The sequence below is a fragment of the Zingiber officinale genome, chromosome 4B, assembly GCF_018446385.1.
Source record: "Zingiber officinale cultivar Zhangliang chromosome 4B, Zo_v1.1, whole genome shotgun sequence".
In the NCBI taxonomy this organism is placed as follows: Eukaryota; Viridiplantae; Streptophyta; class Magnoliopsida; order Zingiberales; family Zingiberaceae; genus Zingiber; species Zingiber officinale.
In genome coordinates, this window is record NC_055993.1 from 96,333,933 (window position 1) to 96,406,021 (window position 72,089).

The 72,089-nt window shown below is 37.2% G+C and overlaps 4 protein-coding genes across 5 annotated transcripts; 3 read left to right on the forward strand and 1 right to left on the reverse strand.

The window, feature by feature from the left end:
* The first annotated feature begins 11,712 nt into the window (after window positions 1–11,712).
* On the forward strand, window positions 11,713–15,156 carry LOC121975615. The gene is made up of 2 exons (XM_042527362.1): window positions 11,713–12,784; window positions 12,869–15,156. The coding sequence occupies exons 1-2, from the start codon at window positions 12,343–12,345 to the stop codon at window positions 13,168–13,170; spliced, it is 744 nt and encodes a 247-aa protein (XP_042383296.1). The 5' UTR covers window positions 11,713–12,342; the 3' UTR covers window positions 13,171–15,156.
* A 31,374-nt stretch (window positions 15,157–46,530) lies between these two features.
* On the reverse strand, window positions 46,531–51,079 carry LOC121975616 (probable protein phosphatase 2C 5). The gene is made up of 11 exons (XM_042527363.1): window positions 50,745–51,079; window positions 50,327–50,455; window positions 50,081–50,183; window positions 49,825–49,935; window positions 49,485–49,564; window positions 49,318–49,371; window positions 48,071–48,187; window positions 47,793–47,847; window positions 47,673–47,705; window positions 47,541–47,587; window positions 46,531–46,756 (listed from the first exon to the last, which is right to left on the reverse strand). The coding sequence occupies exons 1-11, from the start codon at window positions 51,023–51,025 to the stop codon at window positions 46,633–46,635; spliced, it is 1,134 nt and encodes a 377-aa protein (XP_042383297.1). The 5' UTR covers window positions 51,026–51,079; the 3' UTR covers window positions 46,531–46,632.
* A 340-nt stretch (window positions 51,080–51,419) lies between these two features.
* On the forward strand, window positions 51,420–52,189 carry LOC121975617 (eukaryotic translation initiation factor 1A). The gene has a single exon (XM_042527364.1). It carries the CDS (start codon window positions 51,527–51,529, stop codon window positions 51,959–51,961), a length of 435 nt encoding a protein of 144 aa, XP_042383298.1. The 5' UTR covers window positions 51,420–51,526; the 3' UTR covers window positions 51,962–52,189.
* A 2,908-nt stretch (window positions 52,190–55,097) lies between these two features.
* LOC121975618 (uncharacterized protein At1g51745-like) lies at window positions 55,098–60,638 on the forward strand. Of its 2 annotated transcripts, none has more exons than XM_042527366.1 (5): window positions 55,098–55,281; window positions 55,403–55,441; window positions 55,599–55,929; window positions 56,643–57,715; window positions 59,243–60,638. In XM_042527366.1, the coding sequence occupies exons 3-5, from the start codon at window positions 55,826–55,828 to the stop codon at window positions 60,349–60,351; spliced, it is 2,286 nt and encodes a 761-aa protein (XP_042383300.1). In that variant the 5' UTR covers window positions 55,098–55,281; window positions 55,403–55,441; window positions 55,599–55,825; the 3' UTR covers window positions 60,352–60,638. The 2 variants fall into 2 exon arrangements, with proteins under 2 accessions (XP_042383300.1, XP_042383299.1); XM_042527365.1 differs by having other exon boundaries at window positions 55,099–55,281; window positions 55,599–55,933.
* The last annotated feature ends 11,451 nt before the right edge of the window (window positions 60,639–72,089 follow it).

Genomic DNA, 72,089 nt, shown 5'->3' on the forward strand with positions numbered 1-72,089 from the left:
CAGCCCAGTCTTCAATGAACGGTCTAGATTAATCTGGCTGGATCAATGGCTGGATGAACTCAGATCTGGATCAAAACTTCTGGATCTTCATAAATGGCTCAGATCTGCTCCCCTTTAAGTTGGATCGGCCAGATCTTCAACGGATGGCTCAGATCTACTCAATCTTGGATGAACGGCCTATAATGCTCCGAGGCTTGATCTTCTTGTTTAGCCCTTGATTTGAGCCCAAATGCAGCCTGATCTGATCGGGTCCATGACCCTTTTGATGCCTACAAAATAATAAGCAAATATTAGCATCAAATACCATGAAAATAGACTAATTTGCAATTAGGTCCAAAATTGATACAAAGTATAAAAATGTAGTGTAAATGTGGATTCTATATATGAAAACTACATCAAACCATGATTGTGTGAATGAGAATAGTATAGTAAAATCATGGTTATCAAATTCCCCCACACTTACTCTTGAACGTCCCGTGAAAGTAAAGAAAACTAAAAATCATCTCCATAGAAAATTCCCTAGCAATACCTAAAAGATAGTAAAAAGAATTTAACTAAGACCATCTTAAAAGATCACAAACAATCATGAATACAATTCAAACAATAATCAGTAGATATGGTAGTTTCAATCCAAATGAAAAATTAAGCAAGTTGCAAGCTCACAAGATATTCACCTATTCTAGGCCTCACACTCAAAACATGTATTAGTGGAGCTCACTCAATGTCACTCACAACATTTCACTACCATAAGCTTGCTTATTTCCTAATTCTCCACCACCATAAAACATAGCATACATGAATCAAAAGGATTTATCAACAAGATTTGAAATGAAAGCAAAAAGAACAATGAAAGTGAGTGAAATAGGCAAAAGAAAAGGCATTAATGAAGAAAATTGAGAAGATAAGAGTATTGGAGGAATATACTTGATGAGTTGACCATTTTGATGTGAAAAGAGATGAATACCATTTGTTTTTAACAATTCAACATATCAAGCTAACCTCCCCTTCAATTTGATGGCAAACAAAGAATCTTGATACTCTATCTTCCATTTGATACTCTCTTGAATGTGCCAATTTTCTAAATTTTTCTGTTTTCACTGTTTTTCCACTTAATTTCCAGCATTTGGAAGCTCAAAAATAATCTTAAATCAATTAATGAAGAACTTCCTCCCCCACACTTAAACTTGGCCGTCTCGGGCAATGAAACATAATCATCATTTCCAATAACTTAGTACTCTTCCTTTCCACTTCCTTTGTCTTTCTTCAATCTGCAAGTGTCTGCATTTCCAATTCCAGCAACCCCTGATATCATTGTCTATCAAAGACTAGCTTTCCAGAAGGATACATAACAAAAACAATTAATCGGTAGGAGCTTCAATTCAAACATCATCAGATTTATTACACCAACATGTAATTGTTGTTCCATTAGTGTCATCTCTGCAGAATCAAAAATTGCAGAATTTATCAGATTGAAATCTGGAATCTGAAAATCAGCATCAGAATTCAGCTTCAGAAATCTAGAATACAGCTCAAAATTTCTGAATGTTGGCACAATTGATCCTTTTCCTTTCCTCTGTTCTGTAGTGTCCCTGCACATTCCTGCCTTCTTGAAACTCCATTCATACAATTCAAGTTAATGTAACCTAGCAGTAACAATTCTAGGAATTTGGAACTAAACTTGGCACAAAACACCAACAAACATGTTACACATATTTGATAAGTTCTGGAAATTACAGCACTTTGAAGTTGGAAGTAATTCTTTATCCAAGTGTGTAATTTCCACCAAAAACTCCACATTCCAGCATCAAGGTAAATCAGAATTTCCAGCTAACAAATTCCAGCAGAATGTAGCAATTCAGAAACATTTATCTGAAACTCAGATTAAGGAGTAAAATTCTTGTCTTGCTTCTGCTTACTTAATTTCTGATTTCAACCTTCAAATTACAGAACTTGTAGAGGCTTTTAAAACTACTTCTCCACTGCACAAATTTGATTCTGCACGAATGCTTACAAGGACAGATTCCTTTTCTTTCTACTGATTCCTTGTACTGCAGTGCAGTTGAACAAACCAGGTTCTGCAACATGGTACAGGTTATCCAAGATAGCAAGAAAAAATCCAGTTTTTACTTCAAAACTGTTGTTCTTTAACCAGCCAAGCCTCACAGACCCATAAATTCAGCCCTATAAATTTTGCAATTTCAGCACTTCTTCTGGAATTCAGCACCATGCTGGTATCTATGAATTATTGCTTCAATCTGCAACTTCAAAATAAATTTTATTGATTCCTATCAGCAGCCTTCCAAACATTCAGTTTTCCAGATTTCCATTTCAGCATTCTACAGCTTGAACATAATGTTTCTATTTCAGCAATTCAAATCCTGGACTTCTGAAACTGCATTCTAGTTCCTGATCTTAAGTTTCAAAAGGCACAATTAAAGGACATGCAGGCTCCAGCAGTAACATCATTCAGATTCTTAGCTTAAACAATTCCAAAAGTCAAGTTCAAAGAAAAACTGCCAGTTTTGATCAGAAATGTACAACACACTTGGCACACTAGAGACTCCAATTGTTAAATTCATTCATAGCTTGATTGATTTTGTTTTGGCCTTTGATTCCATGCGCCTGAATTCCAGCAACAATTTCCAGCTTTCTTCAAGTTCAAACTCATTTTAAATCTGCATTTCATTTCAAGTTTCCACATTCCTGCACAGCAGCAGTCTACTTTAAACAATTCCAGACATCAGGTTCATAGAAAAATTTCTGGTTCTGACTTGATAAAGTCTTGGTAATGAAGGACCACTTGACAATAAGAGAAGAAAAAGTTTCACTTCTTTCCTTGATCATTTCTGCATATTTCTTTTCTGCAGGTTTTTGTTTATTCTTTTTCATGTTTCTGATTCTGGTCCTGCTCTAAAGTCTGCATCTTCGACCAACTTTGAAACCCTAAAGTAGTCTTTGGCAATTAAAGGTTGAAATCCTTTCCCTATGTATCACTGCTCTGTATCATTGCACAAATCAAACCTTCTCAGAATTGCATATGTTAGATTGGTGATATTTAGTTTCAGAAATCATACGCTTGGTTCTAACAGATTTTTTCAACCAGAGTATCTATTGTTGCAAATCATTTAGTTTCAGTTTCAATTCCTTGTTCTTGTTCTGATTCCAATTTAGAACCTCACTAGCAAACAAAGTCAATCTGATTGACTATCACTTCATAATATTCAGATGTTTTGGTCTCTTCTTCATGGATTTAAAAAGTTAATGACCAAAACAACACTTTAACTATGATACAATACTGACCTTCACATAAACTCACAGTAGAGTTTCAAAATCCGTCACTTAGCAAAATGTAGCAAGCAAATCTTGTCATTTCCATATCAAACTACACAAGATTTGCATTCCCTGCACTCAAAATTTTAGAAATCTGTCCATTCAAAATGCTACTTCTAATTTTTGATACTTCTTGATACAAAAGTGAGCTTGATATTTTGATTTCTGATTTTTTCTTGAACAGCAAATGTCATTTGTGTCTTGGACATCTTCAAGATTTGCTTCACTTTGTATCACTGATTAACCAAAGCAAAATCTTAAGCACACAGCTCCTTGAAACTAATTTCTCAGCACACCACAGAATCAACAAACAGAACTGCCATAGCAGGATACAATTTCAATCTTTCTAAATCTATTTCAGCAGCTCTATCCATTTCTGTATTCAAATCTGTGGAGCTTCAATGGTGAAATTCTGTTAACAAAATTAAGCTTCAAGATTTCAAAGAATGCAGCTTCATAATCTGTTTGTAAGCAACTTGATTTAGTTTCAATTCCAGATTTCACAGCTTCTGAATTCCTAAACAGATTCAGCAAATGTGTTCCTTAACACTTTTATTCTTGATACTGCTATGAACTTTTGATACACCACTATCTCCACACTAACTGTATTTGTTCCCTATCTACTTTCTGCAACTTCTTTAGCTTCCATTTCTGAACATCATGAGTGTTCTGAATTGAGCTTGTTTCTGCAGTGGCACATCTGAATCAATCACCTTGTGTCAACTTCACATTGTTTAGTTACCAAAAATCTCAATTCCTTTCATCTTTGCCACTAAAATAATGTATAAGCATTTTAGTGTCAATCCCTTCTGAAATAGCTTACAAATTTAATCCTTGTTGTAGAGTTCAATAGAGAACATAATTGCATCACAATTTTTGAGATAATAGGAGCCTGATTTCAGTACAATTCTGATCAGCAAACAGTTTACAGCCTTCCTCATTTCTGCATATCAGAATTCAGAATCAAGTTTTTGCAATTGTTGCCTTCTTCCTTTTCAAAGCCTTTGACACAATCTGGATTGGCTTCATGAACCGGATAGAAACACTTCTCATGTTTCTGAAATTTCTGCCTAACAGCAGCCTCTTCTACTTCAGATTCAGAACCTTTAAACTGTCCAGAATCAGCAAGGTTCAGCAACAGGATTCACTCAATACTCATTGCTGATACGAAATGGCACATAGATTTCTCACCAATTCAACATCTGCAAATAAAACTTGGCACAAAACAGTGTTAATTCCAGCAGCATTGGTTATGCTTCTTTCTTAACTTCCCATTATTATTTAATTCACCTTGGTGTTATCCCAATTTGAGAGATCTTTTCAATCTTTTTACTTCTGTTGAATTACTGCATTTAAACTTCTTCAGATTTGCCACATTGATCCTCTTCCTTTTCTTGATGCAGCTTCTGCATTCTCATGACGTTCCTCCAGGTTGCTGATTAACTCAGATGTGTAGTATCAAATGCAACTCAGCAGAGGATTGAACTCTGATTTCAGATTACAGATTTTTCACATTGTAGCAGAAAAGTTCTTCAACAGCATTAGCAGTTGGCATCTGAAACTCATCCACAACAGCAACTTGATTTAGTTACAATTTCAGATTTAAGAATTCTGAAATTTCTAGTTTCCGTTTCTGCATTCCAGCTGTTCTAACAATTCTCAATTCTGTCCTGTAGCTTGATCACAGAATTTATCCTTCAATCACCACATCTCCAAAATCAGTAATTCAAATTGATTCAATCTTCTATTGTTTCAAACTTTTCTTGCATTTCTCCTTGAAAGCAAATGGATTTGCTAGAACAAGAACTTCACTTAAACTTCTTCTAATTAAAGATTTGCAAGAAAACTTGGCACAAAATCCTGCCTTTAGCACTGCAACTAAATTTCAACATTCCAAAAACTTCTTAAGATGTTGAGTGTATCAACTTCCAAAATTCCAAACTATTGAAACTTTCTCTTTCCAAGAATAGACTCAAAGAACAATTAGATTTAGCATTCAATGCAAAGAACCATCCAAAACCTTCAACATCTTCAAATGTATACAAATATCTCCCCCACACTTAAACTTTTACCCATCTTGCAAAAATCAAACTCATCAAGAATTCAACCAAAACTCTAAATAAAATAGAGCAAGCAAAGGTAATAAAAGGATAAAATGCAAGAGGAAATTATTTTAAGAGAATTATGAAGAAAGGAATTAGAATTAATAAGGGATCAAGAATGAAAACAATCCTTCATTTCCATGCACACTCATGCTATTGTGACTTTGAAAAGAAGCTAAGCAAGTTCTAGAGTTTAATTTGCTATGAGTGCATGTCACATAAAAGAAATTAATGAAGCATAGGCTTAAAGTGGACCTCACTAGGTATTTTTGTATGCAAGCAAACTCAATTAATCAAAATAGAATCCACCACCAAATTAACCAATATCATGTAAGAAAAGCATCCAATCATGTCACATGACCTAAAATTGATGATCAAATTTAAGAAGCTTTTACCATCTTAAAAATATTACTAGAAACTTCCATGGAGAATTTATTAAAAATTAAATGCTATGTACTAAACAAAAATGCATAGTATAGAAGCAAAGTGTGAAGTAAAATGCAAAATGCAAAGTATGTAACTAAAGAAATGCATAACAAGAATTTTATTAGCAAAGCAAGAATTAAAATGCAAAAGAGAGCTAAAATTAGAACCAACTCCCCTTAAATTCCGGCGGTCGAAGAAGATTGAGAAGAATAATCCATGCCGGTAGTGGAGTACTTTTGGTTCCACTCAATTCCTTTTTATTCTTCATTTTTCCTTTCAAAGCTTTTTCTGGAGGACGGAGGCGGTTCAGTTCAAGCATCCACTCTGGAAGCTTATGTTCTCCTACAACATCAATCAAAGAAAACGTCTCCCACACGCATGTGAGGTAAAAAGAAGATAGGAGAATATTAGTGTGGTTATAAAATTTATCAAGAATTGAATCACAACTAATGAAATCAACAATTGGTACCTCAATTAAATTTTCTGATAAATCACAAGAAATACTCACCTTGTTGTGTTGAAAGGTACCTGGAGTGGTGATTTTTACCTCCTCTTCATCAGAATATGGCTCAAGCTCTGGTTCTGGTGAATGTACATCCTCATGTAGTGATTCTTGGGTGCTTGGCTCCATAGCACAAGTCCCTACACTTACATCTTCAACTCTTGGTGATTCTTGAGGTAATGCTTCCAGTAAGCATTCCCCTACACTTAAATCATCTTCAAAAACATGTTCAGAACCTGAATCACTAACAACATCTTCAACAACAAAATCATTAGGATCAGAAATTTGCATAATTACATAATCATCACAAAAGATACTAGAAAAATCATGTGAATTAATGGAAATAGGGTTAGGCCTGACAAAATCGCTACTTTCCATCTCTCCACTGGAGTTTTGTGCTTGCGGCTGATTAATAGATGATGTAATTTGATCTAATTGAATCTGTATGTTCTGTATCCTTGAAAATTGTTGCTCTTGATGTTCGATCATTTGTTGCATCATCTCCCTGAGTTTCCATGTTGATTCATCCATCTGAGGATCGCTTTGTTGAAAAGGTTGTGGCATAAAATTTGTTGAAACCTCTTGAAACCCATATGAACTCTGGTAGGTTGGATATGGCTCAACACATTGTCCTTGTGCACTTTCATACCTGAAACATGAATTATCCACCCAATTAGAATTAAAACCATTTGAAAATAACTCATACCTATTTTGTTGATCCATGTTTGGGTAAAACTGATACTCAGGCTGAAAACACTGATAACTCTCCATTCCACCTCCAAAATTATGAAAATATGGATCCATGCTAAAGAAATCTCCTGTTCTTTCAAAACAACACTACAAATCAATGTTAGAAGATTCTAGAGCATAAAGTTTCAATCTCATGAAAACATGAACAGTAAAAACAATTAACAATCCAAGAACAACCCAACATGAAAATACAAAAGAGAAATAAACAATCAAATCAATCAACATGCTCACAAATAAAATCAATCAATACACAATCTAAAATAAACACACTACTAGTTAGTTGCTCCCCGGCAACGGCGCCAAAATTTGGTGTCGGCCTTTTTGCATGTCACAAGGCGCTCCAAATTAATAAAGATTGGAACCCATATAAGCTAAAGAAAATGCGTGTAGTAAGGAGTCCCAAGTCGTATTTTTCCAAGGATAACTAATATGTGTATGCATTCTAGATTTGGTTCCAATCAAAAATCTAATTTAACTTGAATACAACTAAACCCCAAAAGTACACTAGAACAATTTAAAATGACTCAAAGAAATGTGTTTCTTATCCAAACATTTTCCACTTCATCTCAACACATTAGGATCACTTTAGTATCAATGAATCGAATTCTTCCACTAACGAATTATCCAATCTCACACATGATCAGCAACATATAACTGAGGTAAATAATCCGAATATCAAGTTAATCATTCAACAATAAGCTCCATCTCAGTTTCACAAATTGAATGCAGAAAATAAAGATTAGCTAACTAAATTACCGAAACTAGAAAACTTATATTAATTCAAACCTCTAATTCCAAACTAAACTAAATTACAAACTAATTGGTTAGCTTAATAACATTCAGATTGCAAAAGTTCAACGAATTCGGAATTGCAAGTAAGAACATCAGGATTGGGTTTTGCAGCAAGAAATTCAGAAAGGAATTGTAATAAATTGAAACAAGAAGCAATGATAAGGAAGATAAATCAGATCTGATGATCTGAGCAAGTTCAAAACAAATCTAAAAGACAAGGATAAAGAAAACAAAACCCTAAACATTCCTTAATTCAAATCCCGTAGCAAACTTCTCTAATCTGCTGTAAAACCAACAGAAATGCTCTCGGAACCCCTATAAGCATTCAACAACAATCTCTGAGCTTCCAGCTATTACCAGGTGATGTTCACAGCTCCAGGAAACCTCCAATCGAGCTCACATTCATCTGGAAATCCCATCAACCAAAGAAAACAGAGTTCAGGTTCTGAGAAATGCAAACCAGATCAATCGGCCAAATCGATCCAAGTTTGTTGCGGGATGTGAATCAGAAAACGTCCAGAAGCATCTGAGAAACCTCTCTTCAAGCTCCGGTGGAAGTGAATAACGCCGATCGGGAAACCTCCTCAACCGGGTATGCGGCGATGAAGCAGAACCCAAAGCGCAATCGGGAGACCTCCTTTCAAGCTCTCTGCCCTCGGAAGATGAACGTCGGCAGCTGGAGATCGTCGTCGGTGAAGAAGAAAAAGCCACCGGATCTGGATTATGGAATGGGAACTCGGCGCCGCGAGGAAGAAGAAGCAGTACTGTAGAAGAAATCGCGAGGAAACGCCGAGCCCAGCTACTGTAGCTTCTCACGCAGGTTTTTAAACCTCCTCAGTTCAGATCCAACGGCTGAGATTCATTTGGGCTAGATCAACGGTGGAAAGTCATCCAAAATCCGATCTGAATGTACTGATGTTGATCTAGGGTCTGGATCTACTCTCCTGTAGGTCGGATCGATCAGATCATCTCTGGATGGTCCAGATCAGCCCAGTCTTCAATGAACGGTCTAGATTAATCTGGCTGGATCAATGGCTGGATGAACTCAGATCTGGATCAAAACTTCTGGATCTTCATAAATGGCTCAGATCTGCTCCCCTTTAAGTTGGATCGGCCAGATCTTCAACGGATGGCTCAGATCTACTCAATCTTGGATGAACGGCCTATAATGCTCCGAGGCTTGATCTTCTTGTTTAGCCCTTGATTTGAGCCCAAATGCAGCCTGATCTGATCGGGTCCATGACCCTTTTGATGCCTACAAAATAATAAGCAAATATTAGCATCAAATACCATGAAAATAGACTAATTTGTAATTAGGTCCAAAATTGATACAAAGTATAAAAATGTAGTGTAAATGTGGATTCTATATATGAAAACTACATCAAACCATGATTGTGTGAATGAGAATAGTATAGTAAAATCATGGTTATCACGGTGCTCCCCCTTGAATGCCGGTTGGATCATTATCTCGAGGGAGGCGTCCGCTCGGGGATAATTGCCTCTGCTCGGCCACCTGATGCTGACGTTGTTTGTTGCTTCAGCTGCTCGGCTTGCACATTCTCTCTCTGTTGCTTCACGAGCTTAGCTGCTCTTGCCTTGATTAGAGCGTCGAGTTCCTTCGTGGAGAGCATCACCGTGGGCGGTCGTCCAACCTCGTCCATTGCTTCCGCTCGGATGCAGGTGCGTTCCCACAGACGACGCCAAATTGATCCTGTCCGAATGCTGAACCAACGGACGCTGGACATGTGACGCTCTCCTGGCAGCTGACATAGATCCTTGGCCGGTCGGACGGCGCTCCGACGAACCTGCACAGAAGTCGGGCCGGAAAGGGGTTCCCGACGACGACCCTCCGACGCTCAAGTCAGGCAAGCAAATAGTGAAAAAGTGGCTCTCCAAATATTAGAACGCGTACCTCCGGCGAAGGGTGAGAACCCTTTATATAGAGCTGTGAAGAGGCTCGGGCACACATACCGAGGTGCATACGTGTCCTCTGTCCATACCTCGGTATGGGCTTATCAGAAGAGCTTACCTGACACCATACTGCTACAGTCCGAGCACATCTATGATGGGACAGCGGGATCCTCTGTTGTAAGATCTTACGTATGGCCTGGTCGTTGAACATACCCGCTGTTAGGAGATGTTCCCCCGATGTTTCCTTTGTCCTTGTCTCTTCTGTTCACGCGCCGAGCGGCCAGCCGCTCGGCAGGCATAGGTCCGACCGGGCGTAGGTATCGGTCCGACCGGGTGCTCGGCTGAGAGTGTTCCACAGCAACGATGCTTTATGCTTCGGCCGAGCGGGCTATCCGCTCGGCCAGGTGACCCTTTTCACTATGAGCGTCGGAAACCCGCCCATGGTCGGGTTGTCTTCTGGCCGACCCGGGAAGCTCCTGGCCGAATGTCAGGTCGGCTCGGCATCCTTCCGTTCGGCAGGTCATCCTTCCGTTCGGCCCGGTATCCTTCCGTTCGGCAGGGCATCCTTCGTTCGACAGGGCATCCTCCGTTCGGCAGGGCATCCTTCCGTTCGGCCCGGCATCCTTCCGTTCGGCCCGACATCCTTCGTTCGGCAGGGCATCCTTCCGTTCGGTCCGACATCCTTCGTTCGGCGCGAACTTGGGGTTGACCTCCACGTGTCTTTGACCCTCCGCCCATGAGGGTCCCCCGTCTTTACCACCGGATCATTATTGTACGATTGATGTAATGTGCATTCATTATAATCAACAAGTTAACTTTTGTTGGTATCTAGATTGTATTAATTTTTGGTTCCACTTGTAGCTTTATCAATCATCTGAAGCTGGGTTATTAAAGGCGCGCCTCAGGCGCGCCCGAGGCGCTAGGCACACAAGGCGCTGGGGAAAATGCCTTGCGTGACGCGAGGCGGGCGCTGTTCGCCAGGCGCGCGCCTAGGCGCGCCTCGTGCGCCTTGGCACCTCAACGAAACGCGAACGAGGCGCGATTGAGGCGTCGTGATTGGAAAAAAATCTGGATTTTAAACCCAAAAAAACATTCCAAATCTTGTTTGGAATTAGGGCACGGGAAAGAGGAACAGAAAAGAACGCAGGAAGGGAAGAGAGGAAGAGAACGCAGGAAGAACCTGAATCCATTTCCGTCCACCGCCGCGCTGAGTTGCATCGTCGCCCAAGTATGTTTTTTTTTTCTTTTTTCTGTTTTTTCTGTTCTTCCCTTCTTCTTCTTCTTCTTCTTCTTATCTTCTTTTGCGTCTGTTATCATCTTGTTCTTCTCTTATTCTCTTCGCTTCTTCGCTTCTTCCTTTCTTCTTCTTTTCAATTTTCTGTTTCTTCTTCTTTCTCTGTATCTTCTTTTCTTCTTCTTCGTTTTCAGTTTTCTTTTTATTCTTCTATTCGGTATCTTCTTTTCTTCTGCAGTTCTGCTTTTTTGTTTTTTTTGCTTTTAGTTGCTGGTTCGTGTTCGCTGAGCTGCTGTGCTGCTGTGTGGTTTTGTTTTGATTTGGTTTCCTGTTTTTTAATTTTGTTTTTGCTTCCCAGTACCTACTGCTGTCCGGTGGTTTTTTAATTTTGTTGCTGTGCTGCTATTCGTATTGGTGCTGCTGTCTGCTGTCCGATATTTTGTTTTTTTACTGTTGTTTCTTGCTGGTTCGTGTTCGCTGAGGTGCTGTCCAATTTTGTTTTGTTTTGATTTCCTGTTTTCTAATTTTTGTAGGTTGTGTTTTTGCTTCCCAGTTCCTTACTGCTGTCCGATTTTTTACTTTTGTTGCTGTGCTATGTCTGCTGTCCAATATTTCGTTTTTTAACTGTTTTTTCATTTTTGTTTGACTTGTTTTGCTTTTTGTTTTTTTACTATTTTGTTATTGCTGGTACTGTACAGTACTTTTCTATTGCTGGTACCATATTAATTTTATTTTATTTTTAATTTTTCAGACTAGTTTCTTGTTCAATTATCATGGAAGGTAGTAGTGATACTCCAACATATATATCAAAAGATCCGGGATGGAATTATTTTCAAAGAGTTAATCCAGATAATAAAAATGATTTAATTTGTAACTTTTGTCAAAAAGTTACAAAAGGGGGCATTTATCGTGCAAAACAACATCTTGTTGGGGGGTTTCGAAATACTACGACTTGTAAAAAATGTCCATCTCATGTACGTGAAGAAATTAAAAATTTCATGGAGAAAAAGGCAGAGAAAAGTAATCTTTCTCAACTTGCAACAATGGACTTTGAGGATGTAGACCCTCTTGGTGATGATATTGATATGGATAATATTGGAGCTAAAGGTGTGCCACCTATAAGTACAAGTACAAGTTCTAGATCAGTGAATATGCAAAAAAGGCCCAGACAAATAGGTCCAATGGATACGTATTTTGCTCCTAATGTACAAAAAATTGTTGAAAGTTGAAAGGGTAAAGAAAGACAATCTACGATAAATGAGGCATACAAGAAAGAATTGAGGGAAAAAGCTTGTATGGCCATAACTGAGTGGATGTATGATGCGGCAATTCCATTTAATGCCGTTAACTATTCAAGCTTCAAAAGAATGTTGGACTTGGTTGGCCAATATGGTATAGGTCTAAAAGGACCTAGTTATCATGAGGTGCGGGTTCCTTTTCTAAAAAAGGCTGTTGATAGTGTGACAAATGATTACATTAAGTCGTGTGAAACAGAATGGGCCAAGTATGGTTGTAGTTTGATGGCAGATGAGTGGACAGACAAAAGGCAGAGAACATTGATTAATTTTTTAGTGAATTCTCCTAAAGGTTCAGTTTTCATCGAATCGGTTGATGCTTCTGATTATGCAAAGACTGGAGAGAAAATATTTCAATTGCTTGATCGATTTGTGGAGCGTGTAGGAGAAGTAAATGTTGTTCAAGTTGTTACAGATAGTACAAGTAACAATGTGCTTGCTGGTAAGAATCTATTTAATTATTTCTTATCAATATGTTTTTTCTTATATATGTTAAATTTATCTACTTTTCTAACTTCTTTTGTAGGAAAATTATTAGAAGCAAAAAGGCCACACTTGTATTGGACTCCTTGTGCTGCTCACTGCGTTGACTTGATCTTAGAAGATATAGGGAAATTGCCTGATTTTAAAGCAACATTGAAGAAGACAATGAGTGTGAATGCTTACATTTATGTTCGCCCTGGCATGGTAAATATGTTGAGGCAATTCACAAGACAAAAAGAGCTTTGTCGGGCAGGTGTCACAAGATTTGCTACTGCTTTTCTTACTCTTGAAAGGATGCACCTACAGAAGCAAAATTTAAGAAAAATGTTCATTTCAAAGGATTAGATAGAGAGTAAATGGGCAAAAGAAGCGGCGGGGAAGAAGGTAGCTAAAATCATCATGACACTTAGATTTTGGAGCAGTATTGTGCATATTTTAAAGATATATGGCCCTTTAGTCCGTGTTCTGAGACTGGTTGATGGCGAAAGAAAACCTGCAATGGGTTATATTTATGAGGCTATGGATAGGGCAAAAGAAACAATTATGAAGGCCTTCAAGGAGAAAGAAGAAAAATACAAAGAAGTGTTTGAGATCATTGATGCGAGATGGGAATGTCAACTTCATCGGCCTCTGCATGCTGCAGGACATTATTTGAATCCAGAATATTTTTATTCATACACAGATTCAAATATCTGTGAAGAAGTGGTGAATGGTTTGTTTGAAACTATGGAGAGATTGGTTTCAAGCACTGCCGAGCAAGATAAAATCACTACCCAACTCTCTATATATCGAAAGACAGAAGGGCTATTTGGGAGAAATGTAACAATTAGACATAGAAGAGCATTATCTCCAGCAGAATGGTGGGAATGCTATGGAGCAAATACCCCAGAATTGCAAAAGTTTGCTATTAAAGTGCTTAGCCTCACTTGTAGTGCTTCTGGTTGTGAGCGCAATTGGAGTGTATTTGTGCAGGTATGTAATAAATATAAATGTTTGATACTATTAGTATGCTACTTTTATAAGTAGAAAATATTCTTTGATATTTTATTATACTTATTGTGATTTTTGACATTTTGTAGATTCACAGCAAAAAAAAGAAATAGGCTAGCTCAGCAGCGCTTAAATGATTTGGTATTTGTGAAATACAATCGTGCCTTAAAGCTTCGGTATGATGCACGTGATAAGATTGACCCCATCTCTTTGACAGATATTGATTATAGTAATGAATGGTTGATGGGTAGAATGGATGGAGAAAGTGATAATGAAGAAGATGAGTTAGTTTTTGAAGGTGATGACTTGACATGGGATGTCGTTGCTAGGACTAGTGGAGCTGAAGAGCCTGAATATTGTACTAGAGGAAAAAATATTGCAACCATGACCTCTAGTTCAAATGCTAGGCCTAAACAAGTCGAGAAGGGAAATGCATCTTCCTCTATGAGACACTCATCTCTAAGATTTAGAGATGAAGAAGAAGAAGAAGAAGAAATTGAATTTGAAGAAGATGAAGATGAAGATAACGAAGAAGAAGAATACAATGAGGATGATCTTGAGCTTGATGATTAATTTGACTTATTACGCTTGTTTTGATGGACTTTGTTAGTTTAAATTAGAAAGTTGAAATTTGAAAGTTTGAAACTTTTATTAATTTTATCATGGTGTTGTTTTGCTTGTTATATTTGATATTGATGTGTGTGGAATATTAATAGTTATCATATTTGACATAGTATATGAGTGTGGCAATAGTCTGGTAATCATCAACCTCATGTTCAAGAGGCGCGCGCCTCGGGCGCGCCTCGCGCCTCGGGCTCTAGGAACTTTTTGCGCCTCGGTGCGCCTCGCGCCTCGCGCCTCTAACAACACTGATCTGAAGTAGTGTTATATCATGAATTTCAATCAACAATATTTAAGCACAACAATAACACAATTAAACAATATAGTTCTTAACAAAAAAATAGCACTAAAATATGGATACAATAATACTTCATCTAGTGTCACTTAACATACCAACAATGAAAAAGATGTAACAAAAGTACTTAAGCTAATTCAGTCGCATATAAAAATTCAATCATGAGTGAAAAGAAACAAATTAGCTACAGGCACATTGGTAAAAGATTGCCATCAGCAAGGGAGATCTTGAGATTATCTCAACGCAATCTGCAATGTAATGCGATGCTCAAAGCCCATGCGCAATTTCCCAACATCATTTGGCATATATTCATATCAAAACTATACACACACACACACACAAAGACATCAGCAATCTCAAAAGGCATGACTATTTCCTCAAGCACATCATCCATTGCTGCTTAGATCTGTTTGCATTCTCGAAAGAAAAACCATGAGAAGTAATCAACTACTTACTTGATCGCGTTGCATGGACCGAACACCGCCACAACCAAAATCCTGTATTTCGACTCTGAGAAATCACTCCAATGGCAAAACGAAGAGATGACGACGGCGGAGAAGTGGAAGTGATAACGAAGGAGGCGCAGTCGCCGTGCAGAATTGTGATTTAGGGTTTGGCACTGGGACTTAAATGGTCTACTTCTCCAAGAGAAACTATTGGGCCTATGGGCCCATCGTTGGGTTTATTCGATTCGGGTCGAACATTTATGTTCATATAACCATGAACTATTTTATAATTAAATCTTATTTATAATTCAACCAGAATCAAAATTTAATTATTTGTGCTGGTTTAGAAATGATTTAACTTTGGTTTAATTGTATTCTTGATTTCTAAGTATTTATATATTTAAAGAGTTTAAGAATTAAAATTTGTTTAGCTGATTTATCTATTTCAGGTAGAATTGAGTATTCCATTAAAATTTAATTAATCGATTTTTTTTAACAAATTGAATTATTAATTTTATTTTAATAAAAATCAAATATGGACCGACAAAATATTGATAAATTCAATTAAAAAAAAATCAGATTAATCGATTTTCACTGTCGTTCTGCTCTACACAAAATCCCTCGCCACCACCTCTGTCCGGGTCTAGTCCATCGACTGCTACACCTTTTAGCAAGTATACGGTTTCCCCCAGGTCCCCGACACCCAATTGCTCTACAAAACGATCCGGAATGCAAGGCCATCCAGAAGTAGAAGGTAGAGTGCGGCTAAAAAATAAAATATTTTTTTTATTTCAGTTTATTTAATTTAATTGAGATTTTAAAATTGAAATTGAATCTAATTAATCAATATAATCAACATTGTTTTAGATAAAACTTAGAATTTTAAAATAAGCAAACTGGATTTCAATCAAATCAATTTATCCAATTTAATTGAACTTTTCTTACCCCTACTAGCAAAGGCACTCGGCAGTCACAGAAGTCTCAACAGTCACAATCTTCCATATACATGGTGTTGGTGTTAAGAATGTGGAAAGGTACCTCTTCCCTTTCACCTTCCCATTCTTTATCATTCCTCCATTGATGGAGGTAGAGGTAGAGGTAGAGGGTAGAGGGTAGAGGTAGAGGTAGAGGTAGATGAAGAGTCATCTTTGTATATAAAATAGGCGTCTAAGGTAATTGGTGAGAGGTGAAAAAAAAATGAGATGAGCACAAGAGAGAAAGAAAGAGGGGACTTGCTATGTGCAAGTTTTTGGACAAAGTCAAAGAGAATGAGATCGTCCCATATGAAAGATATGAAAGGTATCTGTGCAAGGTTCGTCCATATGCACAAGATTGAAAGAGGCATGAAGAACATTCAAAATTGGTTTGTCTAATCTCGAAAGAGAGATTTGGTTTGTGAACCATGAAGAGCTTTTCGATTTGTTCGTGATCGTTTTTCCGACAGCAAGTCCGAATATTATATTCTGTCATTGATTATGGATCTACGAGAGATCGCTGTAAGTGTTTACAGTTTTCATATTTCTATATTTTTCATGCTTAGAACTGTCAACAATGGTATCTAATCCCGTCGGGAGGCTAAGAAGACGGACCTGCCGGTGAGACGTGTCTGGAAAGTTGACCGCATCCCCATGACCCGGTGGTGAGCTGTCTTCCATGTTGACCAAGTCATCATAAGTCCTCCGGTCCACAATGTTTGTATCCAGCGACCGGGTTATCCCGGTCCCTGACACCTCGATGCTCGAGGCGAATTCCACGAACATATAAGCAGCTGAATAATGATAGAATAACTAAATAAATACGAGACGAGTATAGTGACGTACCCTGACCCCAGGGGGCGCCCTCGGATGGGTCGGTGAGCTGGTCGTGGTGTTGATCGAGTCGCCACTGCCGTGCAGAGTATATAGATATCCATCAGATGAGTAGCTGGCTCCGGTGGCTCGAAGCCGGATGCGATATGGATCCGCAGGACGGAGCACGGTCCGACTACAGCATCAGCTCGCAGGTCGGAATAAGTACACGGGGACCAGAATACAACAGCGGCGCGAAGGCTGAGCACTCCATCGGCTCGCAGGCCGGGATACAATAACGGCACGAAAGCCGAACACACTCTCGGCTCGCAGCCGGAATATAGGCATAGTACGTGTTAGGATGTATACTAAAAGCCTAGCTTTTGGTATAAACATTTATCTAGAAATAAGAATCACATTGGTCAAATGTCTACATTTATGATAAATGTAGTTGTTCAATTAATTTATATTGTAGATAACATGGTGTGTGGTGTCACACACAGAGGATCATGTTATCAGTACCTTATAAATTATAAACAGTAGCTCACGATCAAAATGGAAAGGAACAAACCATTGGAACGTCGTAGTGTAATTAGGTATTGGTTTATCTTAACTATATAATTACACTAGTATACTTAGAGTTTATTGAGTAGGACTATTAGAGGTCGTTTCTTTTTTACTGATTTTGTAAAGGAACAAAGACTTAAGTTATTATGGAAGTGTGTGCTCTTAATCCTAATATAATAACAAGCACATATATTTGATATTTATTTCTTTAATTTATCAATGGGTGAGATTTAGTTCGATAAATCAATAAGCCCGATAAGTTGGGAAATGATATCACTTATAGTGTGTGTTGTTGATTATAGAAGGAAACTGTGTCCTAGTAATCTAGGTTGAGAATGTCCCCAAGAGGAGCTCATAAGAATTGTCATGTTAAACCCTGCAGGTGGACTTAGTCCGACATGACGATAAGGTTGAGTTGGTACTACTCTTGGACTAAGATATTAATTAAATGAGTTGTCAGTAACTCACTTAATTAGTGGACATTCGACATCTTAAACACAGGGAGACTAACACACTCATAATAAGAAGGAGCCCAAAATGTAATTTGGGATTGGTGCGGTAGTTCAATAATAGTTCTCTAGTGGAATGAATTATTATTGATAAAATTAAGTTGTGTTCGGGGCGAACACGGGATGCTTAATTTTATCGGGAGACCAAAACCAATTCCTCCTCTCGGTCCCTATCGTAGCCTCTTGTATATAGAGATTTATACCCACCACATACCCACCTTCTTACCCATCCAATGGGGTCGGCCAAGCTAGCTTGGAACCCAAGCTAGGGCCAGCCAAGACCAAGTGGATGAGTCAAGTTGGTGGCCGGCCAAAGCTTGGGTCCCAAGCTTAGGTGGCCGGCCACTAAAATATTGAAAAGGATTTTTATTAAGATTATTTCTTATGTGGATATCATGAAGAGAGTTTAAAATTAATTTCCTTTTATAGCTTTCTACAAAAGATTAAGAGAAGAGATTAATCTCTTTCCTTATTTGTAGATTAAAAGGATGGTTTTAATTTTTTGGTAAAAACTTTCCTTATTTGTAAATCATCTACATGTTTAAAAGAGAGTTTAAAATTTGAAATCTTTCCTTATTTGTTGATTAAAAGGTGAATTTTAAATTTTTTAAGAAAACTTTCCTTTTTAACCATGTTCATGATTTAAAAGAGAGTTTAAAATTAAATATTCTCTTTTATAAGTTTCTACAAAAGATTAAGAAAAGATTTGATATCTTTCCTTATTTGTAGATTAAAAGAGATTTTAATAACTTTCTTTTTATCCACATGTTTAAAAGAAAGATTTTAATTTATTAAATTCCATTTTTATAAACCAATCTTGAAGGGATAAAATTATTGGAGAAACTTTTATAAATTTCCGGAAACAAATTATGAAGTTTTAATTCTTGTTTAATTAAAACTCTCCTTGATTTGGGGAAATAAGTGGTCGGCCATGTTATAATGAAAATAAAAATTATTTTTAATTAAATAAATTTTTCCTTTTCATGGCAAAAGAATTAAGGAAATTTTTATTTAAATTTCCTTATTTGCCAAGATCAAGGATTATAAAAGAGGGGGTAGAGGAGGCTTTATGGTGAACGACTATTCTTTTTCTCCCTCTTTTCTTTCTTGGTGTGGCCGGCCTCTTCCCTTTCTCTTCTCTCCATCTTTGTGGCCGAACCTCTCATCCTCCTTGGAGATCAAGTGGTGGCCGGAATTTAGCTTGGAGAAGAAGGAGAGAAAGCTTACATCCCTTAGAGCTTGGTTGGTGGGAAAAGATCTTCATCTTTTGGAAGCTTTGTGCTTGGGCGAAACTTGAAGAAAGGAGAAGAAGGTGCTTTGGTGGTTTCTCATCTCGGAAGATCGTTGCCCACACAACGTCCGAGGTTAGAAGAGGAATATGGTAGAAGACCTAGAGGCTTTTGCTTGTAAAAGAAAAGGTATACTAATATTTAATTTCCGCATCATACTAGTTTTATTTCTTTGTAAAAATACCAAATACAATAGGCATGCGATTCTAGTATTTCAAATTAGTTTTCGATCTTGTGTTCTTTTATTTTTCTTTTCCTTGTGATTTGATTGTTCTTTTTGGTTGACTTAAAGTTATTTAAGGAAATTAAATATTAGCTTTCCTTAAAAGTCTTTGTCTAGGCGGTGGTGGTTATTCCCATATCCAAGAAGGTCATGTGCCTCGCCATGCAGTCCTGGAAGCCGATTTTGGAAATTAATATTTAATGGAATTAATAACCTAGGTGATTTGGATCGAACGTGTTAAGTTCCGCAGGAGATCCAAGTCTAAACCTAAAAGAACAAATAAATTAAACTTTGGATCAAACGTGTTAAATTCCGCAGGCGATCCAAGTTTAATTTAAAAGAACACATGGTAGCTAGGAAAAGGTTCAGACCTTTGTACAAAATTTTTTGTACAGTGGAACCGTTAGACTTTCCGAGTAGCAACCAACAATTGGTATCAGAGCTAGGGTTTTGCCTCTGTGTATTTGGTATTAGTTTAATTATGCACATGTCATACATAATTTAGGCAGGATAATAGTAGGATGTGCTAACTTTGTGGATGCAGGATCCAACTATTATGGCTTATAGTTATTATGTGTGTGATTGGACCCTTGGACATGTCAAGGGCATTTATTGTGTGTGCATGATTGTATTATAAAATACAGCAGGAGCTGTATTTAGTTTTATTAGGATTTTATTTTTGATCTAGATACATGTACATTCCTTCGAGGAATATAGGATCGAAAAATGTAAAATTCTATTTATGTCGCGGATCGAATTTTGTAAGGCGTGGAACCTTTTGAGGACCAGAGGCGCAGCGGAACAAGGAGCAAGATGGATGCGACAACTAGACCCGGTGGCGGTGGCCAAAGATGGCAGCAGCTAGGGTTGGCGATACACGGAGGACAACAATAGATAAAAGCCATAATAGTTGAAAATTAGTTTTTCTATTTATTGCTTCTTATACTGTGTTGTGTGTGCTTGTTAGTATGCATGCTAAGTAGGCTAGCATAGTCAAAATTCCTCACTTTAAATAACTAAGTGGGAGAGGGATTTATTTATTTTTAAATAAATTCCACGGTCTCCATTACTGGTTTATAAGTAATGCAACAAGCTTGCGCGTTGGCTCTGAGTGCCTTCCTCCATATCGGATGAGCTTGTTTGCGGATCACTAGCTTAAACTTCCATTTTGGATGACTATAGGAAGATAATTAAGAGCGTGTGATCTTCCCCATCGGAAGGGGCACAATCTTATTAATGGACTTAGTGTCAAGTAATGGTATATACTTAGGCACGTCTAATAGTATCCTCCCCATCAGAGTCACTGCTATTATTTGTGTGGCAGAAGAAAACCAACTATTAATTTGTCAAATAAATAGGTTGACAAGATAATAAAATTAAAAACTCCTCTTACAAATGTTTGATTTTGTATACGTCCACACTATCGTGGCATACAAAATTCAACGGTGTTTGAGGTAATTTTATTTTGTCATAAAGATTTATTGACAAGATAATTAATGGGTAAACCCCTCCTCTTACAAATGTTTAAATTTTGTATACGTCCACACTATCGTGGCATGCAAATTTACGATGTTTGAGGTGTTGGTGAATTTAAATAATATTGTTTGAGGAATCAATGTTATTTTAAATTCAAAAAGTTTTGACCAAATATTTGATCAAAAACAGATCAACTATTAATTTTATTCATCATAAAGTAAAGTTGACGAGATAATAAAATTAATGGATAAAATCTCCTCTATGATTTTGTATACGTCCACACTATCGTGGCATACAAAATTCATGGGGATTTTAAAGAATTGATCTTGACCAAATATTTTTGTGATTCTTAGGATTTAAAATGTTTGTCAATTCCCTAGTTGTTTTACTATAGAAAAGACTTAGTAGTCCCAATTGTATTGATTGGAAATAGGACTTCGACATTAAAGTTGACTGTCTTCTTAGAACTAAGAACAATATAGGTGTATTTAATTCATTAGTTGAAACATGTTTAGTGGTGTTATCTACCAGAACCTGGAGTGTGGATACAGATGCCATTAATCATGTCCGCAATTAATTGCAGGGTTCCAAGAAACCCGACAACTAAATGAAAATAAAAACACCGTCCACATGGGTACTGCTGTAAAAGTGACAGCTGTTGCAGTGGGAGATGTTTATCTTTTGATAAGAATAAAACATGGATTTTTGAGTAATTATCTTTACGTACCAAGTTTAGAAAGAACTAGTTTTCAGTTTCTAAACTATTCAAAGAACTTGATATTCTACTTCTTTTAATAACAAAGTTGTTATCAAGAAAAAGAGGGAAGCTATCTGTTCTGGTACGTTGGTTGGCAATTTATAAATCCAATAACTCCCACGATGCAACAAATGGAAATTAGTAACACATCTTCTAACTATAAGAGAAAGAACCTTCAAAATGAACTAAACATATCTTTGGCATCTAAGGCTAGGTTATATTAACTTGAGTAGGATTCAAAGGATAATAATCGATGAACTCTTGGGTTCATTGGTAGAGGAAAATTTTCCAACCTGCGAGTCTTATTTGGAAGAAAAAATACCCAAGAAACTTTTAAGTCTAAGGGGATTGGAGCCAAAGATATAGGAATAGGTTCATTCTGATTTGTGAAGACCTTTGACTATCCAGGCAAGAGGTTGTTTCAAATATTTCATCTATTTTATGGACAACTATTTGAGATACGGATACATTTACTTGATGTGCCGCAAGTCTAAGTGCTTTGATTTGTTCAAAGAGTACGAGGCTGATGTGGAGAAACGTCAAAGTAAAAGTATCAAGACACTACTGTAAGATCGTAGTGGCAAGTACCTCTTGGGAGAATTTAGGAGTCACTTATCAGAAGTAGGGATTCAATCCAAACTAACTGCACCTGGTACATCTTAACAGAATGGTGTAGTAGAAAGAAGGTATATGATCTTATGGAATAATTAGATCGATGATGAGTTATTCAGAAAATTACCAAATTTGTTTTAAGGATATACACTGGAAACAGAACTCTCTACTCCCATAGAATTGCAGATTGGGCGTAAGTCTAGTCTGAAGCATATTCGGATTTGGGAGGTCTAACACATGAGAGACACTGATAAAGTTGGACAGGAATTCACTTGTTTGTGGGTTATCCTAGAGAAACAAAAGTAGGTTTATAGTCTTAAAAATCAGAAGGTCATTGTTAGCATCAATGACCGATTTTTAGAAAAGGACTATGTAATAAACCACAAGCCCATAAGTAAATTTGTTTTTAAAGAAATTATAAAGGACATGTCTAATCTAGTACCAACTGTACAAGATGAAATATCACAAGAAACTGCAACACGTATCACAATTGATACAGACAGTGCATCATCGTAGTGGAAGGGTTGTCAAACAACCTAAAAGATTCATGTTTTGGAAAAATCTTTGGACTTGATCCCAAATGAACATGAGCCTGATCCCGGGCATATGATGAAGCACTCCAAGATAAAGATGCAGCATCTTGGCAAAGAGCAATGAATACAGAATTAGAATATATGTATTCTAATAAAATCTGGAAGCTTGTAGAACCACCAGATGGTGTAAAAGCCATTGGGTGAAAATAGGTCTACAATAGGAAAAGATGGATAGACAGGAAGGTAGAAACTTTCAAAGCAAGGCTTGATGAAAAAGAAAACTTTTTCACTGGTAGTCATGCTTAAGTCTATCCGGATTCTTTTATCTATTTGGCAAGTGGATGTCAAGACAGCATTCCTTAATGGAAGTCTTGAAGAAAGCATCCATATAAAGCAACCAGAAGAAATCATTGCAAAGGGCAAAGAGCATCTTGTGTGAGCTCAATCAGTCTATGGACTGAGGCAAAGCTTCAAGGTCTTGGAACATTCGGTTTATCAAAGTAATCCAGACCTATGGATTTATTTAATAACCGGATAAATCTTGTGTATACAAAAAGTGTGATGGAAACGTGATGGTATTTCTTGTACTATACGTAGATAACATTTTTGGTAGTTGGAAACAATATCAAAGTGTTGTCAGAAGTAAGGGTATGGTTGCCCAAACAATTCGATATGAAGGACTTGGGAGAATGTATATATTCTTGGAATCAAAGTAATAAGGGATCGCAAGAAAAGAATATTTTACTTATCTAAAACTTCATATATTGAAAAAAAATCCTTGCTCGTTTTAAGCATACAAAACTCCAAGAAAGGTTTCTTACCTTTTTAGCATGGAGTAACTTTATCTAAAGAGATGTCTCCGTAGATATCAAAGTAGATAGAGGAAATGAAGGCAGTTCTTTATGCTTCGGCTGTCGGAAGCCTAATGTATGCTATGCACGAGATCAGAAATCTGTTTTGCCAAGGGCATAGTTAACAGATATCAAAGTTGTTGGTGCGGGAAGCATCCGACGATCGAACCTGAGTTTTGATAATGGCAAAGGATTCAAAGTTAAGGTTTGTGGTGATCTAACATGTTGAATAAGTGTTTCAGGAAAGTCCTAGCTGCGGTTAGCCAAAGGGAAAATCCTAAGGGGTGGTAACCTTAGGTCCTAGGGGGCGGTAACCCTAGGTGAGGGAAAACCCTAAGGGGCGGCAACCTTAGGTCCTAGGGGGCGGTAACCCTAGGTGAGGGAAAACCTTAAGGGGTCGCAACCTTAGGTCCTAGGGGGCGGTAACCCTAGGTGAGGGAAAACCCTAAGGGGCGGCAACCTTAGGTCCTAGGGGGTGGCAACCCTAGGTGGAGAAAAACCCTATGGGGCGGTAACCCTAGGTCCTAGGGGGCGATAACCCTAGGTCCTAGGGGGTGGTAACCCTAGGCGGAAAGTCCAGTCGGTCTGGAGGACCGAACTAGCATCAGGTAATCTCTCCTGAGGGGAGTAGGTGAGGACGCGTTCCCCGTAGAGGGAACAGTAGGCGTCGGGTCGACCTAGGGTTTCCGGTTGAAATTCCGAAGTCAGACTCGGACAGTCTGAAGACTGTCAGTTCTTCTTTACTATGATTTATCAGATTCTAACACTGTCTTGCAGGGTATTTGCTCGGACTAACCTTGTTTTGCAGGAGAGGAACCTTCTTGAAAAAGGTGGTCCGGGCGCCCGGGATGGATCCGGGCGCCCGGAGGTCCAGGCGCCCGGAACAGGTCCGGGCACCCGGGATCAAGTTTTATCCCTGCCGCGACTTCGTCACGTGGAGCATCCTGGTTGGTTGGCCACGTCACACTCCAGGCGTCAGGAATGTCATATAAAAAGAGGGTCGAGGGAGCAGCTAAAGGGACAAGAAATTCTAAGCTTTCTTCTGTGAAGTGCTGCCATCGAGACGACCCTGAAGTGCTACGACTAGACGCCGACGACCTGAAGCTCAGACTCTTCGATCTTTCGTTGTCGGTATTAGTTTTCGCTTTACATAATTGCAATCTCTACTGTATTCCAGTTGTAATATTTTATGAGCTTATAGTTGTTGCCCACGGAAAGCGATCAAGGATCGCGAGCCTTCGAGTAGGAGTCGTCAAAGGCTCCGAACGAAGTAAACTCCCTGTGTCGTTCTGTGCTTGCTTTACTTTTTCCGCTGCGTTACTTAAGTTTACGATTCCGATATTTCGAAAAACGAAATAGCCATGAGCGCTATTCACCCCCCCTCTAGCGCTTTCGATCCATCAATTGGTATCAGAGCAGGGTCATTTTGAATCGGTGCAACCACCATTCAAAATATTTTCCGTGGTATTTTCAGATTTTTCGGAGTCGATTAGAATTTAGTTTCATAGCTATATTCTAATTCTTTTTCTCGAATCGATTTTTTGCTCGGAGTTGGTGTAGCACCACCCGAGTTCGTGATCCATTCTCTTCCTTCCGCACTACTAAGCCAGGACCAAGTCCTGGGACATTTTGTCAGTTGTTTTCTTTTTAGGTTGATATGAAATGGCCCTTCAAGAACGCTACAGTACAGCCCGCCCTCCGCTATTCACCGGAGACGACTTCGGGTACTGGAAGAGTCGGATGGAGGCATATCTCCAGACTCACTTTGAAGTCTGGATGATTGTTAAAACCGGACTCCAACTATCAACTGATAGCGCCGGCAAACCACTACCATACGAAGATTGGGACGCATCTCTGATTAAGAAGGTGTAAGCTAATGCCAAGGCAACCTGCACCCTCCAGTGCGGCCTATCAAAAGAAGAACTCAACCGCGTCGACCCCTTCAACAGTGCCAAAGAGTTGTGAGAGAAGCTCATTGAACTTCACGAAGGGACATCCGACACCAAAGTAAGTAAAAGAGACTTAATTTTCAATAAATTATTTAACATCAAATTGCAGGAAGGTGAATCAGCTGCCCAACTCCATGCTCGGATTCAAGATCTGCTCAATGGTCTTCATGTAATTGGACAGAAGGTAGACAACCGGGACATCATAAGGTATTCTTTAAATGCTTTTCCAACGAACACCTTGTGGACATCCATGGTAGATATCTACAAGGTCTCCAAGGACTTATCTACCATTAAGTTAGACGAGCTTTTTGCATATTTTGAACTTCACGAACAGACTAATGCACGCCCGATCGAGAAAGGGTTGGCTTTGGTTGCAGGAACTGGGAGAACACGCGAATCAAAAATCAAGCGCAGAACCGAACCTGAGTCAGAAGAAGAACCAGATTCGGAAGATGACGATGAACTTACAATCGAAATAGTCAACTTGGTAAAGAAGCTCTGCAAAAAGAAGGGCTTCAACAAAAAGGATGTCAGAAAGGACATCCAGTCTAAAGAAGTCCAACCAAGCTCGAAGGTTAAATTCGAAGTGACCTGCTACGGGTGCAATCAGAAGGGGCACATCAAGGCAAACTGCCCTAACCAGAAGGATCCAAAGAAACCAAAGAGAAAGAAGACATTGAAGGCAACATGGGACGAGTCTTCTTCCGAGGAATCCGACGACGAAGAACTAGAGCAGACTAACTTTCTCGCATTAACAGCCCGGGACTACACCAACGAATCCGGAAACGAGGACGAATCGGAAGCCGAGTCCGAGAGAAGCCATGGATCCGCATCCGTTTCCGAAGGGTCAAACCCCTCTGTAAGTCAAAATAGGTTATATTGCATAATTAATTATTTAATGCATAAAGTAGCTAAGTCCAAAATTCGAATCAAGTCCCTTCTAAAGGAGATAACACTCCTTAAAGAGACAACTAATAACGAATCCTTGACTGATCCAGTTCAGACTGGAACCTCAACTCAAGTTCAAAAACTTGAGGAAGAGAATTCTAACCTGAAAAGTCAAGTCAAGGATTTGAAGACAACCTTAGAACGATTTTCCTTGGGATCCAAAAATCTTGACATGATTCTTGAAACACCAAGGGCAATCTACAATCGAACTGGACTAGGAGACAAAACGAAAAACAAATATAGGTCATACCTATCTCTCATACAAAGAACAAATAGAAAAATGGTCCAAGCATGGATTGTCAAGTCCAACCTGATCAATCAAGTTGGACTTGGACAGTATTGAGTCCCTAAGGATCAAATACATTACCTCAATAGACCTTATCGAGGCTATGATCCAGGGGGAGCTAAAACGATAAAAATTCGAAATTAACTACTAAAATTCAAAATTCAAATTCAGAATTAATTACTAAAATTCAAAATTCAAATTCGAAATCAATTACTAAAATTCAAAATTCAAAATTACTAAAATTCAAAATTCAAAATTAATTATTCAAAATTCAAAATTCAAAATTAATTACTAAAATTCAAAATTCAAATTCGAAATTAATTATTCAAAATTCAAATTCGAAATTAATTATTAAAATTTAAAATTCAAAATTAATTATTAAAATTCAAAATTCAAATTCAAAATTAATTACTAAAATTCAAAATTCAAATTCGGAATTAATTACTAAAATTCGAAATTAATTACTAAAATTCGAAATTAATTATTCAAAATTCGAAATTAATTATTCAAAATTCGAAATTCAAAATCAATTATTCGAAATTAATTCAAAATAGAAGGAGGGTCCAGAATAGCTGGCAACTCCGAAATCTATTTACCCGAAATGGGTAAACAAGAGTAAATTACCCGACAGGGTAAGTAAGGATAGATTAAAAGGGTTAGATTTAACTTGAAACACAGTACTGGTGAAGTTTTTGGATGATAATACGTTGGGGAAGCTTGGGCATCGCATGTCTAGGAAGATATGGCTTCGACCTGGTGCATTTGGCCAAGTGGAACTAACCGAAGCTACCCTTAAATGGATCCTAACTAGTTAGACCAAGGTTCAGTATTAAGTTCAATGGGTAGGACTATTTGGAAAACCTCAAAGGCATGGTTACTTTAATGAGCTCCTTGTGACTCACCATAGCCCAGAAGTTTATCCAAAGAACGCTTACTTGTTGAACCCAAAGCTAAACCCAAATCTAACATAAAGTTAAACTAAACCCTAAAAATTGAACTAATTCATCTCACAAAATGATAAGATCCCCTGATTGAAAACATAGATCGGGTGAGATGACTAAAATTTAAATATTTTCAAAATCAAAATCAAACTTAAATATCTCTCAATTAAACATCAAATCACCATACAAACACCAATAGAATTAACTCAGATTGGGAAGATGCAAAATTAGGGACTTACTTCAATCAAACTGTCTTTTGATCCATCAACTACTTTATGTGTAGGAATTGGATCAATGGATGTTGGACAGTGGATGCTCCAGACATGAATGGAGATATGTTGAAGTTCACTAAGCTAAAACTAAAGAACCTAGGATTAGTTGCATTCGGCAACGATGGAAAACTGAAAGTAATCGGAAAAGGTAATCTGATTTTAATTTATTAAGTATAAGTGATTAATTTAATCACTCAAGGACTAAACATATAGAAGTGAAGCACCACTTTGTAAGGGATCATGTAGCTAAGGGTGATATTGTACTCAACTACGTTGAGTCCAAATCAAACCTAGCTGACATCTTTACAAAACCTTTACCTGAACTTGAGTTCAGTACACTCAGAAGACAAATAGGAATGTGTTGGGTAGAATATGTATCTTCAAATCTGTCCTCTTAATGTTTTTTGGTTTAAAATTACATTTCTAAAATTCTAGGCAAAATTTTGATTTTTTCAAAATCCCTACTTTACTAGACTTTCAAAATTTGGACTTAGCCTAGGCCTTTCCCCTAGAAATCATGTTCCCCCAGGATTCAGCCAAAGCATCTCACAAACACCTAGGTTTACCTTGATTGTGTTTGTAAAACATAGAACGGTGTGAGATGTATAGGGTACAGCCTGGACTCAAGAATGCTTATTTCTGTGCATCAATATGAGTCTGGGCGTTAAATATTTTATTAACAGTAATCAAATCAAGTCTTCCAGCCCTAGTCAAATCTAACTGGATCAATTGACTTGACTTAACTAACCAAGTGAACACTGTTGCTGTTTAGGCAATCAGCAAGTAGCTAAAGGTTAGACAGTTGGTGAAGGAAATAATAAGTTTAAGCATGCTTGTACTTAAGAGATATGATACCTAATCAAAACAAATCTTAACTCATACTTGGACCTTAGGGCTCTGATAGCTTACTAAAACAAATTTTGTAAACTATTAAGCACTAAGGCTAACGCTTCTCCTTTGCCTTAGGTATCTTTGAAATTCATTTATCTTAAAGCAGCTTTTCAAAAAGTTTTTCAAATTTAAAACTTTCAAGTCTCTTCTATTTAATTTTTTTTTTAAATTCTGTTAGAAAAGCACTAAGAGCTGAATATATCACAATGAAAAATCTCCTCTAGCAAAATCAATGTTTTGTCTTGAAAAGTTAAGTTTTTTCAAAACTAACTTATTTTTTATATATGGCAAAGGGGGAGAGTAGAGAAATTCAAAGAGAACAAAAATCCAAAGGGGAGGTTATATTAAGGGGGAGTTTGTAATGCCCATTTTTTTCCTTGTACTTATACCTTACTGCATATTATTACTTAACTTTGAATTTCGATTGCCATAATCAAAAAGGGAGAGATTGTTGGTGCGGGAAGCATCCGACGATCGAACCTGAGTTTTGATAATGGCAAAGGATTCAAAGTTAAGGTTTGTGGTGATCTAACATGTTGAATAAGTGTTTCAGGAAAGTCCTAGCTGCGGTTAGGCAAAGGGAAAATCCTAAGGGGTGGTAACCTTAGGTCCTAGGGGTGGTAACCCTAGGTGAGGGAAAACCCTAAGGGGCGGCAACCTTAGGTCCTAGGGGGCGGTAACCCTAGGTAAGGGAAAATCCTAAGGGGCGGCAACCTTAGGTCCTAGGGGGCGGTAACCCTAGGTGAGGGAAAATCCTAAGGGGCGGCAACCTTAGGTCCTAGGGGGTGGCAACCCTAGGTGAAGAAAAACCCTAGGGGGCGGTAACCCTAGGTCCTAGGGGGCGGTAACCCTAGGTCCTAGGGGGTGGTAACACTAAGCGGAAAGTCCAGTAGATCTGGAGGACCGAACTGGCATCAGGTAATCTCTCCTGAGGGAGTAGGTGATGACGCGTTCCCCGTAGAGGGAACAGTAGGCGTCGGGTCGACCTAGGGTTTCCGGTTGAAAATCCGAAGTCAGACTCGGACAGTCCGAAGACTGTCAGCTCTTCTTTACTATGATTTATCAGATTCTAACACTGTCTTGTAGGGTATTTGCTCGGACTAACCTTGTTTTGCAGGAGAGGAACCTGCTTAAAAAAGGTGGTCCGGGCGCCCAGAGGTCCAGGCGCCCGGAACAGGTCCGGGCGCCCGGGATCAAGTTTTATCCCTGCCGCGACTTCATCACGTGGAGCATCTTGGTTGGTTGGCCATGTCACACTCCAGGCGCCCGGAAGGGATCCAGGCGCCCGGAATGTCATATAAAAAGAGGGTCGAGGGAGCAGCTAAAGGGACAAGAAATTCTAAGCTTTCTTTTGTGAAGTGCTGCCATCGAGACGACCCTGAAGTGCTACGACTAGACGCCAACGACCCGAAGCTCAGACTCTTCGTTCTTTCGTTGTCGGTATTAGTTTTCGCTTTACATAATTGCAATCTCTACTGTATTCCAGTTGTAATATTTTACGAGCTTATAGTTGTTGCCCACGGAAAGCGATCAAGGATCACGGGCCTTCGAGTAGGAGTCGTCAAAGGCTCCGAACGAAGTAAACTCCCTGTGTCGTTCTGTGCTTGCTTTACTTTTTCCGCTGCGTTACTTAAGTTTACGATTCCGATATTTCAAAAAACGAAATAGCCACGAACGCTATTCACCCCCCCTCTAGCGCTTTCGATCCATCAATTATTAAGGGGGAGCTATGTTTATACTTATCTTGCTATCATGCTTATCTTGCTATCTTTCTTGTGCTTATATGTAATTGCATATTTTTTACTTAACGTTGAATTTCGGTTGCCATTATCAAAAAGGAGGAGATTGTTGGTGCGGGAAGCATCCGACGATCGAACCTTAGTTTTGATAATGACAAAGGATTCAAAGTTAAGTTAGTTTATGATCTAACATGTTGAATGAGTGTTTCAGGAAAGTCCTAGCTGCAGTTAGGCAGGTGAAAATCCTAAGGGGTGGTAACCTTAGGTCCTAGGGGGTGGTAACCCTAGGTGAAGGAAAACCCTAAGGGGGGGTAACCTTAGGTCCTAGGGGGCGGTAACCCTAGGTGGAGGAAAACCCTAAGGGGCGGCAACCTTAGGTCCTAGGGGGTGGTAACCCTAGGTGGAGAAAAACCCTAGGGGGCGGTAACCCTAGGTCCTAGGGGGTGGCAACCCTAGGCGGAAAGTCCAATCGGTCTGGAGGACCGGACTGGCATCAGGTAAATTTCCTGAGTGGAGTAGGTGAGGACGCGTTCCCCATAGAGGGAACAGTAGGCGTCGGGTCGACCTAGGGTTTCCGGTTGGAAATCCGAAGTCAGACTCGGACATTCCGAAGACTGTCAGTTCTTCTTTACTATGATTTATCATATTCTAACACTGTCTTGTAGGGTATTTGCTCGGACTAACCTTGTTTTGCAGGAGAGGAACCTGCTTGAAAAAGGTGGTCCGGGCGCCCGGGATGGATCCGGGAGCCCGGAGGTCCAGGCGCCCGGAACAGGTCCGGGCGCCCGGGATCAAGTTTTATCCCTGCCGCGACTTCGTCACGTGGAGCATCCTGGTTGGTTGGCCACGTGACATTCCGGGCGCCTGGATCCCTTCCTGGTTAGTTGGTTTTGTACTAACTTATTTAATTTTAATTTAAAATTGACACGGTTGATTACCAATCCTGGAAACTCAAATAAGAAGAATTTCTAATCACGGATAATTACAGGATCTAGGCATTAATTTGTTCACTATTGGAGAATCCTAAGGTAGTAGCACACTAGATATGAAGGCTCTCCGAAGGGAGAACCTTATATATGCATAGTTATGTGTGGAGCTATTCACCATGAGTTCCTAGAGTAAGATCTTGAAGAATTTGAGAAAGACCCAAAGGAAGATCCTGAAGAATCTAAAGAGGATTCTGAAGAAGTTTCAAAGATAGATCAAATTGAAAATCTTGAAATTGGTCTATCTGATATTGCCTCAAATGAGTCCAGATTGAAGGGGATTATGTTGGTCACTGCACTAGTGTCTGTCCTAGTGGGAGTAATGTCAACCTATCTCGTTTATAAGAATTCTGTTATTATTACTGTCATTATGTATGAACAGTATTAGTCCATTTAGTTCATGTCCGTTTGTTATATGTTAACATATGCGGCATCTTTATATGAATGATATGTTCATTCATATGTTGATTACTCTACATGATACATGAAAAATGATTAGTTCATTTTATTAAATGATTAGTTCATTTAATTAAAGAAATCATGATAAAACTATGATTAGTTCATTTGTTGAGATGTATGTAATAGTATTAATCAATGTTGATTTGATTGGACCATACAAATGATGAGTGAAAACGTAGTTATCACTTGATTTTGTATACCAACTCAAATTAATATTGAGGTAATCATAAATTACATGCATATGAATTGCACTGAATACTAAATAATATGTTTATTTATGTAAGATCATGACAAATAAGAACATCATAACTTATATCAAGATAACTACAAAATCTGACAACTCAAGATACAAATGTTCTTGAGGCTATAAAACATGTTATGGAAGACCTATAGATCCCACTACACAGAACAGATGAAATCTCAATGCATATAGGGCATGGAAAAGGAAGTACTCTATTGCTAAGAGAATATTGATTAGTTCAATGATAGATGACCTGGTATTTGAGTATGAGTCATTACTATCGGCTCATGCTGTCTGGGTAGCCTTTAGAGAAAAGTACAGTGAAGGAAGTCTGAGCAAGCTTCGATAGCTAACGATTAGGTTTGACAGCTACATTAAGCGTCCAAATCTTTCAATGGTTCAACACCTCAAAGAGATGTTGAACATGATTCAGGAGCTTAAAACTGCTAGTCATGAATTGTCCAATGAACAACATGTTCAAACAATTATTCGTTCCCTTCTAGATTCTTGAGAGACCATGAAGCAAACCCTAACTCACAGTGAGAGTATTAAGACTTTCATCGACATCTCACACCATGTAGAATTGGAGGTGGAGAGAGTTGAATCTGCAAGGATTTTTGGACTAGCCTATATGACTATTGGTTCTGTTGGATCATCTGGATCCAAGAAAAAGAAATGGTTTAAGAAGGGGAAGGGAAAGAAGAAAGAAGTTGCTGCTGTGGGACAAGACCCAATCAAGAAGAAAGGAAAGAAGACCTGATTGAAACAATGCAAGTATGTATTCTTTTCTTGAGCATTTTGTTGCTAGTTCAGTGTTGTTAGCTGATTCTTATCCTTTGTGGATTGTAGATTCAGGAGCAACGAACCACGTAGCACGTAATCGAGCTATATATGTAGAGTACCATCGGGTACCAGCTGATAACAAATGGATATATGTAGGAAACAATGCAAGAATTGAAGTCAAAGGAATTGACACTTGCAAGCTCAACCTACGTGGTGGGCGTACCCTGTTTCTACATGATGTCTTATATGCTCCTGAGATTCGACGGAATCTGGTTTCCGTCATTTGTCTTCTTGATTTAGGTTATTGTGTAAATTTTTATAGTCGTTGTGTGAAACTTCAAATTAATTCTGTATTAATTGGGCATAGTTATGTAACAAATGATTTTATGATTCTTGATGTAGAACCAAATAATAATGATGGTTGTTTTTCAAACATTGCTCTTACTAGTATTGCTGATGTTAATGATGAAATTTGACACGCTAGACTAAGACATATAAGACAAGAATGAATGAATAAATTAGCTAAGGAGTGCCTTTTTAGGTACTTATGCTAAGATAAATTTGTTTATATGTGAGCATTGTCTTGCTTGAAAGACGACTAGGAAATCATTTGGTAAGGCTATTAGGGTTGAATCACCATTGTAATTAATTCATTCGGATATTTATGGTCCAATGAATATGAAGGCTAGAAATAAGAGTTTTTATTTCATTACATTTATTGATGACTTCACACGTTTTGGTCATGTGTATTTGATTTCTCACAAATCTGAAGCATTAGATTGTTTTATTCGTTACTTCAACAAAGTTGAGAATCGATTGGAAAGTAAGGTTAAAACCTTGCACACTGACCATGGATGTGAATATTTGTCTGATCAGTTCAAGACAATATGTAATGAGAAAGAAATTATTAGACAGCTAACTATCCCTGAAACTCCACAACAAAATGAGGTTGCTGAGAGAAGAAATAGAATTCTTCTTGAAATGGTTAGGTCTATGATGACGCAATCTAATTTACTAATATTCTATTGGGAAGATGCATTATTAGTTGCAGCCTATATACTTAACAAAGTGCCTTCAAAGTCAGTTCCATCTACCCGTCATGAACGTTGGACAAGCAGAAAGCCGGATTTAAGTAATCTAAGACCTTAGGGGTCAGCTGCCTTCGTTCATGATAAGACTCACGAATATGGAAAATTATGACCCAGAGGTAAGAAGTGTGTCTTTATAAGGTATTCTAAGACTTCTAAGGGTTATGTTTTTATTGGTGAGCGACAAGATGGAATCATTTCTAAAATAGAGTTAAGAGATGCAACTTTTCTTGAAACTAAGTTCCCAACACGAGGAGAAGTTGATAAGACAATTCCTCTATATGAGATAGAGGAGGAGGATAATATTCCTTTATCAACAAATCAGGAGATACCTGAATCTAGTCAACCTAGTAGGAGTAATTTATCACTGAATGAGTTAGTTTCTCAACAGTCTAACCTACAAAGAAGTAGTCGTCAGATTATTCCTCGGAGAAGGTTTGATATTGAGAATGAAGCATTGATGATTCTCTCAGTTGATGATGAGGAACTTCAAACAGTTGAGGAAGCTTTGAGATGCTAAGTTAAAAAAAAATAGAAAGTTGCAATGGATGAAGAAAAGAGTCAATGAGAAATAATCAAGTTTGGGATTTAGTCGATCTTTCTCTAGGCCGAAGGGCTATTGAGAATAAGTGAATTCTTAAAATAAAGAGGAAAGAAGATGGATTGATTAATCGATACAAAGCTTGATTAGTTGCAAAAGGATATATCCAAATGAAGGGTATTAACTTTGAAGAGACATTCTCCCCAGTTGTGAAGTTTGTGTCAATACGCGTCATCCTAGTTATAGTAGCACAATTTGACATAGAATTACATCATATGGATGTAAAAACGGCTTTCCTTAATGGTAATCTTGATGAAGAAATCTATATGGTACAACCAGAAGGTTATGTTGCTGAAGGCTAAGAGAATAAAGTATATAGACTTAGGAAGTCTATATATGGGCTAAAGCAAGCATCAAGACAATGGAACATGAGATTTAATGAAGTCATTTTATCTTATGGTTTCGAAATGATCAATGAGGATCATTGTGTTTACCTTAGAAAGGAAAAAGGAAAGTTTGTCATTTTATTATTATATGTTGATGATATGCTAATAGCTGGAAGTGACATAAAATGTGTGATAGAAGTCAAATCTTGGCTTTCATCGTAATTTGACATAATAGATATGGGAGAAGTAGAGTACATATTAGAAGTGAAGATCATTAGAGATCGATCAAAAAGACTTTTGGGTTTGTCTCAAGAAGCTTATATCACTAAGATGCTACAACACTTCAATATGTCAGATTGCAAAATCGAACAGACGCCTATAGCAAAATGTACTATTTTGATCAAAAGTATGTATCCTAAGTGTTGGTTAGTCTTAGGAAAACATACCGGTTCCACTGTACAAAAATTTTTGTACAAGTGTCGAACATTTCCTTAAATAACCTATTGTGTTCTTTAGAAGTTAAATTAGGAATCGCAGACAGAACTTAACATCATTGATTCCAAATTTACTTATCTGTTCTTAATGGTTTAGATTTGAATCGCAAGCGGAACTTAACACTATTGATTCAAATCCACCTATGTTATTAATTCCATTAAATATTAATTTTCAAAATTGTCTTCCAAGACTGCATGGCGAGGCACATGGCCTTCTTGGATATGGGAGCAACCACCACCGCCTAGACAAAGCCTTTTACGGAAAGTTAATATTTAATTTCCTTAAATAACTCTAGGTTAACCAAAAAGAACAATCGAATCACAAATTCGAAAAAGAAGAAAACACAAACTCGAAAAACTAGATCTAATTACCTCTTGTATTTAGAATTCTTACAAAGAAAATAGCTAGTATGATGCGGAAGAAAATTACTAGTTATACCTTCTCTTTGTAAGCTAATGGCCTCGAGATCTTCTACCGTATTCCTCGCCTCGCCTTGGACGTTGTGTGGGCGACGATCCTCCAAGATGAACACCACCCAAAAGCTTCCTTCCTCTTCTTCTAAAATCCGGCCACCACCACCACCAAGGAGAAGAGAGCAAAAGGGAAAAGAGAGGGGAGAGGGAGGGCCGACCACTTGAGGTTATCTAAGCAAGAGAATAAGAATTGTTGTGTCTCATGAAGCCTCCTCACCCCTTCTTTTATAATACTTGCCCAAGGCAAATAAGGGAAGAATTTTTACAAACATTAAAATCTTCCTCTAACTTTTCATTTTCCCTTTTAATTTTCCTTTTCTTTCCTCTTAATTGAATCAATCACCAAAAATAAATTTGATGATTTTATTTTTTTTAAACATGGCCGGCCACCTTGCTTGGGCACCAAGCAAGGGTGACCGACCCCCATAAGAGGAAAGGAATTTTAATTTTTTATAAAATTTTATAAGAAGAAAAACTCTTATAAAATTTTACAAACTCTCTTTCCTAAAGTAGGAGTTAAAAAAGGAAAGTTCTAAAAAATTAAAATAATGTTTTAAAATTTAAAACTTCTCTTATAAAATTTCCTTTTTTAACATAGTGATAGAAAATTTAAATTTTAAAACTTATCTTCGTTTTTTCTAAACCATGAGGATGGTTAAAAAGGGAAAGTTTTAAAATCTTTTAAACTTTCTTTTAAAACATGTGGCCTAATTCAAATAAGAAAAGTTTTTGAAATTAAAATCTCTCTTTTAAAACTTATAGTTTTCTACAAAGAGAAGATTTTAAAAATTCAAAACACCCCTCCTTGTTTGAATTATTGTGGTCGACCCCTACATGCTTGGTCACCAAGCAAATGGTCGACCCCTATAGAAGAGGATGTGGCCGACCCTTGCTTGGTCACCAAGCATTGGACCGACCCCCTTCTTGGACACCAAGATGAACTTATATTTGGATGGACTTGAGGTTATAGTGAGGCTACGACAAGGACCTAGAGGAGAAATTGATTTTGGCCTTCCGATGAGCTTAAGTATCCCGTGTTCGCCCCGAACACACAATTCAAGTTCATCGATAATAACTCATTCCACTAGAGAGTTATTACCGCACTACCGCACCAATCCTAAATTACATTATGGACTCCTTCTTATCATGAGTGTGTTAGTCTCCCTGTTTTTAAGATAACGAATGTCCACTAATTAAGTAAGTTACTGACAACTCACTTAATTAATATCTAGCTCCAAGAGTAGTACCACTCAACTTCATTGTTATGTCGGACTAAGTCCACCTGCAGAGTTTAACATGACAATCCTTATGAGCTCCTCTCGGGGACATTCTCAACCTAGATAACTAGGACACAGATTCCTTCTATAATCAACAACACACACTATAAGTAATATCATTTCCCAACTTATCGGGCATATTGATTATCGAGTTAAACCTCACCCTTTGATAAGTCAAAGAAATAAATATTAAATATATGTGCTTGTTATTATATTAGGATTAAGAGCACACACTTCCATAATAACTAAGGTCTAGTTCTTTTATTAAGTTAGTACAAAAAGAACTTACCTAAATGGTCCTACTCAATACACTTAGAGTGTACCAGTGTAATTTATTAATCAAGATAAACTAATACTTAATTACACTACGACTATTCCGATGGTTTGTTCCTTTCCATCTTAGTCATGAGCAACTGTTTATAATTTATAAAGAACCGACAACATGATCTTCTAAGTGTGACACCAGACACCATGTTATCTACTTATATAAATTAATTGAACAATTACATTTAACAAATAAATGTAGATATTGACCAATGTGATTCTTTTATTTCAAAATTAAATGTTTACAAAAGCAAGGCTTTTAGTATACACTCCAACAATCTCTCACTTATACTAAAAGACTAAGCTGTCATATTTGTTGTCATACATCTGATTCTCATCCCCTCTACATGCCGATCAAAAGTTTTCGTCGGAAGGGCCTTAGTGAAAGGATCTGCTAGGTTATCCGCTGATGCAATCTTGGCAACGACAACTTCTCCTCGTTTGACGATGTCTCGTATCAGGTGGTACTTGCGCTCTATATGTTTACTTGCCTTGTGGGCTCATGGTTCCTTCGAGTTTGCAACTGCACCGCTATTATCACAATAAATTGTGATGATTTTGGGCAAACCAGGAATCACATCTAAGTCCATTAGAAAGTTCCTAAGTCATACAGCTTCTTTGGCTGTCTCAGAGGCTGCCACATACTCAGCTTCCATGGTTGAGTCCGATACGCATTTTTGCTTAACACTCCTCCATACAATGGCTCCACCTCCTAGAGTAAACACATAGCCTGATGTAGACTTACTGTAGTCCCTATCTGATTGGAAATTCGAATCCGTGTAACCTACAGGGAGCAATTCATCTACCTGGTAAACTAGCATATAGTCTCTAGTCCTTCTCAGGTACTTTAATATATGTTTTATCGCAGTCCAAAGTCCTTGTCCAGGGTTACTCTGATATCTGCTAATCATGCCCACGGCAAAACAGATATCAGGTCTCGTACACAACATTGCATACATAAGGCTTCCTACAGCTGAGGCATAAGGAACTGCCTTCATGTCCTCTATCTCCTTTGATGTCTTCGGAGACATCTCTTTAGATAAAACTACTCCATGCCTAAAAGGTAATAAACCTTTCTTGGAGTTCTGCATGCTAAAACGAGCAAGGATCGTGTTTATATATGAAGCTTGAGATAGACACAACATTTTTTTCTTGCGATCCCTTATAACTTTGATCCCAAGAATGTGTGCACATTCTCCTAAGTCCTTCATATCAAATTGTTTGGACAGCCATACCCTTACGTCCGATAATACCTTGACATTGTTGCCAATTAACAAAATATCATCTACGTATAGTACAAGAAATACCACCACGTTTCCGTTACACTTCTTATATACACAAGACTCATCCGGACACTGAATAAATCCAAATGACTGGATTACTTCGTTAAACCGGATGTTCCAAGATCTTAAAGCTTGCTTCAGTCCATAAATGGACCGATTGAGCTTGCACACTAGATGCTCTTTGCCCTTTTCAATGAACCCTTCTGGTTGCTTCATATGGATGTTTTCTTCAAGACTTCCATTAAGGAAAGCTGTCTTGACATCCATTTGTCAAATCTCATAATCCATATGAGCCGCAATGGATAAGAGTATCCGGATAGACTTAAGCATGGCTACCGGCGAAAAAGTCTCCTCATAATCGATTCCCTCTTTCTGAGTGTACCCTTTCGCAACAAGCCTTGATTTGAAGGTTTCTACCTTCCCGTCTGTCCGTCTTTTCCTTTTGTAGATCCACTTGCATCCAACGACTATTGGTTATTTCTTACTATGCATATCAGTAGTTACCCGCTGAAGAGTTGACTCACCCCATTATTATTACTATTTTCAGGTTGAGGCTGTCTGGAGAGTTCCAATCGCTAGTCCCCCTGCAGATCGCGAGGATATTTATTTTGGTCATTTGATTTTTATTATGATGCTATATAGACTATGTTTTAGACTTGTACTAGTTTTGTTCTATGGATTACTGTATGATCTTTTATTTGTCAATGAGTTTTCTTTTATATTTATTTGGATATGTTCTGCTACATGTCTGCCTAGATGGCAGAAGATGTGAGTTAATTTTATTTGCGTCGTTGTAATTTGTGTTTTATGGGTGTAGTTGAGTAGGATATAAGTTTTGAACTTTATGGGTGTAGTTGAGTAGGATTTTTGAGATGATTTTCCTTATCGTTGCATTAGTTTAGTTTACTATTAAACTGCGTGGTATGTTATCATATATATATTGTTCCGGCCGTGTTGGCCGAGTATGAGTATGTTGTAGGAAGTTTTAGATTGTCACCCGTATAGGGGAGATGCTGCCGAACTTTCTTTTGGCAGGAACTACCTGGGGCGTGACAATAAGCTTGAGTGACTACACAAATGCAGATTGGGAAGGAGACCTAGATGATAGAAAATCCACATCAGTCTATACGTTCTTGCTAAATGGTGGCGTCATCTCATGGAATAGCAAGAAGTAGGCTTTGTAGTCTTGTCGACAATGAAAGCTGTGTGGCTTGCGCATCAATTATGCAACAATCTGTCTAGTTGAAAAATATTCCTAAAGCATTTGAAGATTGCTGAGGATAGTGGGAGTCCTGTTACAGTGTACTGTAACGATCAAGCTGAGGATCCCAAATATCACAGCAAAGGCAAGCATATAGAATTAAGTATAATTTTGTAAGGGATGTTGTGGATAAGAAAATAATAATTCTTGAGTATATCCCTACACATACTATGCTTGCAGATCTTTATACTAAGTCATTGACTAAAGAGTCATTTCAAAGAATGAGAAGTCTTTGTGACTTCGTAAAATGTAACACGTTGTAAAATGTCATGATCTATTCAGTGTATAAGTTGTTACATTTTGGATTAAAGTCTCGATGAACATGTTGGCAGGTTGAGATTGGTCCACTCACATGGATAATCATCTCTATTTGTTGAGTATAAATAAAGGTAAGACTGTTACTTATGGGGTAGGTTATGTAGCTGTGAATAGAGACATACTTATAAGTTAAGGTCACCTTGATAATTGTGTTAAGATGAGATCATTTATGTAATGATCGAAGTAAATGAACTCATCATTTATTAAACCTGTTGAAAACCAGATTGGAATTCATATGTTGAATTCAGGATTAGACATTAGGTATGTCTAGATCGAAATCTGTACGATGTTAAAATTTGAGAAAAACATGCGCTCTTTTTAGTAAAGAGAATGATGCGGATATGTTTTTGGATTCAAAAGGGATTTGGAGGAAAGAGAGGGGCAATTTGGTTTTTTTTTTCAGGATTAGGGCTTTTGAGTTTATATCTCGCACTGTTCATCAGGAACGAGGAGGGGGCGGTGGGTGCTGGGTTTTTTCCGCCGCCGCTGAGCACGAGAGGAAAGGAGGGTGCTTTTAGCCGTCGCCAGGAACGTGGCTCGCCTCTTCTCATATGCCTTGCCGACGTCGACACCGACGGCAGACCACTCTCTTCCTCCTCTCCTGTACCCCTTTTCTCCGGCCTCTTCCTGCCGCCGCCGCCACCGTGAGGGGGAGGACTCCGTCGGGCTTGGTTCCGTCGCCACCATCAGGAGAAGAAGAAAGGGCTTCTTCTTGGTCCTCCGTCGTCGCCGTCGGAGAGATCCGCCGGCGACGACCGTCCTCAACGCCATCTCCTCCCCTCCTCTTGATTCTCTCCATCTCCAGCGTGTTGGTTGCTACTCGGAAAATCTAACGGTTTCACTGTACAAAAATTTTGTACAAAGGTCTGAACCTTTTCCTAGCTACCATGTGTTCTTTTAAATTAAACTTGGATCGCCTGCGGAACTTAACACGTTTGATCCTAAGTTTAATTTATTTGTTCTTTTAGGTTTAGACTTGGATCTCCTGCGGAACTTTACACGTTCGATCCAAATCATTTAGGTCACGAAGACAATTAAATATCTATTTCCAAAATCGGCTTCCAGTACTGCATGGCGAGGCACTTGGCCTTCTTGAATATGGGAGCAACCACCACCAACTAGACAAAGCCTTTTAAGGAAATTAAATATTTAATCTTCCCATAGTAACCCTAGGTTAACCACTAAGAACAATCAAATCACAAGGAAAAGAAAAAAATAAAAGAACACAACTTCGAAAACTAATTGAAAAAAAAAACTAGAATCGCATGCCTCTTGTATTTGGTATTTTTACAAAGAAACAAAAACTAACATGATGCGGAAAACAATTATTAGTTATACCTTTCTTTGTGAATAATGACCTCTTGATCTTCTACCGTATTCCTCTTCTAATCTCGGACGTTGTGTGGGCAACGATCTTCCGAGACGAGAACCACCTAGCACCTTCTTTTCCTTCCTTCAAGTTTCAGCCAAGCACAAAACCTCCAAAGGATGAAGAACTTTATTCCACCAACCAAGCTCCAAGGGATGCAACTTCCTCTTCTTCTTCTCCAAGCTCGGATCCGGCCACCACTTGATCTCCAAGAGGAAGAGGAGGTTCGACCACAAAGATGGAAAGAAGAGAAAAGGGAGAGGCCGGCCACACCAAGGAAGAGAAGAGGGAGAAAATAGAATAGAGGTTGTATCTCTTGAAGGCACCCAAACCCCCTCTTTTATAATTCTTAGCTTTGGCAAATAAGGAAATTTAGTTACAATAAAATTTCCTTAACTTTCCTTGACATGAATTAATTAGGAAGAATTAAATAAAATTCCCTAATAGCCCATGTCATGGTCGACCACATCATGGAAAAGCAAATAAGGCAATTTACAATCAACCAATTAAAATTCCTTATTTGTTTCCGGAAATTTTAAAAAATAAAATTTCTCTTTAAAATCCCTTCATAGTTGATAAAAAGAAATTTCTATAATTTTATTTTTTCAACATGTGGATAATTTACAAAGAAGAAAAATAAAATATCCTTTTAATCTACAAATAAGGAAAAAGATTTAATCTCTTTTCTTAATCTTTTGTAGAAACTTATAAAAGAGATATTTTAATTTTTTTTAATCTCTCTTTTAAATTATATCTTCCATATAAGAAAATTTTAAAATTAAAATTCTTTTCTATTTTATTAGGGTCGGCCACCCATGGACCAAGGCTTGGCCGACCCTAGCTTGGTCCTCAAGCTAGCTTGGCCGACCCCTATAACATGAGTATGAAGGTGGGTATAGGTGGGTATAGTACTCTATAACTAAGAGGCTACGATAGGGACCGAGAGGAGGAATTGGTTTTGGTCTCCCGATAAAATTAAGCATCCCGTGTTCGCCCCGAACACACAACTTAATTTTATCAATAATAATTCATTCCACTAGAGAACTATTATTGAACTACCGCACCAATACCAAATTACATTTTTGGGCTCCTTCTTATTATGAGTATGTTAGTCTCCCTGTGTTTAAGATAATGAATATCCACTAATTAAATGAGTTACTGACAACTCACTTAATTAATATCTTAGTCCAAGAGTAGTACCACACAACCTTATCATCATGTCGGACTATGTCCACCTGCAGGGTTTAACATGACAATCCTTATGAGCTCCTCTTGGGGACATTCTCAACCTAGCTTTCTAGGACACAGTTTCCTTTTATAATCAAAAATACACACTATAAGTGATATCATTTCCCAACTTATCGGGCTTATTGATTTATCAAACTAAATCTCACCCATTGATAAATTAAAGAAATAAATATCAAATATATGTGCTTGTTATTATATTAGGATTAAGAGCACATACTTCCATAATAACTGAGGTCTTTGTTCTTTTATAAAGTCAATATAAAAGAAACGACCTCTAATGGTCCTACTCAATACACTCTAAGTGTACTAGTGTAATTATATAGTTAAGATAAACTAATACCTAATTACACTATGACCTTCCAATGGTTTGTTCCTTTCCATCTTGGTCGTGAGCTACTGTTTATAATTTATAAGGTACTGATAACATTATCTTCTGTATGTGACACCACATACTATGTTATCTACAATATAAATTAATTGAACAACTACAAATAAATGTAGACAATTTGACCAAATGTGATTCTTTATTCAAAATAAATGTCTACAAAAGCTTAGGCTTTCAGTATACACTCTAACACAGCGTGTCCAGTAGAGGAGGACGCTACTTGTGCCGCCTTTGTCGCAAACCACGCTAGCCCCTCGCCGACGCTGATGCCACGGAGGAGCTGTCGTTTTCAGTGGGTGTAGCCGCTGCCGCCCTCTCCCGCGGCCGCTGCCGCCCTCTCCCGCGGTCGCTGCCGATGCTTCCGACGGGCGCTGCCGCCTCCAACAGGCACCGGCTGCTGTCGCTGTCTCCGCTGGGCGCTGCCACCTCCAGCGGGTGCTGACGCCTCCTCCATCCATTGTCGGTGCCTCACGCCGCTGTCACCTCCACCACTAGTCGATCCACAGCCTTCATGATTTGTATTATGCTTTGTGTGTTGTGTGCCGGTCATCGAGCCGCTGAGTAGTTGGTATTATCCGGCCTGCGTGTCGTATACCGACCTGCGAGCCGTTTTGGTATTCCGGCCTAGGTGTTGTTATCATGTCTCAGTTTACAGGTCGTCTTCTGGATCCATGCTGCACCGGATTCCGAGTCGTCTCTCTTAGATCCGGCTCCTCAGCTGGCTCACATCCATCCATCCGTCAGGGTCGTGACGACTCGATCATCACCGCGATCAGCTCACTGAGCTATCCGAGGGCGCCCCCCGGGGCCAGGGTACGTTCTCGTACTCATTACTTATTTTATTGCTCCATTCTATGCGGCTACTTATATATTCGTGGGACCCACCTCGAGCATCGGGGTCCTAGAGACCGGGGCAACCTGGTCGCTAACTACAAGTACGAATGGCCAGAGGACTTCTGACGACCTGGTCAACGCAGAGAACAACTCACCACCGGGTCATGGGGATGCGGTCAACCTTCTAGACACGTCACACCAACAGGTCCGTCTTCTCAGCTTCCCGACAGGATTAGAGAATAACATCGTAGCATGTGATTCATACCACATGTGCTATGACGACAAGAAGGGTAGTGGGAGAATGAATTCATGTTTCTCTACTATGTAAGACCTTTGAGATTATAAGTTAATCTCAGTTTTTGCCCTTAGTGACTATTTAGCTGTTTACTTGAAGTTTTAATCAGTGTCTGCTACTTTAACATGTATCCTATGACTATGGATGATTCGGTCTATGGAACAGAACTAGAAAAGCAACTGATTGAAATGAATAAATTCTAGCTAAAAAGGAAGATTAAATAGATTTACATCTTTTGATGTTATTCACTGGTCGACCCATTTCTGTTATGTATAGAAATGAATGTGAATATTGAATATGGAACATGCTCTTGACATAATGGTCATTGTAAGGAATTAGAGATGTTCATATTGATGTAAATGATGATTATTTAATCTGAATAAAAAGCAAGATATGAAAATCTCTAAGATAATGGTTGTGTGCCATTAAGAGATTGGATGTTTTTTGGATAACGGATATGTTTCGCCAGAAGAGAGGCTATGTGCCATTACGAGAGTGTCTCTAATTCATTTGGAAGAGCGGCTAAGTAAAGTGTAACAACTTTGTTAGCATTGATCGCTCAGAGAGCAGCTATGTAAGGTGAACAATATTCTTAGCAATAATTGCTCAGTGTGCTTGCTGTTGCACAAACTATTTTCCCTAAAGTATGAATTGGATGTTCTTATTTAGTCTTTCTGACTAATTAGTATTTTGCTCTAGCCTTCGTATAGTCTATGTGACTTATTCGGTCTTTGTGACCAATTAATGTTTGGCTTTGGCCTTGTGGCATGATCATCTTGTAATCTATGTGACTGATATGGTCTATGTGACCAGATAACCTTTATGGATTGACTTGGACGAGTGGAAGATGTTGGTGTTAAGAAGATGAAAGGGTGTCTCTTCCCTTTCACCTTCCAACCCTTTATCATTCCTCCATTGATGGAGGTAGAGGAAGATGAAGAGTCGTCTTCCTTTATAAAATAGACGTCCAAGGCAATTGGTGAGAGGTGAAAAAAAATGAGACGAGCACAAGAGAGAAAGGAAGAGGGGACTTGCTATGTGCGAGTTTTTGGACAAAGTCAAAGAGAATGGGTTCGTCCCATATGAAAGGTCTTTGTGCAAGGTTCGTCCATATGCACAAGATTGAAAGAGACATGAAGAACATTCAAGATTGGTTTGTCTAATCTCGAAAGAAGGATTTGGTTTGTGAACCATGAAGAACTTTTCGATTTGTTCGTGATCGTTCTTCCGATAGCAAGTCCGAAGATTATATTCTGTCATCGATTACGGATCTATAGAAGATCGCTATAAGTGTTTACAGTTTACATATTTCTGTATTTTTCATGCTTAGAACTGTCAACACATGGAACATATGCAACACTGGTATGATAAGCTTTGTGATTTAGAAAATTGATAGAGTTCAAACTGGCTGCCAGTTTATACGAATTTTCATTTATTACCATGAAAGCAAATTTTCATAACTTCGGACAGGATAAAAATGGATCCTTCCTTGGGATCTCGCATGACGAAAGCTTCATGCGCTCTTTGGACAGGATAAAAATAAAAGTCACTTTCCGATCAGAATCTAAAAACACTGATATCTGATATAAATGCACAAGTACTCGAAGGAAGTTTCGGTAGGTTGGTTGCTGTGACACTATGGATCTAGTACTTCTATATCAAGCATGAAACTAGAACTGATAAAAAAAACTTTTTCTGTGAAACGAAAGCAACGACTAAAAGAGTTTCAATTTACATGAAAATATGTCTATAACTATGTACAACCTAATAAACTTTTCTTTATATACCAAGGAAAGAGGATAACCATATTCCTAGGAAAACAACGCCCACTGTCGCAAAGGCTTGGGTTATTTCATAGGGGTAGTTTGGCCCCTGCACCGGCAAGTTCTGCCAATCTGTCCTCCTGCAGTTTATACAAGTAGCATATGACTATCGTTCATAAAAGATTATCTACTGGGACAAATTAGTATATAGATTCCAAGCCAACACGCCTTAATGCTGACTTTGTCCTGCATCATGTGATTTACTACAAGCTTAGTGTCGTCTGAATTATTCATCAGTATGGAAGAATTTTCTGAGACAATGATTGTTGATGTTAAGTTTTGTATTATACTCATGGGCTTTCTATTTGAGCTGTAAGAGTAAGGATATGTTCATAAATATATTCTTTGTTATTAAGTCACAGTCGCACATAATCAAGTCACATACGACTGAATGTGATTAAAAAAATATATATGTAAGCATCTAAATCAGTGAGAGCTTATATTGTCATTCTTATAGTCTTACAATAAGAGTTTTCAGTTGTATCTAGAAATTTAACCAGATAACTTGGCCATTATTGATATATTCCACACTGTGTTCAAATTGGTAGATATACTTGATCAAACACCTACTGATCACCCAAGGATCTGAAAACCAAAATGATATCCAGCCACTGTTATCTACTCCTTGTCATTATCCTATATCATCCTTTCAAAGGCAAGTGAAGTAGTGCTACCACTTTCATTCACCTTTCAATTAATTCTCATTATTAGCATGTTATTTTGGCTTGCAAATTAAGTTACAGAAAACAGTAGCCTGCTGTTAAAAATTCCAAGTATTGTTCATGTTTTCACCTAAATTTGAAATCAGAGGTCAAATAATTGTATGTACTTGTTGATTTACAAGGACAAAATAGGATTAATTACCCCAAGTCGGCTATAATTATGCTTATGTTGTCTTGTGAATGTCGGTCCTGCAGAATAAAAAGGTTGGCCAGACAGCATCTTAGTCAAAACTGAAATATACTTATAATAGCAAGTATCATGAAGTAAAGATACCAAAGCGGCACGTGCTAGAGCTTCACAAGCTATCTGAAACAAAACAGAGTGTGGAATTTACTAATACACACAGACCACGAGCAATACCAGGTAACTATAATTGACATAACAATAAGGCACCTGAACGTCACCATGCTGGCGTAGCTGATCTCTGACAAAAGTTACTGCTTCTGAGCTGAATAATCAGTTGCTTGATCTAGTTAGAAATGGAAGGAGATTCAAGCATAGTATCATGCATTACTTCTCAGGCATTAAGTTCAAATACACAAACAATTAATTAATGAAATGTTAATGCACCACAACATAAGCAAAGCCAAAAGATGAATTACAATCCATTTAATATTGCAGAATTAAAAATGCCAGTTAATATAGTAACCAAGATCTTCAGTTATACAAACCTTTTCATATAGTCCCATAGACCATCGGAAGCCAGCAAAACAAACTCCACATCAGAGCTGAGTTCTATTTGAGATATGTCTGGTGAAGAAGTCACTATATCTGCTTTGAACTGAATTCTACAAAAGAAAAATCAACTGGTTATTGATACTTCTGAAGAAGTAAACCAAGAAGAGATAGCCTCAAGTAGTGTGCATATTTGACAGTTTCCAGTAACCATGAATTCATGAAAGGTTCCCACTTTACTTTGTTATGTTAAACTTGGTTTGCATATTTATGTTAGAAAAAAACCTACTAATACCAGGAACTGATTACAGTTTTGTGAACATCAAAATAGAATAGTTTGCAGTATGATGAGAAGTCATGTATTGTAGAATTAACATATAATTGCCAACACCACGTATATCACATAAGGAAAAATAGGACAAAAGGCATTTTTAGTCTAGTATGTCTTTTTTGAAAGTGAAATCCATATGAAGAAGATTAGGCATTAATTTGTCTTCTATGATGGTCTGGATATAAATTTTACAGATTTGGTATTTTGCTAAAAGTCATCATTTGTCAATTGAAATGAAGATACCTCCATATAGACTTAAATACTATGGAAATTTATTGTGCATTCATGGAAATGAAAAACAATAGTCACATTTAAATGTTTGAGTAGAATTTATTTTCAAAGCCAAATGTTCCTTTTATATTCTAGTTGGATTAGCTTTATGGTAAATACTATAAATCTAACATAAACAGAGGCTCATGCAATGGGTTAGACTTAAATGGTATTCATAATAACTATGAAGCCGGGAGAGGCTTAGGTTTACGAGTATTTAAACGATATTACCCTGCCACAGAACAATTCAAATCAAAGCCAAACCAAAGCAAATAAATTAAAGTCCATTTGAAAACATCAAATAAACAACAGCTTTGAACAATAATTTTATAATGTATTTAACTATATGACTAAATATGTTTCTAGCTAAGAAAAACTATTGTGTAAGCATCTAGTTGAAACGCTTTAAAGAAATATTCATGTACTACTGCAAGGGGGAACAAATTAAAGTAAAGCAAAACCTAATAGACAATCACCAGATAAGGATATTAATACTTTAATGCAGCTGTGGCAAATCATCATGACTTTTACTCTCATGTTCAGTTGTTCAGATCACAAGTAAAAAGGAACAAATTATGGGAACCAAGAAGAGTAAAGACACAGAGATTGTACAAAACTTTGGAGTTAACCTCCGTATATTACCTGGAGACAAATTTATCATTCCATCTTCCCTGCTTAACTCCTTTCATTAGCATCCTACAGAAAAGTTGCAGGAGGAAAACTTACAATACAAATGCTAGTTCAACATTATACCATGCGAAATTCAACTAGTCTAAAGCAAGATGAGAAAACAGTTATGAAGTACAAACTCATTCTTCTTTGACTTGTAGCGTATGTCCCCAAAAGTCCGAGAAATAGCAAGATCCCCACAGATGCGACCATCAACAATCTAAAAGTTTTATGAAATGCAATCACTAAAAAAATTATATGGAGAAAATTCCTACATGCCCACTTAAATGTTAGTGTAAATATTTTATAGACATTCCAGAAGTATGACACTTTCATTTCTGTAGGTAAACAAGTGAGCCTGATAAAATAATCGATGAACTTCATGAATTCTATTGCAAAAATATTGAATGTTATTTCATTAGGGTATTAAATAAAATTCATCTCTATGAGACATGAATTTTAACCAGAAAGGAAACACACCCATCCACCCGCTGCTCTAACACGCTTGATTTCTTCGAGAGAAACTCTATTGTTTCCATAAGGTCGATGTGGATTTGTCAGCATTTCAGCTTTTCCTCTGCGAGATATAACCTATGTGAAAGAGTATAATCAATCAACAAAATTAATAAAGATCCAACAATACCCTGTTCATCTACATGATCGAAATTTAATAGTTTGAAGTTCAATTTGAAAGTATATTACAGACGAATAACACTAGCAGAAATAGAGGGATTACCACACAGGAATCACCAACATGTGAAATGATTAGTGCTTTGTTCCTGACAAACATGACAGTTGCTGTTGCACCAGATTCAATATCCTTGCCTGTCTGTTCAAGCCTTCATAACCAAGAGGTTTGACATATTTAAAACTGAAATACTAAATTTTTGAAGTGTAACTAAGTGACCACGTTAAGATTAGAGAGTGGCAAATTACTTAAAAAACAACAATTAAGCTAAGTAGATATTCTTTTAGGGCTCACCAAATCGAGAGCCTGGCATCAACATTTGCAAATGCTTTCTCAATTGCTTCTCTTACAACACCAAAGTTATTGTTGGTCAGTAGCAACCCACCTTGCATAGCTGTGACACATTCTTTATATAATTCCTCCCTGTATTCGTTAAGGATTAACTGTCAATGCTTTCTGATTTAAATCTACCGAGGAGCAGTTCAAGATTTTTTTTTTTTTTAAAAAAATACCAAATCTCTAATTCTCTGTTGGAGTAACATAAAATGGATCAGTTTGTTACTTGAAATGAAGTAATTCTATACTAAAATTCTAGAAATAAAACGTCTCTTAGTTACAAATCATGGTAGACCTATCATCAATACCGAATTATGACTATAAATTAGCAAAAAAAAAAAAAAAGGAAAGAAAGTGAACATGGTGTGAAGCAAACCTCAGGAACTCCACGCATGAGAAACCAGCATGGCCATCGAGGATGGCAGCGAAGGAAAATCCCGAGAGGCTATCGGACCGGAGAACTACTTCGTCCTCCATTTCCGATCGGGCCCCCTGGAGCTTGCTGGAGCCCCATCGGATGCCGGAGATGCCCGCCACTGGCGCCTCGACAGAGATCGCCGAGCATCGAAAACCTCTAAGCCTTCTTCTATCCTTCCATTCTACTCCAATCCCACAGCACGGCAGCGTTCGCAACAGCCGCGCGCTCACCATCGCCATAGAAAACGAGAGAGCAAAGCGAGAGGTTCCCGCCGCTCATGTGAAGCCGGAAAGAAAGGGATAACAAAATTATAGCCAATTAAAATTTAGTTTTTTCAGGACAATTAAATAATATTTTGAAAATAGGGTGTGGACTTAAATTTTCCTGCATTTAACCGTCCAGTTTGTTTACAGAATTGGAAATATTTTACTAGTTTTAAATATTGTTTTCATTTAATGAAAAAAGTAATAAAATAATAATAATGACAAATATTCTTTAACTTGGGCCATTAAAAGGAGGCCCATTAACTCGATCTTTGTCAGGCTCGTCCAGCTTCAAGATTGGCGTGCAGAAAGATCGACGGAGATCTACCTCCTACCAGACTTCCAGGATTATAACGAAGGTCGCGCTCGCGATCCTTTCCGTTGCCCTCACGCGATCTCGGAACACCGAACAAGCGCTTGGATAAAGGGGCCAAAGGATTAAGCGATAGGGTTTCGTCCTTGAGACTCCGAAGAAAGATGCCGAAGAACAAGGGTAAAGGAGGGAAGAACCGCAAAAGGGGGAAGAACGAGGCCGACGACGAGAAGCGCGAGCTGGTATTCAAGGAGGACGGCCAGGAGTACGCCCAGGTGGTCCGGATGCTCGGCAACGGCCGCTGCGAGGCGACGTGTATCGATGGAACTAAGAGGCTTTGCCACATCCGTGGTAAGATGCACAAGAAGGTATGGATCGCCGCTGGGGACATCATCCTCGTAGGCCTTCGTGACTACCAGGACGACAAGGCCGACGTCATCTTCAAGTACATGCCCGATGAGGCACGTCTACTCAAGGCGTACGGTGAGCTTCCTGAGAACATCCGTCTCAACGAGGGTATCGGAGGCCTGGACGAGGAGGACGAGGGCGGCGCTGATGACTACATAGAGTTTGAGGATGAAGATATCGACAAGATCTAAGGAATTGGAGCCGGACCTTCTCTCTTTCTCCTGAACGTGGTCTGATTTAGATGATGTGCCTTTCATTTTGATTTCATTATACGCGTAAATTTGCTTCTGTTGTTGTATGAAGATGCTTGTATTAAATTCTTAATTCCTGCAATGGTCGCCCCCCATGCGAACAAGATATATAATCTTGTCTTTGTTCATGGATATAATTTGCTATGAAAAAACACATCTTTGAGCGTCTGTAGTTATTTGTTGTTGTCTTGATGTATTTTCAAAATTGGGTTTTCATGCTCTTACCCAGATCAATAAGGGGTTGATGGTCATTCAGAGACAGTTTATTCTACACTTCTCAGCTTTTTTTGGTTCTGATTGAATTGAATTGTTGTTGTGGGTCTGGTTGGAGATAATTGATATGCTTGCATTCGGCTTTATCGATGTGTATTTGTTGAGGTTATGATTTTGTCGATCCCTCTTCTTCAGTGAATATTGTCTGATTTCCTGCTGGAGTTGGTTGGTAGTTTATGATTAATTTTATCATAAACTAGGTATTTCGATATTTGTAATATTTGTTTTTTTTTAATTTCTGTGTTATTTGTTGCTCTTGATGCTTATGTTTGACTTAGATATATAAAAAAAAAATAAGCATCAGATTCTGCTGTCGAAATCCTTGACCTACCCAGATTGAACATTTGCTACCCCGGCATTTTATTCTGCCTTTGTGCAGCCTTTCTAAGTTCCATTGAAATTAAGGGGTTTTTTATGATCGATTACATTATTCATCCCATTTGGTTGGAGTTACTTATAGTAATCAGTGTTTTATGCTCACAATTATAGGTTTTTTTCTTCCATGAATACTTAATTGTTAAAGTTCATTCTTTTATTCTATCAAAGGAAAATTTGTTGGTAGCCTCTTTCATGAAATATGACTCAATGTAGCCTTTCCTTCTTGTTTAATTGCATGCTTAGGATGGTTCTGCGGACGGGGTGTAACTCATAACATTTACTATCGATAAAGATATTTGCATGCTTTTATGATTGTCAACTTTTGCTATGATATCTGGCCTTACTGTTGCCTTTGTGAACAAGACCATAGTCCTCTGTGATATGGAGATGCTAGCATCCCTATACCCTAAATACTTTTTTTTATCAGCTTTATTTATTCTAGTGTTTTGTCTCAATAATTTTCAAAAATATTTGTTGCATGTCAAAATTGATCATCAACCGCCTTCCTATTGTAGGCTATGCAGTATGCTTGTTGTAGTTTCGTATTTAGTATATTGCATTTACATGCTTATGCTTGTTGCCTACTGCTTTTATATGTGATAACTTGAATGCTTAAGTTTCGTTCATGACCAAATTGTTGTGACTGAATCTGGGACTACCGACTACATGTACAAGGTAGATCCATCCGTTGTGTTATTTTGTTTAGAAATATGTATAAATCTTTAGAAATAGCCTTATTCGACACTTGGACTCACACCTCTGTCTAAAACCTAGAATCCTAGTAATATAGTTTAACATGGTATATAATGCATGAGTGCATAATTTTGTAGTGAGTGTAGAGAGTTGTTTGTTATTCTACCTTGGTACTGCAGCTTATTTCTATAGCTTAATTGTGGGACAAAGTAAATGTAGCTAAATACCCTATAGTTGGGAACATTTGATTGTATACTTCAACTGGTTCCTACAGGTTTGCCTAGATATCCCCTCTTTACATACAATGACTCTGGAACCAATCTATAGTTTTTCTAGATTGCATGCCACTTCCTTGTGGCTCCTCCCACTCTGTACTACTCTTTGGTGCAAAATTTCCATTTGATATTTGATATAACAATCTTATCAGGCCTCACATTTGTTTGCATACAGACTAGTTACAGGTATTGCGGTGCCAGAACCTTTTCCTCCAGCATAAGCTCAAGGATGATCTAACATCGACTAATATCCTGAAATTGTCAATAGTACCTCGGATGACATTGAAGAACAGCGAAGGGAGGAGAAAGAACAAGTGCAATATATGGAAATATGCAGTTGCCTAGCCTTCCTGGTCCTTGCCTGATGAATTGTTTATCTTCTTCTTTTTAGTATATCCCTGATTGGTGCATGTTAGGCTCATCTTATGTCTCCTCGGATGAATTTAGTGACTAGTGCATGAGGTGTTGTGTCACCATGAGATCTGGGATTCGAATCTCAGTAAAGCCGAGGTAAATGTCTTCCTTATGTGTTAATCACTATTCCAAAGGTTAGTAGCCGCCTGTGATTTACCTCCTTCGTGTTGGTCTTGGGACGGATTGGCGGGGGTGCTGGGGGCGAACGTATTCGCCCTTTGCCACCATGTTAGACCCATCTTATGGCCTATTCAGGAAGCTTGGGCATCAGGAGGTGGCTCATGCTCGCTGGTAGTGTGCATATTTCCATGTATGTCTACAAGGGTTTCTGTTTTAAAGTCTACACGAATTATTCTGCACGGATAGATGTGGCTGACTCGTTTGGAAATTGTGAGGTAAAGTAAAAGCATGATCTAGTGATCTCATTGTTTTAAGTACCCAAGAGTTTTTATTTAAACTATTATCGTTTTAAAGTTTGTCGATAATTTTAAGATCTCATCTGGTGATCTCTTTGTTTTAAGCTATTTTTTTTTAAAAAAAATGGAGATAAGTTAAAAGGAGTAAATGTTTAGCTGAAGAAAAAAAAATTATTAGAGCGGAAGTTATAAAAGATTGATGAAGATCTTTATATTAACAAATAATGAATTGGCTTCAATACTTGCCCGAGCACCCGGCTAACTATTTTTGATAAATAATTGGGCTGTGAAAATTTTAAATATAAATGTTTAACTTTTTATGATTTGGGCTCATTATGCCGGGAGCAGATCTCCTGGTCCGTAAATTGCGGATCAGGGGATGGTCCACTACATGTGGACCTTTGATTTGAATAAACCCCACTTATTTAAAGATGAGGTCCATTCAAATCAAAGGTCCAGATCAGTGGACCATCCCCTGGTCCACAATTTGCGGACCAGGAGATCCCTGCTGCATTATGCCACATCACGTCCAGCCCAGCCCAATTAGGATTTTTCGGCCTTATCCCAAATGGACAGCCCGAATCGAAGCCCAATCTGTCGCCATTTCCTATTTCTCCCACCCAACGCAGCAACGCTGCTTCTTTCTTCCTCTCCTCTTCCAATCTCTCTCCGTCTCTTCTCTTCTACCACCCATCGCTGCTCTTCCCACTTTCTCTCCTTCCTTCCTCGGCATTCATTGCAGCAATCCACCTTCTGTTCTGTAGAGGTACTGAAGAAGAAGAAGATGATGATGAAGAAAGAACCAAAGAGTGTCTGTCTTCTACCCTTAACTTTTAGCCTGTGTTTTTGGCTTTCTCGTTCTTTTAATGGCTTGTTTCCCTTGTTCTCTTCTAGTTCAGTGTCCTTCTAAACCTTCCTCCTTTTTTCATCAGGCATGAGTGTTTCTTCAATGCTTCAGGAGCCTGTTCTAGGTAAGCTTTCTGTTATTTTGATAAAGGAGTGCCTTGCCGCATACTTTCCTTTCATTTTAACTCTATCCAAAAGTCTGTGAGCAGATACTTGAAGGACACCGTTGCAGCCTTCGATTTACGAGTGCCCTAACGATTTCTACTTGTGCCTTTAATGTAGCCTTCTCAGGTAGAGTGAGCAGTGATTAAAATCCATCCTTTATCATATGAGCAAACCCAGGCGCCGGATACTGGAGGAAGGGCGATTCTTAGTTTTGTTTATTCAGCTCGTTGGAACTTCCATAGATTTGCGGGGGTTTTGGCCATGAGCAGCAAGAAAGATGGGGAGTTGAGCTGCAGCAATGTGTCAGCTGGTGGACTCGTGTGGGTACGTCGTCCTAATGGCTCATGGTGGCCCGGCCGTGTTGTTGGCCTAGACGAACTGGAGGCGAAATGTGTGGTTCCACCGAGATCAGGGACTCCTATCAAGCTTCTTGGTCGGGAAGATGGAAGTATGTAAGTATATTTATCTATTAATCCACTCTTCTAATGGTAGTAAGTTTTTCCCACAGCTCTTATTAAATCGTCATGCCTTGAATAGATTCGGTTATCTATTTGGTTGTAGTGGAGAACTTTTTCTATGCTCATATCCACAGAAGATGCGTTTAATACCTTTAATATTTACCCTTTAGATTTGTGACTCTTCAAACATGTCATAGATAATTCTGTTCGACTCATATATTTTTTAATATTATTTTGGATTTATTCTTCCCTTTTGGATGATGTGAATTCTCTGTAGTAAACAGCAGATAGATTAAATCGAGGAAAACAATTTAACAGCAGATAGATTAAATCGAGGAAAACAATTTTCTCAATAGACTGTCATGGAGCCTTCCAGACATGTAGTTCATCAAATCCCACAATGTTGAATGTTGATAGGGAAACAGAATGAGTAATGCCACATAAACTGACAGTAGGAATGACATGATGTTTTACACTTCTTTATGTTTGTTTATGGTGTTCCATAGTTAGCCATATAGCCATAGGAAGCCGAAATGTCTGCTGAGTTCATTTGTTTTAATTAAGATTTAACATCCTAGCTTCAACATAAGCTATAGAAGTTTTGAATTGATGCTAGGATGCACACATTTCTCTTTTATTCAGCCTTGTTGTACTGTGATACCTGTCCAAACTTCAGTTTGTTAATAATCAACTTTGTAACCAGGGACTGGTATAATCTTGCAAAATCAGCTCGTATTAAAGCGTTTCGTTGTGGTGAATTTGATGAATGCATTGAGAAGGTCATGATTTCTGGTGTTCACTCAAAGAAACGCTCAACCAGTACAGGAAAGTACATCCGCAGAGAAGATGCTATTCGCCATGCTTTGGAGATTGAAAAGCCTCATGTTCTTGCTGGAAATCAGAATGGCTCAGGAAATAATGATTCTTTATCTTTAAGAAAGATGATTTATGATTTTCCTAAAAGGATGAAGATGTATAAGCTTGACAAACAACCAAATCAAATAACCAGGAAAGTTGATGTTCTGGAAGAAGATTCAGCTCGAGAGGTTGCTCAACCTTTGATATCATCTCAACAGAAAAAGAAGCTTATTTACACTGATAGTAAGTTGAAAGAGAAAAAGAGAAGGAAAACTCCAAATGATTCAGAGGAAAATGGAGGGATAAAGCGAATGAGAGATCTTCAGGATATAGGATTGGGGATTGCATCCAATCGAAAGTCTAATGTGCATGTTAACAATTGGTGTTCAACTGAGCTACTGCCTGCCTCTCACCATGTTGTTTCACTCAGTGAATCAAACATTAGTGATTTTTGTAGTTCGAGTTCAATAAAAAGAAGAAAATATTCTGTTTCATCTCTGAAACGGAAGCAATCACATGTTACACAAGATCATGAGAACACAAAGATAAGAAATTGTCAGCGTTCACTAAGTAAGAAATCTAAGGTTACTAAAGTTATACTTCCATCATATGGTTATTTTGGTGGTTCTTTCCAAGGACAACAGCCATCTCTTTATGAACTTACTACAAATAAATTGAAGGAATCACCATCTGCTTCAAAGGCCTCAGATGTGCCTGTTATAATTAGCCCACATTATTCAGCATCTTCAAATGAGACACCATTGAATCCATGTGAGAACATTCACAAGATGGACAGTACAAAATTTGATTCTGAAGTGAAGGATTTTGAACTTGCAAGCATGTTGGAGGTTATTGACAATGAATGCTCTAATGCCCTCATTGACATACCATTGGTTGTGAGGGATTATCTTAGAGAAGGTAGCATATTACTCTTCTGTTTGTTTTATAAGTTGATTGGTATTTGTTTCAAGTTGTGGACTTTGAATAGTATTGGGAATGATTTAGCTTGACATTGCTTAAGAATGATTGGTCATATGTGCAGTGCATTATAAGTTAAAAACGTTTGTGATTTGTCATATGTGCATGCTGATCATTAATCATGTGTCTTATTTGTATATCTGACCATTTGGCTATGCAGCCCAAAGAGGGGGAGGGAAGTAGTATGATCCCCAACAAACAAGGAGTAGCTAATTTCTTTAGAATGCTAGATATAGGCATTATAAATGTCTGTCTTCTTTTTGTTCTTGTGATCCATATTTATCTATGATATGTTCTGCATACCTGAGATTCAACCTAGATTCTCACACCAAAGTCGGTTCATTGTGATTTGGTGGCTGCATACTTTCAATAGAAGTTATGAAAAAGTTGAGAACTCTGAAAGATTCTGTCTCAAAATATACTGATTGTGATTTCACCGAAAAAGTGAATTTGGCGGCTGTGATGAAAAATGTTACATCTATTTATTTGCAATCATGAAGCTTGATTCTTCAAATTTAAAGATATCAATAGCTTACTGCACGGAGATACAAAGCAGAGTTCAAGATTAATAAATTTCATGCAACACAAACCAGTATTTATGATTTTACTTGTTCTTATGTTCATTGTTAATTTGCACATATAAATACTATTTAGGTGCATGATGTACAACTTGATATTATTTTATCTGACATTGATCCATAGTTGTGCATGTGTTGTCCAAGTTACCAGCTATGTACAATTCTAAATGGTCTCATCAATTTAGTATTTAAATTTTGTTATACTTGATCAAAAATTCTATTTTGCCTCATCCTTTACGATGATTATTAATCATAGATTATAGTGATGTTATCATATGACTTGTTTTATTTATTGAACCACAGATTAGAGTTATGAAATGTATGTCCATAGACTTATCTAATGTTACATGAGTGACTATAGGATTATAGCACTGATTAGTTTTTTCTGCATTTCTGTAGAGATGTTCTTATCTTAGGTCTTGACTACTTTGCCATTCAGCATTATGTTCTGTCATGAATAGGCGACTGATACGCCATCATCGAATTTTCTCCTTTAGACATCCAACTTTGTTTGTTTATACTATGACACCCCGTAGTGGAGTTTTACCATTATTTTCTGTATATTCAGGTTTGATTCATCTAATTAATTAAAATGGGTGCTAGCAGTTTTTGTAGCAGCTACAGTGTATCAACACATTTTCTGAGTGTTAATATTTACAGATATCTCCATAGCATATGCCATTTATTTGACTATTTTCTCCGCTTTTAAAATAATTTAGATTTTGATATACACAAAAATCTGCATGGCGGCATATAGGTTTTAATTATGTAACTGGTTCTATATACAAAATTGGAGTTACAGATGTTGATATTACTTCCTTTTTTTCCTTATTAAGTAATGCTCTTGTAATTTTAGTGAGGCTAACTTTGCTATCTGATGGTGTTCCAGATCTTTCTATCACGATTGAAGACTTGCCGAGTAAAGACCTTGAGTGTGATGCAGCAGAAAACCAACATGGCATGTCCAGCCAGGGCAATCTTGTATCACACTACACTGAAGGACTTGGTGAGAGTAGCTTTACTGGAAATGCATATCAAGTAAATAACATCAGGAAAAAGACACAGAAGAAAACCTTGCAACAATATTTGAATGGGAAGAAGAACCTGAATGGATTAAGGTTTAACAAAAATGCAAATTCAAAAGGTTGCATAAACAGAGCTGATCAATCTAGCAATTCCTTGAAGGATAAAGTGCAGGAGTCTTCTGTGGGTTTGCACTGTACATTGGAGAGCCAATCATTAACCTTTGATCCCTGTGGTCAGTCGGCCAAGGATGACTCGATCTCAGAGGCAGAAGGCATTGCCCAAGATCAGATCTCTGGTCCTCCACTCTCCGGAAATGTTAGTTACTCCCAATCAGATGTTGTTGCAAACAACGGTTCTACACATTCAAGAGATCAAGATAGATTCTCCAAGATATGTTTTCAGGTTTCCACTCTTCCAAGACAATTGTTTCCTGACAACAAGCTTTCCCTCACTGACCATGCCAAATACAAGGTTCTCAGGAAACTAAAATATACAGGTTTAGATTCACATCTGTTTGATGTTGAAGTGACTGTAAAATCACACTATTATGGATCCTATGTGCCGCTAATCTCTCTCACGAGTAAATTGAATATTAAAGAAATTGTTGGCCACCCAATACCAATTGAGGTAGTGAAAGATGGCTTTACTGATACCTTTTTGACTAAGAAACTTGCTTGTTCAGCGGAGAATAAGAGTAATGCTTTTGTGAACTCGCAACCAGGAAGGAAACACAATCATACCAATGTGACTTCTCTGAAAATGAAATATTCAGAAAGTAAGAAATCAAGGTTGTCTTCCAGAAAGATAAGAAGGCTGTCATCAATTAGTGTCGACGGCAAGAGGGGAGTAGAGAGAAAAATGGTGGCTAAAAAGTTGGCTGGATCTACTATTGCATGTGTGCCAATCAGACTAGTCTTCAGTAGAATCACGGAAGCATTGACCTGCTCATCTTTATTGACAAGCATCAGTTAACATCAAGAAATGAAGATCATGACTAGACATGCTTCTGCTTATATGTATTCGTATCTAACTAGTTCCTAACAGTGTAAATGTTCACGGCTTGCTTTACGGGTGTGCTTGTATCCTTTATCAGATTACAGTCCGTTGGGAAAGAGAAATTTTTGGGGCTTCATGTGGTTAGGTTGATGAATTTTGCCATTCTGTGATTTAATACTGTTGTAGGCATGGGAAACGGAGACACCTCCAAGTTTTGATGTAGTGAAATTTCACCAAAATTTTAACTTTTGTTGCTCGGTGAGTATCTTTGAATGTATTGAATATCTTTGTAGACTAGTGGCCTTGACAATTATATCCATTTATAAAATATTTTTTCCCCTTTAGTCGACATGGCATCAGTAGTTGAATGCTTCAGATTTCTTGTCCTACTGCTTACTGGTGGCAATGTTATTTCTGAGAATATAAAAGAATTAATTTCAATACTCAAAATCTTTTTGGCAAACAATTTGACTGATTAAATTAGCTGAATTATTATTCTTTAACTAAAAAAATACCTGTTAATTTCTTTTTGCCTCATTTGTTGTATGTTTTGCAGGTACACATCTGTGCACAATTTGTCAAACAAGAACTAAACCTCATTCCTCTGTGCACATCTGTAATGAAATGGGAGGTTGCAAAAGAGGTTTGTGAAATAAAAAAAAAATCTAATCATTGAGATTAATAGTTTAAGAACGTTAGTTAAATTTTAAATCTATTTTTTAATCTTAAATTAACAGTATGAGTGAGGTTAATAATTAAATTTTAAATCTATTTTTTATCTTAAAATTACTAATATGAGTGATGTCAGTAATTAATTAATGAGGCATAAAAAAATTGATAAGTAAGATCCATAACAAAAATTATAAGGAATTTTTTTATTATTATAAAGAGAGATAAATTGTATAGAACCCTCACCATTAAAGGGGTACTAGGAGAGCACTCCTCAACTTATCCCAACATATTTTTTTAAAAGGAAAAAAAAATCTTGGTGTGTAGTGGGACCACAAAAAATCCAAGAGCCTCCGGCTTTGACACATGATGTCCAAATACGGCAGGGACCGATTTCAGGATTTCACGGTCTGCAAAGCACCATCATGCGCTTGTCACATGCATGTGCCCTGTTAAATCTCTCTCTATATCATGTGTAATAAGTGTAGGGGAGTGTTAATACGATGGTTCTATATTTTTTATAATTATAAAATAAAAATAATAATAATTTTAATTAATTTTATTAGCTATCTTTGGAATGACTGATCTAATGTTATAAAAAATTTTCATCAGTTATCAAAATAAATTAGGAAGTATACATCATGACTAATCCAGAAACCCACCGTAGTGGAGGATTAAATCATAAATGTCTGGGTGATAACTTGAATATTCTACTATGATATTATAATCCTGGGGATAACTATAATTATAAAATTGAATTAGGTCATAGTCTAAGACAATTCCCTAGATCAAAATTACTCGAGGATCACCTAAGAGTAAAATGATTAGATCGACTAATTTAGTGAAAACCAGCCAATTAGATTGATCTAATTTGTGAAAATTAATGGGTGAAAATTAACAGGGTGCTCATCATGTGTGTTTTCATCAAATGTACACTCCTTTTTACTTAAAAAGTCAAATAAGTCTCCTTCTATGCCCCCTTTTAAGTCATCTATCTAAAATATCCTTATATTATTTAATCATTCAATCATATAAAAATTAACAACTGGCTTCTACAATTATAGAAGATAGTAACTAACTTCTACTAATGGTGGATCTAGAAATTTAATCATGGAGGGACGATCACGATCTGAGCTAAGCATAATCAATTTTTACACGGAACAAGGGACAGTATCCTCTATCTTCATCAGTAGAACCCCATAATACTACGGATTGTAACACCTGCAAGGGGAGCGACCGCCAATGCCGCCCCCCTTGGATCCACCCCTGCCTTCTACAAATATATTATATGATTATTTAGTCGTGTAGAAATTAGATGCTAGCTTCTATAATTTTTAAACAATGATTTTATATCTATTTTAATTTTAATTTTAATTTTTTAAATAATAATCTAATTAAAATAATATTTCAGTAAATTAATAGATCCATGACACTTAATATATTTCAAATGAATATAATTTAAACACCATTAAATATATAAAAATGAGTATGTAGCTTCTACGTTAGCCTGCATCTTCTACAACAGTGCTAAATCCAAATATATTTCAAGATAAGGGAAGCTCAATTTTTTAGAGGGATATTCATTTAATATTGTTTTTTTTAGAAAAAGAGGTACCTAGTCGAAAACACAAATGATGGTACCCTTATTATTATTTTTTTTTCAAAATTAATCGCCCAATTCATTTTCGACAAAAAAAAAAGGATAATAAGTCATTTGAATAAAAATGCTAAAAATACTCATTTACACTTTCAAATAATTAAATATATAATACCAAAATAATTCCTTTTAATATTCCAACATATGATAAATATATAAAAATCGCCCTATCTATATATATATATATTAAGTGCAGCCTACATATATTTAAAAATCAAATAATATTTGCCTTAAATTCCGTGGCTACTATATATATGAGAGCAGGCTTTATTGGGACCCATACTTTTTAATATTTTATTTTTTTTTATTTAATTCTTTTTAGAACTACAATATTAATTTTTTTAAAAAAAATTAATGTCGTCCACATTTATTCAATTACTGGTACCAGTTCACTTTTAATATTAAATTATTTCATAGATTTTTTTAATTAATATTTTGAATTATATTCTATCTTGCATAGATTTTCTTAATTATATTCTATAACACCTATTCAATTATTATCGTTCTGTGCCTTTTTCTTTCCTCATTAATAATTCCAAACCCATTATCTTTCCCATGCGTTTCTAATATGGGACTATGTTTACAACCTTGCAACCCCAACAATCCCCCCCCTCAAACAAAGGACCATAGGCACGTCCGATCCTCGACCCACCTGCCCCTCGGTCCACCCGACCTACTAGGACTTCCTGCCTGGTGTCTGGTCCTCTTGATCCGAACATAGGAGCCCCCACTTTTTTTGTTCGAGGTCAATATTGTACCCACATGGCTCAATCAGACCATAACTCTTGTGCACAGTCGGCGGTTAAACCTTCTGGTAGTCCGGGCTCTTATACCAATTGTTGAATCGAAAAGAATTTAGATATATCCACAATAACATAATATTGTCCACTTTGGGCCCAAGCCCTCATGATTTTGCTCTTGGGCTCTCCCCAAAATGTCTCATGCTAATGGAGATATCTTTTCTCTTATAAACTCATAATCTTTCCCATGTGTTTCTAATATGAGACTATGTTTACAACTTTGCAACCCCAACATTAATAACTAGTCAATAATTTCTTTTATTATATTGCTATTCTTAGTAATTAGGAGATGACATATTTATTCATTTATGTATTAATTATAATCGCTTATTGAGATAGATAATTTTATATGCTAGTTAATTATTAAATAATTAATTAATATTTTTTTTTACTATATATTTATTCTTAATAAGTCCAACAATTTAGTAAACGATTTTGATTAACTATGGAAATATGAGACTAAGATGATCTATGAAAAGGACTTTGGTTCTAGTTGGTATTGAAAAGTGGAAAAGAAAATATTTAGGTTAACTTTACTTGCTATTAGAGACTAATAAAAGCAAAAATTTTAAGAGAAACAATAATAAAGTTAATATGTTTTAAAAATAATGATTCTATGTAAATAATAATAATATTTAATAATATTCTGATCATAAATAATCTAATATTATTTTTAAATTTTAAAATAAATAATTTTTAATAAATGTCATTATAAAATATTTTTAAAAAAATATCAAAATTATATTTTAGTAGTACGAATTGAAGGATGGATAAAATCGAATAAAAAAAGAGAAATATTTTTCAGAGTGAGATTTAGGATTTTGGAGTTGAATAGAGGAAGAAGAAAAGTTTTTGACGTGAGATCTAGGTTCAATTGAAAAGAGGAAAAAATTTTGACATGAGATTTAGAATTTCAAGGATAAATAGAGGAAGATAAAGGTGTGGAGCGATGCCAGGAATGAAAGTTATGTGTTTAGGAAAAAAATATTAAGGAAAAAAAATTAAGGAAAATACATATAAGAAAAGAAAGAAAATTGGTATATATAAAATTAAGAATTTTCTTTTAACAAAAATAAAAATAAGAAAAGAATGAAAATCGATATGAATAAAATTAAGATTTTATAAATTATTTAAAGAATAATTTGTTTGACTAATAAATATTTATATTAAATAAATAAATTTAAATTTGAGATGTACAAAATAAAATTACATTAAGTAAATTGTACACTTTAATTGTCATTTTTTCTAAAAAAAATATTGATCAATTTTAACTTCGATAAGAGTGGTTTACAGAATGACTGCTAAAAGTGTATTATTTGATAACTGCTAAATGTACCCAATATCAGTAGTTTCAAGATTGTTTTTAATAGATGAATCATTAATAGTGGTTTCAGCAGCGGTTTATTCAAATCGGTATTAGAACTATTCAACAAGAGCGGTTGCAAAACCGTTCTAAAAAGGTAAGACATTAGAAACGATTTAGTTAAAACTGTTTCTATAATTCTATTGTTTGGTTTTCAAGAGTGGTGTTAAAATTGCTCCTAATAAATTGCTCCTATACGGATATTTTTTTTGTGTGTAAATTAATCAATCCAAATAAAATTTAATATTTGTTTATTTATTATTATATTTATATAAATAATAGAATGTTATCAAATTAAATCTACACGACATAAATCAGATTTTATTACTCTTTTAATTTTAAATAATTTTATTTTTGATAAAATAATAGGGACTTATATTTTTATTATTATTATTTGAATATAAATATATTTGTTAAAAAATGATTTTGGATATAAAAAAACTATGAAAAATAGAAAAATTTATTCAATCTAAAAAATGCAATAAATTTGTTATTAATATTAATAATCAAAACTAAATAAAATTGGCAATGTTCTAGTCCGTTAATTGTTTACAAATATATTGAGCTAGCTAGGCCTTGTGCATTGTCTAAACTAGGCACGAACAGAGATTAATGGCCCAGTTTAGTAGATGAAATTAACGAGCATAATGAGGATTCATAATTGGTGGGGGGCAGATGCATGACTCCTGAGAAAGAGGGAATTGAGTGAGAGGAAGAACATCGAGAGAAAACAAATATTATAATTAATGAGCAGAGGCTTTTAAGTAAAGGACAATTAATATTGTTGATTTAGATATCATATCACTTTCTCAATTAATTATTAATACCCTTCCCTTCGGTTCACATCTTCTTCGTCCTCTCTCGTTCGCTCTCTGACTGTGCGAGCTCAATCTTCTTGCTTAGGAAGTGTACTGGTCCTTCCCTGAAAGTTTTGAGCTCAATCTCATTTTCCTTCTTTTTTTTTTAATTTCATTTCCCTTATCTCATTGAAAACTGATATTTATTTATTTATTAAGTCTATTTGTATATGTCCACCTATGAGGCCGCTCGCTGTGGGATTGACAAAGATACTTAAGGTGAGCAAGTCATCTTTTGCTAGGTTTACCACACACAACAAAAGAGAAAAATACATATTACTTGAAACATTAAGGGGATATTTGGTTGATGGATTTGGAAATGAGAAAATGAAATGATAGTAAAAGATAATATTTGGATTGTGAGTTTGAGAATGATAATTTGAGAATGATTTCTAAATTTATGGAAATCAACCAAACTCATATAACTAGGTGGATTTCATTTTCATTTTCATTCTCATTTCACCTTACTATTAAACTCATACCCACAGTCATTCCTCTCATTTAACCAAACGCCACCTGAGATCAATCTTACTAAATCTAAACAACCCAAAATAAAACCAAAGGTACAGTTGTAAATGAACTGAACATTCATGAACAAACTTGATGTTTAGCTTGGTAAGTACTTCTTTATGTTCGTTCAATATAGACAAAATTAATTAAATAAACAAACTTGAACATATATGTGTTCAGCTCGTTATGAACAACATTCATGAACAATATTCGTGAATAACGTTCATGCATAATATTCATGATATGTGCTCATTAATAAAATTCTTATAAACATGTTAAATAACAAAGAAGCTTTTAAAATCAACAAATAAGTTTGAATTATCAAGCTCAATAGTAAAAGTTTCAAATAATTAAACAAATTTTAATTGAGAGCTCAATGATATTTAAATGAACCAATCTCAAGCTTGAATAATCATTTCAATGGCTTAGTCATTTTAGGATCGACTTTGTTAGTGCAATATCTCTTGGTCAAGGTTGACCAGGTTGACTAAGTTTAAGTTAGCTCAAGTTTGAGTCTCGATGTTTGAGTTTCAATGTTTGACAATATATGAAGATTACAGGAGCAATCGTCCGATTGAGAAGATTGTTGATACAATTCCCCTCTGGTCTAGGACTGATCAGTTAGATATGAAGAAGAGTCAAGTATGTCAAAAGTTTGACCGGATACTTGATTGGAAAAGTCTTAATTAGATGTTAGACAGGTGAAAGACCTAGTGAGTGAAGCTAGGCAGTTGGAAAATCTTGATGAGTGAAACCAAGTGAAAGACCTAGTGAGTGAAGCTAGGCAGGTGAAAGTCCCGGTGAGTGAAGCCGGGCAGTGGAAAAATCCTAGTGAGTGAAGCTGGGTGAAAGTCTTGGTGAGTGAAATCAGGCAGTAGGAAAGTCCTGGTGAGTGAAGTCAGGCAGATGGAAAGTCCTGGTGAGTGAAGTCAGGAAGATGGAAAGTCCTGGTGAGTGAAGCCAGGCAGATGGAAGTCCCAGTGAGCGAAAGTAGGCAAATGCAAAGACCTAGTGAGTGAAGCTAGACACATGAAAATCCAGGTGGGTCAAGGTTGACCGGACACTTGGTGTTGGGAAGTTCAAGTAGGTCAAAGGAGTGACCAGATACTTGACACAAGGAAATCCAGATGGGTCAAGGGTGACCGGACATTTGGTGGAAGGAAGTCCAAGTGGCTCATGGAGGACCGGACACTTGGCATGAGACTGTAAGTTCAAGTGGGTCAAGGTTGACCGGACACTTGGCACGAGGAGAAAAGTCCAAGTGGGTTAAAGGATTGATCGGACACTTGGTGAAGAAGTCCCGATAGGTCAAGGTTGACCGGATGCTAGGCATGAGGAGTTCCAACAGGTCACGGTTGACCGAATATTAGAATTGGGGACCCTTGAGCTTGAGTTAAGCAAGTCAAGGGTGGTCAATCTATCAGCCAATCGATTGGGAGAGTGCTGCGATAAACATCAGCCCAATCGATCAGCCGATCGATTGGGCGCCTGAATCGTGAGCACAGAATCTTCCCTAATTGATCGGTCGATCGATTGGGGCTGGTTTTCTCACGCAGACGCGAGGAAGCCTGAATCGATCGGTCGATCGATTCAGGCAGTTTCCAGCAGAGTACAAAGGCACTCTGAATCGATCAACCGATCGATTCAAGTCTCCCCAATCGATTGGTCAATCAATTGGGATGTGACCGCTGCGAAGGAAGCGTCGAGTTTGAAGTCGTCTTCCTCACAACAGCTCATTTATTCTCCACAGTCTTCTCTCATGATTCTCACAGGCTATCACCGCAGTTCTTGAAGCGTCTTGGAGTCAGGTGTTGCTGCATTTCCAAGGTCAAGAGGTGTTCTAAACAAGAAGGAGAAGCAAGCTAGGGTTTCCTCATTGCAAATCTTGTAAGATTTATTATTGTATTAGCTTGTATTTATTTCTTCTTGTATTGAGAGATTGTACAAGGCTTCTCCGCCTCGGTAGTTATCGAGAAGGAGTATTTTTCTTAGTGGAGAGTGCGTCATGTGTAGATCCTTGGATTAGTCACCTCTTCTTGAGGTGGATACCAAGTAAATCTACGTGTTAGCGTTGTGAGTCTTGTTTCGAGTTATTTTTGTTGCATATCAACAACACCGAAGCAAGCAAATGAAGCGCGACGAGCTATTCACCCCTCCCCCCTCCTCTAGCTACAAATCGACCATAACAGACTTGATTTGGCTTGGTTATCTTATTAAAAAAGTTTGAACCCTCTAAAACATGGCTCAGCTTAACTTGTTTACAACCCTAACCAAAAAACAAACAATATTAACACCCGAGTTTTTTCTTAGGAGAATGTTATCTTTGAACACATATTTAATCAGACTTCATTTGACTTCGTTCTTCAGTCCTACTTGAAGGAGGGACATCTGATGGTAGCCGGGGTTTTTCTCTGGAGAATGTTATCTTTTCAACACATACTTAATCATGTTGGATCGAGAATTCGCTAGGGGGGGGTGAATAGCGATTAAAAATATCGTAGAGTAAGCACGCAGCGAAAAAAGAAAAGCAAAAAGAGAGCAACGCTAACACAAGTAATCTTTTACTTGGTTTGGAGCCTATGTCGACTCCTACTCCAAGGCCTCCTATGTCGTTGGACAATCACTAATAATTCGAAAAGATATTACAAATGTAGTACAGGAATTAATTAGTAAAAGAAAAACCGATAATAAAAATAAGATAGAAAATGAACTTGTAGGAGAGCCTTCGCAGTGTTGCAGGAGCACAAAAGAGAAGATCGTTCGTTGTTGTTTTGTGACTCCAGCCTTTACCCTCCTTATATAGGAGATTTGGGGTGCCTGGATCCCTTCGGGCGCCCTGAATATGACGTAGCCGAGCCAACCAGGGATCTCCATGTGGCTAGGCGACGTTGTGGATAAAAATTGCCCCCTTCTGGGCGCCCGGATCCCTTCCAGGCGCCCGGACTCTTGTTTTCCAGCATTCTCCTTCCTGCAATAAAACGTTAGTCCGAGGTAATGTAAATTATATTTCCTGCAACATAGAGTGTTAGCACAGTTTATAATAAAACAGGATAGTAATTAGATTCCATCTCCTCGAGATCGAAATCTAGTCACAATCTCGACTTAGATATCCGAAATGAATCTAAGTCGGATCGACGCCTAATGTTCTCTTCCCGGGAATGCGTCCTCACAGTCACTCCCCTCCAGTGACTTATCTTAACTTACCTGTCAAACGTCCGGTTAGCCCTTCGATCCGCCTGGACTTCGTGCTAGCTATCGGTCAGCCCGTCGACCTAGCTGGACTTCGTGCCAAACTTCCGGTCAGCCTATCGACCCGTTTGGACTTTGTGCCAGCTATCCGGTCGTCCCGTCGACCTAGCTGGGCTTAATGCCGGACACCAGGTCAGCCCGTTGACCTGTCTGGGCTTCTCCTGTACACTCGATCAGAGTGTTAGAAAACAACGAGACTAACTTAACCTATTTTGTCATTCATCAAAATTTGAGTTAGACCGTTAGTGCTAATCGCACCAACAATCTTCCCCTTTTTGATGCAATGATAACCTGGTTAAGTTAGTGGAAAAAATATGCAAGAAAAAACAAGCATTTATCAGGTTGTTAAGTTAGTTTTATTTTAAATTTTGTTGTTTAACTAACTTAAACCACCTAACCCTCTCCCTTTGGTATTCATCAAAAATCATCATAGCACAAATTAAAAAAATGCAAGGAAATCTAGAACTGTAAGTCAGATTATCTTGGAGGAGCTTAAACCAAGATAACTTAAACCAGAAATATAGAAAGATAACTTTTGTTTTAAACCAGAAATAATTAACTTTAGAATGATGACTTGAAAATAGTTGACTTTTAAATTTTGTAATTTTAACTTTAATTTTTCAAAACAAGTTTTGCAAATTGAAAACATAATTTTTAAATATAGTATTTTTACAAAGAGAGATTATTAGGGCTAAGTCCATTTTTTAAATCAAGTTTTCAAAATTGAATCCAACTAAGTAAATTATGTTTTCAAACCTAAGTTTGTAACCTCCAATTTTTAAAATAAATTTCTAAAAATATGTTTCTAAAACCAAGTAGAATATAATTTTCAAAATGAAAAAGTCTAAGTTACAAACCCGAATAAAGTTTATTTTTCAACATTAACTTTTTAAACCTAAGTTTGGAAGGTCTAAATTTCAAAACTAAGTTTAAGGCATGAATTTCAAAATTGAATTTGAAAAGTTTAGAGTTTGAAACCAATTTTTAACCCTAAGTTTAAAACAATCCAATTAAGGGGATCTAACTTTTAAAACTAAGTTTGAAAAATCCAAACAAAATTTGAAAACACTGAGTTAGTGTTAAACTAATTTAAAAAGAGATATTTTTCAAAAATTAATTTCAACATAGGTATAAAAGTAATTAATCCTCCCCCTTAACCTGATATTACAAAAATTGTCTAACCAGTTAGCTACTTATTGACTATTTAGAGGATAGCAGCTTTCACTTGGTTAGTCAAGTTAAGTCTAATTGTAATCAGTTAGTGTTTGACTAAACTGAATGACTTAACCTGATTAATGTCTGTTTGGTATTTAACGCTCAGACTTATGTCGATGTACTGAAATAAGCATCTTAAGTCCAGGCAATTTGCATATGCATCTCACCCCTTTCTATGTTCGGTAATCACAAACAAGGGAATCCTAGGGTGTTGGTGAGATGCTCAAGTACTAGCCCTAGGGGAACATGCTTTCTAAGGAATTGTTCTAGTCTAAGGCTAAAACTAATTTAAAATTCTAGAAATAGAATATTTAAAAAAATAAAGATTTTATCCTAGAATTTGAAAGCACTATTTTTAAAAACAATTTTTGCAATCCTAGTCTATTAAACACATCCCTAATTTTCTACGTAGATAGCTAAACTCACTTTCAGGGAGGGGTTTAGTAAATATGTCAGCTAAATTAGATTTGGACTCAATATACTTGAGTTCAATATCTCCTTTAGTGACATGATCCCTAATAAAGTGGTACCTAATTTCAATGTGTTTGATTCTGGAATGATGCACAGGATTTTTTGTTAAATTAATTGAGCTAATATTATCAATTAATACTTTTACATTTGTAATATTTAAGTTAAAGTCTTTTAAAGTATGCATCATCCATAATAGTTGGGCAACACATTCTCCTATAGCTATATATCCTGACTCAGTTGTAGACAGAGCAACACAATGTTGCTTTCTACTAAACCAGTTGACAAGTGATGGACCTAGTAGTTGACATCCACCACTTGTGCTCTTGCGGTCTAATTTGTATCCAGCATAATCTGAGTCAGAATACCCTATTAATTCAAAATTATTAGTTCTAGGATACCAAATTCCTACATTTGTTGTTCCTTTAAGGTATCTAAAGATTCTTTTGACTTGAGTCAAATGTGATTCTTTAGCACAGGTTCGATATCTAGCACACATACTTACTGCAAATACATTATCGGGTCGACTTGCAGTTAAGTACAGTAGACTACCTATGACACTCCTATAGTATTTTAAGTCAATTGGTTTCCCATTTGGGTCGTCATCTAGAATAGTGTTAATTGCCATAGGTGTTTTTATTTCTTTAGTATTTTCCATCCCAAATTTTTTAAATAATTCTTTGGTATATTTTTGCTAATAAATATAATTTCCCTCATTTGTTTGCTTGATTTGCAATCCTAAAAAGTAAGTTAATTTTCCTACTAGACTCATTTCAAATTCTTGTTCCATTAAATTTGTGAATTCTTCTAAAAATTCTGAATTAGTTGACCCAAAAATTATATCATCTACATAGATTTGGGCTATAAATATGTCCTCTTTTATTAATTTAACGGATAGGGTTGGTCAATTTGACCCTGGTTAAATC

What these genes read in the sequence shown, in the direction of transcription:
- LOC121975615 (XM_042527362.1), top strand. Translation starts at nt 12,343, where the DNA reads ATGGCCATAACTGAGTGGATGTATGATGCGGCAATTCCATTTAATGCC. An exon ending in AAGTAACAATGTGCTTGCTG is followed by an intron (nt 12,785 to 12,868) that starts GTAAGAATCTAT and finishes CTTCTTTTGTAG; the next exon opens with GAAAATTATTAGAAGCAAAA.
- LOC121975616 (XM_042527363.1), bottom strand. Translation starts at nt 51,025, where the DNA reads ATGGCGATGGTGAGCGCGCGGCTGTTGCGAACGCTGCCGTGCTGTGGG. An exon ending in GATGCCAGGCTCTCGATTTG is followed by an intron (nt 50,184 to 50,326) that starts GTGAGCCCTAAA and finishes TTGGTTATGAAG; the next exon opens with GCTTGAACAGACAGGCAAGG. An exon ending in CTCTAGCACGTGCCGCTTTG is followed by an intron (nt 47,588 to 47,672) that starts GTATCTTTACTT and finishes TTTATTCTGCAG; the next exon opens with GACCGACATTCACAAGACAA.
- LOC121975617 (XM_042527364.1), top strand. Translation starts at nt 51,527, where the DNA reads ATGCCGAAGAACAAGGGTAAAGGAGGGAAGAACCGCAAAAGGGGGAAG.
- LOC121975618 (XM_042527365.1), top strand. Translation starts at nt 55,743, where the DNA reads ATGAGCAGCAAGAAAGATGGGGAGTTGAGCTGCAGCAATGTGTCAGCT. An exon ending in GGTCGGGAAGATGGAAGTAT is followed by an intron (nt 55,934 to 56,642) that starts GTAAGTATATTT and finishes CTTTGTAACCAG; the next exon opens with GGACTGGTATAATCTTGCAA. An exon ending in GAGGGATTATCTTAGAGAAG is followed by an intron (nt 57,716 to 59,242) that starts GTAGCATATTAC and finishes ATGGTGTTCCAG; the next exon opens with ATCTTTCTATCACGATTGAA.